Source organism: Beta vulgaris, chromosome 1 (genome assembly GCF_026745355.1).
Source record: "Beta vulgaris subsp. vulgaris cultivar EL10 chromosome 1, EL10.2, whole genome shotgun sequence".
NCBI lineage: Eukaryota > Viridiplantae > Streptophyta > Magnoliopsida > Caryophyllales > Amaranthaceae > Beta > Beta vulgaris.
The window spans coordinates 30,434,946-30,507,034 of NC_079202.1; the positions used below are offsets into that span (position 1 = coordinate 30,434,946).

Consider the following 72,089-nt stretch of genomic DNA (forward strand, 5'->3'; position numbering starts at 1 on the left):
TAGCGAAAATATAGTCTTGGGGACATAATTTTTTGAGGAAACCGTTAGGAATGTCAAACTGATTTAGGCTAGAATTCAAGCTACTCAAGATAGGGAAAAGAGTTATGCCGACTTAAAACGACGCAAGGATAAGTTTGCAGTAGGTGATAAAGTGTTTTTGAAAGTATCACCAACTAACGGCGTCATGAGATTTGGGAAAAAGGGCAAGTTAAGGGTCAAATATGTAGGCCCATATGAAATTTTGGAGCAAATTGGAATTGTAACAGCCCGATTCCCGAGCTGCTAGGTAAACACACTTAAGATTCACTAATCACAATTAATGCTTAATAAGCCTCAAAATAAATATTTACTCGTAGCGAAAACATAACCTTAGAAATCGATCTTGGACCTGTGGGTTATTGGCCCACAAAACAAAATCCTTTATATAAGACTTCAATTACACCGATATCTCGACTAATATTCCCAAATATTGTATACAACGAAATATATCAGAAACTATTCCTTAATTGACTATCTAAAATGCAAATTAATCCATAAGCTACGACGACATCTTTATCTTGCTTCACTTCAAAATCCTGAGCTCACAACACCAAACCTGCAACAATGTTTGACTCTGCCACCCACCAAGTGACAAGCCACATAAATGACAAAACAATCAGCAAAGCTGAGTACACACTGTGTAATAGAAAATACAAGTCTAGGTGTATTTTGAAAACTAACACATAGTTATGATAACAAATAATCACATGCAACTCAATTATTATAGTTTTCCAAAATCAATCGTTTGGCATGAACGCGAATGGAGAGGGGTACCACGCAGTACCAACTGTCTCCAAACTGTTGAGGGTCGTCACCCCACCTTTTACTGTTCTGCTTGCAAGATTTAACCGGGCATGTCCTATAACGCCAGGAATTCGCCCTTCCTGGAAGGCAACAGTTAGGGACTCTACCCGCCCTAATTCGGGTGCATGTTCATGCCTCACTTTTATATTTATAATATAAGATGATTCATACTTGAATCCTCAATACTCATAACATAACATCATATTCGACCTTATCTGGTCTTAACTCATATCTGAATCATTTCCTCATTATCATACCAAATCATATTTTAAGAAACATAGTATTTTCGAACAATTCCAATAATTGAACAAAAGGATACTTTTATAACAATCCAATAGCAATTCACAACTAACTCATAGAGATGCATCTATAATCATGACCATTACTATAAACGATATATGATATCTAAAATTTAGTATAACGCACACAAGAGCATTTAAATATATTTTGCTGAACATAAAGGTTACCTCAACTCTATAACAATTATACGAAACCTCCAATCATCATAACTTGATTTTCCATATCATCTTGAATTATATACGTCTACATAGCCATTCTCCAACAACCACCTCACAGTAACATCAATAATCAATAACCGAACTTAGACTAATCTAAACTAGAAAACATAATCATAACTAATTCCCGATTTAGAAATTATCAACCTTCAACATCCCAATTCCATAATCATAATTCTAAATTATATAACTAAACCAACTAAACATAACTCACAACCTTACCTAAATCAAGAACATAATTTGGCTACCAACAAATATATATTGAGAATATAAAGCTAACTCGACACATAAATAAACCTCAATAAATTGATTTCTATCTTGCACTCAAATCCTTAACCAACCGAATAACAATTCCAACAATACAATCCCCTTCATAATTCCGAATGATACTCCATTCCTAGTCATCCTCCAATAATCACCTCATAACAATAACAATAATCAACAACCAATCTTAACTATTCTAATTAACTTCTTCTAACGCAACCACTATGCTAATCAAACTTAATCCCGCTAATAGAAATTAACGAAGTCAATTCCATAACTCATAACTCGACTTCATACATATTAACTCCAACTCCAATAATTATAACAGACTCCCAATTCTAAAATTACGACTTCCCTCGCATCATCAACAACAACTATCCAATAAGAACGATACGACAACAACAACAACAACAAATATTAGTTACAAACCCCACCTTCCCCTGAAACTACGCAGCAACAAGAAGAACTGAATAATATCATAAACAACATATGCCGCCACAACAACAGCAACACATCAATAACAACGTAACAACACCCACTACAGACAACCACCACCCAACAGCAGTGGCACAACAACCCCACCACAACAACACATCACCACCACCAACAATCCCAAATAACAACAGCAATACAACAACGACAACAACATAATAACAACAGCACAAACAACAATAATACCACCTCCACCACCAACAATAACACCAACACCAACAACACAACATTAAGCACAATAACAGAACAACAACAACAATAATACATCAGCACAACCAACAACAAAAACCACCACCTACTATGTTCATAGCAAACCTAAGTAAATCATATTCCCAAATTTATCACTCCAACTTCTTGAATCATAATAACAAGATGAACCATATTATTCTACTGAATACTTTGGATATATACTTGAACTATAAACCACATGGTACTAGCTCTGGACACATCATCGTAACCTTTTTAATTATATCCAAACTAATTCATCTTCCAAACTAGTAAACTATTTTAACTATAACCCACCACACCATCTCCACAACAACAGAACAACACTCCACCACAACCACCACACAACTCCACAACAACAATAACATAACAACTCCACCTTCATCATCACAATTACTCCACAAGTTCATGTACTAAACACATAATTTTATGAAAGTTTATTTTAGCTATTTTGAACTTCTTTTGATATACATATTTTAAATTGGGAAGGACTATGATTGAGGAAAATCTCAAAATCTTAATAGGTAAGTATTTTCATTGGATGAAGGGTTAAAAAGTCTTTTCAAATAGGGACACCATAGCTCCCTCCTTGGCTTATATAATAGAGATATTTCTTATTTTTGCGTCAATTTTATGTTCTTAACATGTGGCTTTTAATTTTCTATTATTTAATATCAACAAAATAACTTAAAATAATGATAACAATGACATTTATAATGATAACAACGAGATTAATAATAATTACCAATATTAATAATTAATAAGTACAACAGCAACAATATGAACAAATGTACTAGTAAATAATAGTATTAATAGTAATAATGAGTTTCTAAATATAAGCATGATTTGATCTGATCTAATCTGAACTTATTTTTTCTGATCTGAAATAAGCAAAAATAAGGTGAACTGAACATAGGCTAAAACTGGTGATCTTCGCTCGCCTTAAACTGTCTACAATTGTCACCATCTGGCAATACATGCAACAACCATCGAAGGTCAACGACATAGATTCTTCTTCCCGAGATCATCTTCGCTAGCTAGGGTTTCCCGACGAGATCCTTGCACGCAGTGTAAAGCGCAGAGATTGGGGAGCAGAAAACGACTATGAAAGGCGCAAAGTTTGTGATTTCCTGGCGAGCAAGAACCCCTGAGTCGCAGGAATTGAAGAAAAATCGAGCTTAGTTTTTCCGGCGAAGAATCGTTATTTTTTTAGTTTTTAGTTCTAATTTTTTTTTGTAATCGGAGATATTCTTGTTGTGTTTTTCGGCGAAGATTCGTGATTTTTTTGAGCTTGTGTGTAATTACTCTAAAACATCACAACTTCACTCAGTCCAAGTCTGACTACTCCATGTTCATCAAAGGCAGTGGAGAAGATTTACTTATAGTGTTAATGTATGTTGATGACCTAATACTTGCGAGTCCTAATGCTCAAGCCATACATGACATTAAAGCTTTTCTAAGTACACAATTTCACATGAAAGATATGGGTGTACTTAGGGTATGTTTAACGCTAGTCTGGAGCAAAGTCTTACAAGAAATTTTTAATAGTCTTGGCAAAGACTCAGCGATACTTATCAAATATAATGGGGATAGTCTTGGGGTGGGTTTGGATAATCAAGACTCCACCCAAGACCATTGATATGGGACCCATATTTCTAGGCCACCAAACACCTGCCACGTGTCTTTTATTTTTTTTTTCTTTGTAAAATTCTGCCTCTGAGGGATAATGTGTAAAACTGGAATGAGTCTGGAGTGAGTATAAAAAGTAGAAAGTAGGTAAAAATTAGTGGAAAGCTGATGTGACACAGTCTGAAGTTTGGATTTGGGTCTGAGGGTTAAACACACCCTTAGATACTTCCTTAGAATAGAAGTGGACCAGTGTGATGATGATATTTTCCTATCACAAAGGAAATATGTGCAGGATTTGCTTGATGAATATGGGATGTCTGGATGCAGGCCACTTAAACTTCCTATGGAGTATGGACTCCCATGTACTTTTGCTTTTTTTTTTTTCTCTCTCTTCTCGATTTTATTTTTATGGTTTTTTATACTCTTTATATTTTTTGTAATTTAGGCTTATAAAATATCATTTTTATTATACATATACGTTTAATCTGCACTAAATTATTTGTTGGCTCTTGTGTTGTAATTTATTTTAGAGAACTGCTAGAAGATTTATAATTCTAAAAAATAATTTTTTTACCACTTGCTATATTGTGCGGCAGCTTTGCTCCACAATCGCAACTTAAGGTTAAATTTTAAAAGTAGATTTCTTCAATTTTTCTTCATCAAAATTTTTTGAGTACTCACAATAAGTTTCCCTTTGAATTTTCATCGTGGACTTACTTCTTTTTTAAATAGAAAAAAAAAATATCATTAATAAAACATCATACGACATCTATAACAATATAAGGCGTACACAAAGGATAATTTAAAAACATTAATAAGAATATCTTCATCCATTTTACTAATATAGACGCTTCGGTATAGCTTCTTTGATATGATACTATTCCAACCATGCTGGAAATTCAATAACTAACCATCCAGCCTGCCTGATTCAATAGTAAATTGAAATGAGACCTTCGCCTTGATATTCTTGTTATGCACCTATTAGTTATGCTAGCCTTTAATTGCTTCTGGCTGAATTAGTTAAGTGCTGAAGTATATTAGTTAAGCGCTAGAGTATATTAGTTAATCGCTAGAGTATATTAATTAAACGCTGAAGTATATATTAGTTAAGCGGTGAAGTATATATTAGTTATATCATAAAAATCAAATTATAATGCATTTTATTGGCCATAACTTCAATATCATGCACAAATAATTATGTCTTTCTCAAAAAACCTAATGCACTAATTCTATCATAAACCCTCCAAAACAAACTCATCATGCTCTTTTTCAATAAGTCACACAACAAAGAATCACAACAAACGAAACTAGGGCAAAAATCACAATCTTTAACACACAAAAACACACTGGCAGCTTCAATCAAGAAACGCTTTTTCTTACAAACGTTGATCACTATATCAAAAACTAAATATTTTGATTCACATCTATTATATTTCCTCACACAACCAGCCACAGAATGAAAACCCATGAAGGGAGGAGGTCGATTGGATCCAAACTAGAGCTGGCCACGGGCCGTGCTGGGCCTGACCACGGGCCAGGCCCGCGGGCTGAAGTGGAATACGGGTCGGGCCAGGCCCGTGGCCCATCAAACTCGTGTCGTGCCGGGCTGGGCTGAAAATGTGGGAAACTTGTCCATGGCACGGCACGGCCCACGGGGCTGGCGGGCCGGGCTCTTGCTCACCGCGGGCCTGGTCCGAAAATCACAGTTTTTGAAAAAAAAAAAAAAATGCTCGCGGGCCTTGTGCGTAAAAGGAATATTACTAAGGAGAATTGTACAGATTATTATGCAGTACCTGCCTTTTGTTTACTTGGCAAGTTCACAGTTATCACTTATCACAGCTTTTATATATGTGGGCCCTTTTTTCTTTTGTTTTCCTCTGAGCCTTTGAATTCTGAACTGTGGGATGTGATTGAGACTTATATTTTTTAGTGTCCTTAATGTATGATTCACCTATCTTAACGTCACTTTCAACTTTTTTACCCTTTTTTTGAACTTTTCGATAGATATTTTATTGGGGGTTATGTATCTGCCATTAGTTTCCTATATGATGTGGTTGTGGCAATTTTATGGAAGTAGTTTTTTTTTTTTAGGTGTTTTGTTTTTTTAGGTCTACTTCACTACTTGTCTAGCATTGTTAGATTTGTTGTCACTTTACTAGAATTATATTGTAAGCTTTATTTCTCTCTCTCTTTCTTTTTTTAAGTTTATTTTTTATTTTATATATTTGTATTTATAAGTTAATTATAGTGAAAAACAAAAAAGTAAAAAGTAAAGAAAATTTATTTACGGTAACATTGTAACTTGAAAAATACCTCAAATTTATTATTGAACTCTTGATAATATTGAAAAGTAACAAAATAACTAGATGTCTAGATTCTTAACAACTAAAGACATTACAAACAATAAGAAAGTTACATTTCATCACTCATCATCATCATCATCTATTTCTTGTTCAAGATCGTCGGCTAGTTGAATTGATTGAGAACTATTAGATCCAGAAGCCGACGTGCCTTCATCATTATCATTTAGTACATACGACTTATCTTGAGATCGATCTTCGGCATCTAACCAATCTTTGAAAGAGACACACATTTCAAGAGTTTCGGGTTTTAAACTTGATCTTCTATCATCTAGCACTCTTCCTGATGCGCTAAAAGCTCGTTCAGATGCAACTGATGAGACTTGGATAGCAAAAATATCACGAGCCATCACCGCCAAAATTGGATGCTTTGTGCTTTGTCCTTTCCACCACTCCAGTAGGTCAAGTCCAAACTTTTCTTCATCATCCATACCTTTCATGAAATCATAGCTTAGATACATTTGTAATTCAGAAACATCACTTTGAGCTCTTCGGGATGATTCACTACCAGAAAATTTAGACATCATATTAGCAGCTTGTGCAAGTAAACCTTTTGACCGTTTACTTACGCTCTTGGATGATTGAGAAGGAGCAAATCGAGTAACTGTTCCATATTTATTTTCATAAATTCTATATAGTTCGAAAAATCGAGTGGTCACATTAGTTTTAAAAGCTCCAACATCACTTCCAAGTAGCATGCATTGAAAATAAATATCAAGTAACAAGAAAGTACCATCATATTTTTGCCTTGGATCTAAAATAGAAGCAAAAACATAAAAAATAGGAAGCTCCGTATAATATCTGCGCCATTTCACCTCCATTGCTAGAAGATAGTCATCATAAGTTTCTTCGCCACGATGCTCATAAAAAAGTTGAGCAAGTAAACATGTATTACTAAGAAAAGATTGAGAACATGGATTATAAACAGAAGAAAAGCAATGGGTCATGCTATATAACAATTGTAAGAAGTTCATATACTTTTCACAATTATTCCAATCACTTTCTAATAAAGCCATTTGTGGAAATTTTTGATTGAAAAAAATCGTTATTGGAATTCTATACTCGATTGCCCTGGCCTACTCAACATGTCGTAAGTGGAGTTCCACCTAGTCGGACAATCGGCTTTGAGTTTTACCACTTTTAGCTTTTGCTGACGCAGAAATGCTTTCCACTCCTGAAGTCTCATAGAATAACTGTTTAATAGAAAGAATTGCAGTTCTAATTTTCTCATAAAAAGGACCAATAGCAGTAGTTCCATCTCTCACACATAAATTTAAAACATGACAAATGCATCTAATGTGAAGTGCTTCTCCATCTAAAATTAAATCAGGTAATTGTTGTTTGACCATGTTTGCACTATATGTCATAGATGTTGCATTATCAAAAGTCATGGACATAATTCTAGTCCTAAGACCATACTCATCAATAGCTTGCATTAGATGATGAGCAATGTTAAGACCAGTGTGGGGGTATTCTAACATTCTAAAATGAATAATACGCTTTTGCAACAACTATTCATCATCTATCCAATGACAAGTCACACACAAGTAATGTAGTCCATAACCACCATCCCATGCATCCGCAGTTAAAGAAACTCTACAAGGAAGATTACTTAATAGTTGAATTAACCTTTCTTTATGCTCTAAATAGTTTCTCATCGCAGATGAACGAGCCATTTTTCTAGAAATTGGCTTGTGTTGAGGTTGTAGTGCTTTGTTGATGTAATTATTAAAAGGTTCATTCTCAGCAAAAAGAAAAGGTTGTTCAGCATGCACAAGCATTTGCGCGAGTTCGTCCCTATCCCTCTGATAATTGTAAGTGAAACCGTGTGGATGATACTGAGAGATTTTGGGTTGTGCTGGATCGCTAGAGGGTTCACCACATTTTTTGGAGTGTCTAACTAAGTGACCCGTCCCTTGTTTAGATAAAGCAGATAAAATCATGTTACATGTTTTGCACTTAGCTTTGCTTTCATCCTTATTTAATAAAAAGTAGCCCCAAACCTTACTTTTTCGATGTTTCTTAGTTGCCATTTCCTCTTCCGTACACCACTCATCTAATAGATTTGGGATTTCTGAGAAGGGCCTATCCACTGATTGACCACTAGATCCGGATCCCATGCTAGGCATTGTTGATGAAAATTGAGGTATAGTTTAGGTGGAATGGTAAGAACTAGGATCTTGAGGTGTGCCATATCCGTAATAGGGTTGGTATGCGTTTGGTTGAAATCCCGGAGGGGGATTCATATCGAATGCAGAAAACGGTTGGTTCATTTGGCTAAACTGATTGAATCCCATGTTTTGAGGTGGCGGCATAGACATGTTTGGGTTTTGTTGGTCACTAGAAGTAGCTATGTGTTTGGCTTTTTTGGAGGAGATATTTGGTTTTGATGCCATTGCAGAAACAAATTCACAAAAACAAAATATACTTAATTAAAATTAACAAAAATAACACTAATTAATAAAAAAGGAATCAATTAACAAAAATAATTAATAGCTAATAACGTACTAACAATATAATTGTAAATAGAATAATGATTAGTAATAATAAATTAAAAATAATTGAAACAAAGTTGAGTTAGATCTTACAACCAATATAGTAGAAATAGAATTAGGAAATGTGAAAATCGCAACTTCAAATGTTTCTTGAATGATCTCCAAAAAATCTTCACCCAAAGAACAAGTAATTTTGTAGTAGTACTATTAATAATTTTAAGAGCAAAGTGTTAATGTATAATTGAGAGATTTTGTTATTTAGGAATTGAGAACTTTGATAATTCTAATTGAGGAGATTGAAATAATACAGAAGAATGAATGATGAGATGAGAGTGATGAGTTGTTTGGAAAAAATAATGAAATTTTGGTGTATTTATAGAGAAAGGAAAAAAATTAGCCGTTGTAAATATATCTGTTGTAAAATTAGTTGTTGCTTGTTGCTTGGTGCATATGGATTATTTATGGACGTTGAAAATCTGAAAATTTCACTCTTGCAATACATTGTGTATTTGTGACATTGTACTTAATATGTGTTGTCATTGTCACAATAACACAATGTCATCAATTATCATCACTTTACCTGCACAATTTGCAGCAAAAGGAGAGTTATTGAGAGTACTTCAACTCAACGGCACACATAAGTCTGCGAGCCTCTGTTTCGTGGGCCCAGCCCACCGGTCAGCCCACGGGCCGGGCCGGGCCATGAACGGGCCGAGCTCGGGCAGCCCGCGGGCCAGCCCGGCCCATGGCCACCACTAAATTTCAAACATACGTTCAATGACCCCATTCGCAAGAGGAAAATAGCTAGAATTACAAAGAAGAACCAAATTGAGAAAGAAAACAAATTTTGATGAATACCCAGTTGAAGAAACCCAGAACTTTAGTTGGATAAAAAAACTAATTCTAATGAAGAACAGATTGAATAATATTTGAATTTAGCTTCTTAGTAATGTTTGAAGAACCCATTAAAATTTCCCAGTTGTTGTGTTCGAGAAGTGTTGAAATTTCTTCAACATTTCCGCCATTGGAGAGATTCAAGGTGGTGAGATTGCATAGAGATAATATGAGTCGTGTATTTTCTGTGTAAAAAAACAATAATAACTAAATACTCAAATATCATAACTATTTATCAAAAAACAATAACTAATAGCCAGAATCACAACTATCAACCATAAAACCATAATTAAAGGTCGAGGCTGAGAATTCGAGGAAAAAAGACTCGTCTCACGTTAGTGTTAACGTGAGACGATCTTTCATAAGACTTTGCGTTTTTCTATAACTTTATTTTCTATTCTAAAGTTTTATTTTTTATCTTTAGTTTTTTTGGCAGTATTGGTTTGGCAAGTTTGATGAAAGCAGCGATAAATTAGACAATGAATATTCTAAATTAAACACACATATTTAAGTCAAGTGCCCATGACCCAACCAGAAAAACCGTGTAATTGCAAATCGGATACCTGATTTTTTTGGATCCGGACATGTACCAACTTTTCGTCTCGGAATTTTTTTTTTAAGTTCAATCTTTTTTTTCCTCTCCACTTAGACCACTCCGCCTACTCAGCTTCTTGTATTCAAAGTGATTTGTGTATCTACTCCAATGGTACTATTGTTGCGTACCATTATGGACGAAGATCTGGGTATTACCGTAAAAGCGGGTACCAGCATGTCCAGGTATCGGGAAATCCAGTTATGAACACGGAACACCCTTGGTTAATAACCATTACCCTTGGTCGGCACTTTTTCTTTAAAAAACAACAGGCATATATGCCAAGAAATTTACAATAAACTAGGAGGAAAATATGGGATGAATGAAGCAACGAGTTATCTGATACCTTTATGATTTTCCTATACGGCACTATGCACATAATAAGCTACTCTGGAACAAGACATTACAGCAAACTGAAGGGTAACTTTTCCGAGTTAAGTTGTGAATGAAGAAGAAATAATTTTGAAAAGTCCATCTGGATTATCAGCATGCACCTGTATCAAAAATAAGCCAAGGATAGCCGACATGGGCTTCATATTAGAACACACTGAAAGAATAAGACCAAAATAACAAGTAGCTAGAAAGGTATTTAAATTAGCATACCTATGCGGCTATGCCACATTGGTATGTTTTTAATCAACGTCAACAAGTAGCTATTAATGTAAACATCCGATGACATAAAAGTCCTTTTTATTCAGAGCTAGTGCGGAGTGTATCCATCTTTTTCTCCTATTCCAATTTGTTTAATTTGATCTATTACCTTAAGTCCTTAACTCCTTATATATTTTAGTTCTTTCTCACCTTTTCTCACGCACATAACTAACAGGAAGGGAAACGGTAGAGCTTTACCCCCATTGAAATTTGAAGCAAGAGACTACAAATCCAACTGAAAGAAGACAAGGTCAAAGAGGAGGAGGTGTATTGAAACAAAAAAATACTCGTATTTTGGAATCAGGCAATATATCAACTAAAACGAATTAGAATAGTAGAAAAAAAGAAAGTATACTAAACGAGTTAGCTCTGGGTAAAAAAAAGGGACCTATATGTCATCTAATGTTTATATTAAAACCTATTTGTTGTTGACAAAATAACACGAATATGGCAAAGGTATGTTAAGTTAAAGACGTATCTGGCTAATTGGCCACAATAAAGTGATTCATATAGATTTCAACAATCACAATAGAACGTAAATCATGCTAATAGATAACCTTCTCAATAGACACTGTTGGGCAAATGGGTTTTGCATAGACCCTTGCAGTCGGCAAAGACTAAAAAATTGACCCATTAAGTGATGCTGATACTGTACATGATTTTGGACATGATTTAGAACTTCTCTTATTGCAATCAGCAATATCGCCAGTGCATACTTTTCTGTTGTTCTTTGGAAGAAAGGCCACTAATAGGTTCTTACTATTTCCCAGGTTTTCTATTGATGAATTCAGAAACATTTCAGCATTAGAAGTTCTTTTTCCCACAGCAATCCCGTACTCCCAAGTCACTTATAGCATGGCAAACATGTAAAAACACTGCAGGTAATCAAATTGCTCGATATTAACATAAAAACTCACCCAGTGTCCCGCATCTTCAAGGACATGCATTTGCACACCACCTCCTTCATCAGCAGCAAACTCCTCAGCAGCATGAATACGCCGGATATCCTCAAGGGCCCATCTATGCAAGCTCCTCTCTGCCTTTAAAAAATTTACATGCACACCTCGAGGAACATCTTCAATAATTTTCCTGCGCCAAGACCAGATCAGTGAGCAAATCGAGTTTCACTTGTGTGGAACTGGCAGAAATATTCTGAAATAACGCTCACTAGGTCATTAAGTGCAGTTAAGTGCTTCTTTCACCGTAATGCACGAGTACTAAAAACAGAAGGTTGCCCATACCATAAGTTTGTTTCTTCAAAAGAGTGATACATTTCAGAAATTCCTTCAAGATCAAATACCCATGAAAAGGATGATCCTATTCCAAGTGGGCCGCTATGCCGGAGATTAGTTGCTACCCACTGAACACAAACACAATCATAAAGAAGAGTTAAATAACTTACAGCTCTACAATATGTTATTCTTTTTTTATATATAAAAAAAAGCCCTCCACACTAGCAAGTGAGGTTAGCCAAAATTCAGCCAATAAAGTTTCATAAAAGTCTTTTGTAATCCCCTAAAATAAAAGAAAGGCTTTTGTAATAATGTCATACTGATAGGAATCACAAGTGAAAATGTATGAGATATGAAAGAAAGAAATACTAAAGAATCAGGCCAAAAGGTAATGTTACTACGATTAAATCAGTATTATTTTTACCAACTACAAGTTTACAACTCCTAAGCATTGGAGAGATTAGGAGTAATGACTTTCCAAGGGAATGAGATACTGAATAATATTCTGAAAGAACTAAATGCTGTTTTCTACTCTTATTTATAGACCAAATTATTCTTCCTTGCTGCTTACTAGACTTTATAGCTAACTCTGCTACTGAATATACTTTCTGCTGCTTTCCCTCAATCATCATAAATTGTTTAGAGGGACACAAGAATGGTGAAGAGAATCAAGGACCTTGCATTTCTTATTGTGAGTCTGGTGTGCAATTTTTTTGATTCTCTTCTCCATTTTCAGTACAGAATAACCCATACTCCTCTACATTGATTCCCCACCCCCTTTCAAAGGTTTTGAATTCCTCAAAAATCCTCTACACCCTCACCAACATGATAATTACCAATCCACCATAACCCTAGGAATAATTATAGCCAGTCAACCATCACCACTGGTGTCAGCAATCTGTTCACCAGAGCCACTGCTGCCACCACTGCCGCCACCGGTAAATACCAACTCCAAGCACAGCCTGTGAACACCTGACCATCCTCACCGCCAGATCCGTACTATCCCACTGCCCAACACCCACCTCTCCATTAACCATTTCCAAAGGCATTTAGGGCCATGACTTATTTAGCCACACCATGATAACCATCTAAGGCCTTGTTCTTCACGACTTAAATTATTTTTCACGTATTTCTCCATGCCCACAATAACCATGAGTCCATGACTTACTTATTTCAGTTTAGGCAAGCTCAATCAGTCAAAAAGAACAGGGCTTAAGAAGAGAACAGTAAATTGATGGAGATGGAGGATAGGGGTCTGAAATGTTATTGGTCAATTAACCAGTAAAAATCGGTAACATGCTTATGAGCCTATAACATGGTCGAAAACACCCAAGTCCATCTTTACAATTTCACCATCAAATTAGTACATAACGAAAGAGAAAGTAGTGTGGTGGTCTTGGCGGTGTTCGTTGGCGTTCAAGGTGGACGGTGGAGGAGGGTTGGCTGCAAAGGAGAAAAGGATAATTGGGCGTAGAGGGAAGAAAGCACCATAGTTATAGTTTTTTTCTTTTAGTAACAGACAACTAACCACATTTACAAGAATTGAATTGATTTTTCAGTAGAACAAAACATAGGAATACAGCTACCTTGATTTCTTTCTTTTCCCCTTATGGTTTCTTTCTTTTCCCCTTATTTACCCACCTTGGTTCCTTTGCATTTCTCCTTATAAACCAAACAGCCCTAGTTTTGTTAAGCATTTCCCCCATTACCCTTCTTTAAGTCTCCTACTTATAGAATATGTGAATAGCACAGGTGACCTTGATTGATCCCTTGCACACAAACACACACAAGTGCACTTACAGAAAAATAAAACAAAATAACACACAGGATGTAAGCATCATATATTTCCACAGAAGCTTGCTGTCTCACAAAAACAAACTACTGAGGGATGGCAAAATATCATTCAAATTGTCACTGCTCAAGCAATCATGCATATAGATGCTTCACTTAATCAAATAATCCCGACCAACTAGCAGATGAAGCTAAGGCAAATTGACCATACTTTTAATTCAAGAGTTTCTATCACTTAAGCCCTAAGGGACTTGACAAAAATTTAAACTTATTCTACTCCCGGTGTTTGGGTCAACGACCCAATAAAAGTATTGTTCATCGCCTTTAATTTCTTCATTCTAAAAAGAAAAGAGTGAGTACTCATTTCGATAACAAACAAATAGATATTCAATACTTTTCATATAAGATGATGAATAAGAAGCACGCTAGAACAAGAAAAAAGAGTGGCCTTCAGATATAAGTACATTTCAAAAGAAACAAGTGACTTTATGCATATTGTATTACCAATTCCAAATTCTTGGATCCTCACTGTTGCATTCCCTTGCACAGAACGAGCACTTGATTACACTGGTTTCACAAAGGTTGTCCATATTTCTATTTCGGGCATACTTATGTTCAAGTACTACACTGACCATGGCAATATTCAATGTTCTAATGGCTTTACTTAGCATGTCTTTTCACCTTATCTGAAATCTCCTACAGTCGCACTAGAACACTCATAAAAATTACAAAGGAAGCCTTAACATCTTTTCTAGATTTCTGTACAGTTGAAAATTAGTAGCAAATCTCAGTACCAACCTGAACAACAATGGACTAAATCAAATGTATAAACTTAGTGCCTTTCCTTCTCATTTTTTCTTTAGTCTATAAGATATAGCATTTGCAAAATAGCGAACCAAATGCTACATACATCACTTTACTTTTGCAATAACCTTCTTTCACAAGGTTGTTATCGTTGTTCTATATAGCCTCATCAGAGTGTTCTATATAGCATTATAATAACAGCATCAAGTCCCATGTAATTGAGATATAATTCAGGAGAAGAATTCGCGGACAAATGGGTTAGAGGGAGAGATTGATTACAGGAAAATAAAAAGGTTTTTGAAAGTAATGCCACCGCTAAAGGTGATAAAGAGATAGCAAAAACTGAAAATAATCGATTGAACTCGGAAGATTTATGCATTAGGTTAGCATATATCATAAAAAATACCTGTGCTACATCCTTAGAGAACCCTTCTTGCACAAGGGCATCCATGACATATTGCTTTGATGGAACCTTCCTCAACCAAAAATTAGCAAAGTTACATAATATAATTACTTAAAAACACAATTACAATAAGTGCAGATTACAGAAGAAATAAATGTATGTAACTCATGCAGCAGCATCTACAAAATTTCATGGGTTCCAAGCCTAATCTGTGACAGAAATAAAATAAGTTGGTTTGTGTCCCCATAATGGACATTTTCGGCACAATCCACTAATAGTGGCTGCACAGGGTACCATTTTGGCACTGTCAAGTATGGCTCTTTGCTCATTTTTATGAGGCATGCAATGGTATCTCCTTGTATAAAATTAATATTGTATTATGATTCTAGAATAATGCTGCTTAGTGTGACTTATGGGAGAGTACAGAAATGACTGATGGTCATTTAAGGAAGTCAAGTCACAACCATAGTAATAGATATTGGGATGATGAGACAATAATTTACAAAAGTAGGAAATACTATTTAAGAGAAGCATCATGGAAGAATCTTAGAGGTAGTAAATCTGGAGGGGAAAAAAGAAAGAGAAATTAAGCTTAATTTTATATTCTGTAATGGGAAAAAGAGGATTGCATCTTTCTTTTAATTAAACAGACAGCCTGCAATATGCTGTATGGCAGAACAAAAAAAGGCTAGCATTTCAAATCAAACAAAATGAACAAACCTTTTCAGGCATTCTCCGAAGAAAAGAAATAAGTTCTGCTGGATGATCTTCCCCGTGCCCACCTGGTCTTACTTTTCCTGGAGTAGCATCTAAAACCCAAACCTAACGGAAAGCAAAAAGGAGTATGCATGGTTAAATTAACCTATTAAAAAAGCAAGCCAAATAAACAGCGTAAAGTTTAAACTTCAAATGATTCATATCCTAAGTTTCAGAGTTTCTGACTACAGCTTCAAATCTTTCTCAGTAATACCCATTGCCTAGAAGAAATTTAAAAAGATAAAGGCAGGGAAAGACTGTAATAACCAAGGAAAAAAGTCGCGGATGCGGTCGCGGATGCGTCTTGTAACGGATGAATGCAATGGATCGCGGCGTGAATTTTTTCAAAAAATTCACATTAATATGTTCTAACCTTATTTGCATTATTCTAGTTTATGAAACATTATTACAGCATAAATTAACAAAATCTATTCTAATATCATGTTTCATCAATTATATAATTAATTCATAAAATATTTTTAACCAATGTCTGAAAAGAACGGATGTAATGGGAATATAAACGTTATGACCCGGCGAGTTCGCGTAATAGAACGGACAAGCGAGAAGTATGTGTTTTTTATTAGGAAAATTGAATTTTAATAATCCAACCTTTGAGCGGTCTTCTTAAAACTGTCCCACATGAGTTATATTTGAACAATCCAACATTTTGGTGGTATCTTTCTCATAATGGTGACTAGTAACCTGAAATTCAGGTAATTTTTTCCCCTCCTACTCATTTCTCTCTCCTCTCCCTTCACCTCCATATCTAGTTTGACTCCCCAGTCCCTTCCACCGGCCCCCACCCCCTCTCTCTCTTCATCTCGACCTCTCTCTCTTCCTCCTGGCTCTCTCCTCTTTCTCTGTCTCTCCTTGAATCGCATTGTATTCGTCATCGTGGTTGTACAATTTCTCTCGTCGAGCGGAGGTTGTGTGGTGGTGGTGGTCTTCGTCGTTAACAATGGTGGTTTTGGGAAAACTCAAGGTTAAGGGGAGATGCGAGGGGTGGAAAGAGACGAAGAGAGGGGGGAGGGGCGACAAGGGCATGGGGCGAAGGGCAGAGGGGGGAGGGCAGAGACAAAGGTTGGGGTGGGGGGTTGGTTGCCTGCGAGGGGCAGGGGGACTGCAGGGGGTTTGCTGTGGGGGTGGGAACCGGGTGGCGGGCTAGGGTGGGGGTGGGGTGGGGGTGAGGGTCAGGGGTTGGCATGGGGTAGTGGTAGTGGTGGCTAGGTGGTTGTGCTTGTGGAGAAAAAAAGGTAGAGGGACAAAATTGTCCAACCAATGAGAGTGTGACACGTGTCACACTTACCAGTTATGCCAGACACAAACAAATCAAGGACCATTATTCAAAAATAACTCATAAGTGGGACTGTTTTAGAATGACCGCTTAAAGGTTGGATTATTAAAATCCATTTTTCCTTTTTATTGTGGCGTTTCGTACGGGATTTCGTCGAACGACAAATCCAAAATTCGTTATGCAACGACCATCCTGTAACGGCACGTAAGACTTTTAATTCCATGGTAATAACAGCCAAGGATTGGACTAATGACATGTTCATAACCCTTCCAACAACCAACATTGAGTTTTTGAACATCCAAAATTCCAAATAGTTTCATCCTCACCTTAACAGGTCGTGCAAGAGGTTTTGCAGCTTGCTCCACCATGCTCAAGACAACTGCATTGCTTTTCCAGAAATAATCATTAAGTACTTCATTGAAATATATATTATAACATAAGCATCAAGCACCATCGTAATCAAATCACTCAATGTAGTCAAATAAATCAAGTACCTTTTCCTCCGAAGCTATGACCAACTAAAACTCGAGGTACGATTCGGAGCTGGGCAACCTAATTAAAAAAAAACGTAGGTTTTTATTTGGATTGATGGAAATGATCGAGAAAAGAATGAGAAAAGAATTGGTAGGAAGGGATAGTCCTTCATATAAATTCTTAGTTACTACAAAGAAAACACAAAACCTTTTAGTAACAAGTTCATAAGATTTCGGAAACAAAGTGCTAGGTGAGCATCAGTGTAATTTTTGATCTCAAACCAGAATACTTTAAACCCAGAGAGCACTTTTAAATGGTTATAGACTCTTCCACTATTAGGCATCAGAGACCTGTAAAACAACTAACTGGTCAAACCTTCTATAGTTCCTGATTGACTAAACAGGGATGACACAAGATTTTTTGCAATTTCTATAAATCCTCTCTACAACGAGCAGAACCATCAATAGATTCTTTACAGCTCTATTTACAATATTAGCAAGTTCATAGGTGAGTGTGGTGTATATATTACACACCATTTCACTGTATTCATATAAATACAGGCCATGAAGTACAAAAAGATAGAGGAATACTAACACGCTCCGGGATACTTAAGATGGAACTAAGACAGTCTTTGTTGTGTAATAATTTCCAAGAATCAGTTCCAGCAGGTCTCGTTACGGATCAAATAATGCACTAAATTTGATACAGGTATGTCTGTTTAGGGAATAATCAATATTCACGAGTCTTCCGGAGCTCCAATAAATTGCATCAAAAATGAAGTCAAGACATATCATCAGAAGACATTAGATGGACATCAGCATGGTACTTGCTTGTTATGGGGAAACCTGAAACATGAAACGCAGAAAAGTAGGATCTTTTGCAACTGCTCCCTTCCTCCCCCAACCACCCCCCCCCCCCCCCTTCTCCAACAACCCACAATCCTTCGTTGAGGAATGAAATTCTAGATCGTTCAACAGGTTTTGTTAGTACAATAGTTCAGGAAGAAGTACAGTTGTTCAATGGCTGTGATAGAAAAATCAACGACGGGGTTAGCACACTACTTACACTAACACATTCAACTGGAGTGAAAAGAATATATATTTCCCACAGGCTCACAGCACATTCTTAGAGCGTACAATAGCCACATATATGGAGGATTCTTTTCTCAAAAGCTTGCATCAGAGTTCATATTTTTTCTATTATTCCTAAATATAAACCGACTCATTTACCCGAATTGCCAGATCTAAAAACAAAAACAACCTTGGATTTCAGAAAGATGCTCAACCATGAACCAGAGGCATTAAAACAACCATGCATAGTCCTCCTCCTTTACCTAAAATGAGGTTATGAATTATGAGAGCAGCAAAGAGTCCAGAAACCAGAATTCATATCTTCAGGCTATACAAAGAATCAAATATCACGCATTCAAGTCTCCAAAAGTCAAAGCGAAAATTATCTTCCAAATATTCTATGATACTGGCCTTGCACTAATTCCTTTCTGTGCTCTGCTTCTGGGTTGCAAGTACAAGATAAAATACCAGAATCCATCAAAAAGGTGCAGATAACAGATTTAAAAAAATGTGAGCAACTGACAGCTGTCATAAGTGGCTTAATTGATGCAAGTACATATCAACCAGACAACCAATTTTGCTATGTAGTGAGAAGCTGGCAAAGCCATCAAAACTTTTTTTTTTTTTGACAGTGACAGCAAGAACAAACAGCCATCAAAAAAATATTATATTGCCACAAAGCAACTTAGCTAGATAAAAAAAAATAACAATGTTTCGATGGAATTTTAACAGGGCCACGAGCATGGAAGCTAAAACCATCTAACTGTGCTTTGAAAAGACATAGAAAACCTATCAATTATCACACATCATATGCTGTAAAAAGGCAATGTCAAAGAATCGTAACTCCAACATGCACAAAAGCATAACGTTAATGAGATCAAGAAAATCATTGATAATCAAACAGCAGAAAATCCCTTACTATCCAATGTACGAGGGACAAACAAAATCTCATAGGGATAACCAAGACGGCTAGTCCAGTATGTCTTAAGAGTAAGGCACTAGGATACATATAACCAAAGACATGAAAACCCACCAAATTCAAGACATCACGAGCAGCAGCAGCTACAGTATGGGGCAATCCTTTCTTATTTGATGCTGAATCACCATGGCATCGCAAATCTACTAGTAGAAACTGTACCAAAAGAAAAAAGTAATTATTCTTTAAATACAACAAAGAATAAAACCTTCAAAGGTTAATAAGCAGCCTTAACAGTGTTCATATTAGGAAGTGCAACAACAGTTTAATTGGTCATGTTAACCAAAACTAGGAAAATATACAAGACATAATTGAGTATCTCCAATCTATAGGTATAAATATACGGTTATGACTGGGCTTTGACCACATTCAAAGTTAACACTATTTCCATCCAAAAAGGTTTATTCATCCTCCAAATCTGAAAGCAAATTCCAGATCCAAAGTGAAATGAAGTCAAACGCTTTAGAAAGGGCAGACTAAGGTCATTAGAAGCAACTTTGTTCATTCGATAAAATTTGCATGGATCATTGTACTGTACACTACCCTCCCCCCCCCCCTCCCACAAAACCCCCAAATAAAGAAAGAATAGAAAGAAGCCCGAAAAAGCCACACTCTTTAAGCCATTCCAATTTTAAGGTTAATCGTACGCATTATCAAAAATCTTTCCTTATCTGACCAAGTTTTGCTAGCTGAGACTCAATCTGCATGCCTAAGGTGGAAAAGATTCAGACTTGGTCAGAATATCCTCAAAGATAATTCCAAATATACAGGAGTTTATGATGACCTCATTCCGTCTGCAACAAGCAATGTTACAAAAAGGCTACAAGCAAGTACTTGGTTTGCATTATACAGTTAATTCAGTTGACCAAGATGAATAAAAGGGGAGGTTACCTGCCACATCGGGAAACTTTTGGCCAACCTGCGAGCAAAGGAACCTAATATTCAAAAACAACCATGAGTAAAATCATCATATAATTTTTGACAATTTTCAAGACATTGTTATCCAAAATCCTTAACCATTGTAGAGCAAATGAGCAAAATGGAAAACATGAAACTGAATGGTTGTTTGGTATATAGGAAATTATGTAGGCAATTCCAATGATTTTCTAATTTGGATAGTTGTTTGGTTGAAAGGAAGTGGGAAAAATGGGGGCAATGAAAAATCATGGGAATTTGAAATTCTAACAAAATTTGGAAATTGATTTACCTACCATCCCCTTGGTCACTCACAATTCCTACATAAATTCCAATGAATTACAACCTCCCTTATTACTACCAAACAACTTAGACTAAGTCTTACGAATTTCATCAGGGAATTAAATTCCCACAAATTGTAAATTACTATAGGAAAATAATTCCCATTACAACCAACAAGCATTGAAAAATTTCTAGGATCATTGTTAATGAGGAAAAGACTAAGAGCATGAACTTAAAAATAGATTTGTATTCCTTAATCAGCAAAATTTATTGCAATACAAATGTTCACATTCACAACTCTCTCCCAAGGTAAGAACCAAGAAGTCTTGGATGATGGTGATATAGGTCTACTTGGGAATCAGGAGAAAATGGCATTAGATAGGGTAGAGTAGAGAAAAACAAATTATGCTGATGACAAGATTTGACTCTGTATTTATTCCTTCCACTTTACCCCCATTTTTGCAAACTTTTGTTCTTACATTAATTCTCCTTTTAAGATTTTCTAAAACCTTTACATTTGTTTTCTTCACATCTATTATGCACGTCATTCGGTTTCTTACTCCTTTTACGAATTCTCTCCTCTTACTTTCCTCACTTTCACTTTCTCATTTTTCTTTGTTTACTCTCTAAATTATACGGGTTAAAGTGGATTCGATTGGATTAGACCTTGCCAAATCCAAATCCAACCCATAGTTTTTTGGACTCGAGAAATTGAGTATAAATCCGATCCAAAATTTTTCACAGTCCAGTCCGATTATTATATAATATGTTTTTTTTTCCTGATTTAGGTTTATAATGTTTTCTCATGATTAAATCGTTGAAATTTGAAAAATTGGATTCATTACATACATTCCATAATGTTAGTTACATACATCTTTAAAGTCTAATAAAATGCAAATTGCAAAACACAAGGCGCCAAAAGCTTTAAAGTAACTTTTGCCTTTTCACTTCTCACTTTGGAGTTCTGGAGAGTAAGTGAAAATTCTAACGCTAGGTAAAAAATTTAGAGCGCAAATATTAAAAAGTCCAAAATTTCAAGAAAAAAAGTCAAACAATTATATATACACTAAAATACTTTTTGGACTGGATTTGACTTATTGGACTACAAAAGGGTGAGTCCGAAACTGTAGATCCAGTCCGAAAATATTTGGACTAAAAAATTTGAGTCTGCGTCCAGTCCAAATATTTTTCAGTCCAATTCAGTCTGACATATTTGAAGTGGACTAGATTGGACTTTGGACTTTTCGCAGTCCACTTATATCCCTAAAAAATTATTCTTATATTCTTATTGTTTCATTTGTCATGGATACGAATTCTTATGACGGTTCATATAAGCCGACCCCGAACCATTTTGGGATTAAGGCTTTGTTGTTATTGTTGTTGGTATTGCTATGTTTTAAATTGAGATTCTAGAAATTGGTTGGGAATTCAGATGAATGGATTACAATCTTTTGAAGCTGATGGTGAGATTAAACTTTGTAAAGTACTTTTACTTTGCCCTTTTCTAATGCCTTCCTCTTTGATTTCTAGAACTATATCTCTGTAAGAACTTCCCTCCTTATTGCCTTCTTTTTTACTTTTCTTTGACATTTCTTTAAGAGTTTATGATATGGGGTAGAATTTGTAGATTTATCATTAATGGGTTGAATTTCCTACAACTTTAGAACTTAGAATGGGCTAATTCGTTGGGAAAATATTTTTTGGCAGAGTAGATTACTTCATTACTAAGTTAGTGGTAGATTGATTCTCTAATGGATATGGACTTTGAAGACCTTGGCTTTAGTATTTCTTGCCAATGTCATTTCCAGTTTATCATTTTCACCCTCTTTCTGTTTAGTCCTGTTCTGCTGAAGTTTGTTGCTTCATAATCCATTGGCTTTTGAACCCATAAATTGATCCTATTAGTACAATATATACTTTCCCCTTTTTACGCTCAATTTCTTTTTAGTTGGAAGAGCCTAGTTTTAATAAAAAGCTTCAAAGTTATCAAAAAAGACAGATAAGTTACTACTTCCTCCGTTTCTTTTTACTTGCAACATTTCACACCTTTGGCAATTCTCTATAACTTGCAACGTTTCCATTTTACGCAATATGTTCTCTCTTTCTCTTTCTAGCACATGGGCTTCTACTTTTATATCTCTATATCTCCCTCCTCTTCTTGATCCTTGTGCAAAGAGAAACGTTGCAAGTAAAAAAACAAAGGAAGTATATGTTCTTACTGAAAAGGCATGTCCAAGAATTTTAACTTTTAAGCAAAAGTAACAATAGTTCATATGCATCTACTATCTTGACCACGGGGACAGGATCAATACCCCAATTCTTCCGACAGCCAAGAATGCCATGTACAAGAACTGCAGTTGGTGGCTCAGGTACTGACTTGTCCATAAGAGAGCTCCACTTGACCTGAGAACAAAATAAGTCAAAGTAGATAAGCTCTGAGCTAGTGCAAACTTCATACATTATAAAAAATCGACAACAAAATTTGGATATGGAAAAAATGAGTTTATCCCTCAAAAGTCATAATTCATATAAACCAACTAGAGCTAGCAAAAGTTGACCCAACACAATAACACGAGATAATCAATGCATCAGATAAGCGGGTTAGGGTCAAGATCTTTGGACATGTTTAAACAATTAACCTATTTAATTACATGAGATATGTTAGTGTTGAGATTTCAAACACAAATATCATAAGCTCCAATCCGTTTACTTTAAACATATAGAAAATTTTAGTACATTAAAGATAAGAGTGAGTGCAATGTAAATTAATTTCTTTGGAAGATCGATTCGCTCAAAATAAATTCTTCCCCGTTTCAAAATGCTTGCATTAGTTTCGTTTTACACTTTGTTTACATAGCAACATAGAAGAGAAAGGAAGAGCGGGAAGGGTAGAGAGAAAAAAGGGAGGGGGTGATGGAGCTCCATTTCCCTCCAAATCTATCCAATTCTAAAAGGATAATGTTTACGAGAGGGAGAAAATGGATCCCTCTCTCCCCCACTCCCTCTCCCTCAATTTTTTCACCAACCCCTTATCCAAATAAGGAAACTTGTTCCCCTACGGCCCTATTTGCCCTTACCTCCCTTTCCCTCCATTTCCTCTTATCCAAACAAAGTGTTAAGAAATGTCAGATACTTACAACTAAGCTAAAAATGGCAACTGTTCCATAGCCAAATGCCACATTTAAACCTTCTTAACCAACTACCATGAGTCCATGACCCACTCCCTCCTTATATCCCACCCCTCTCTCTCTCTTTCCTCACCCCCTCCAATCTCCTTACCAACCAAAGCGTGGATTATGACCAAAAGCACACTGAGCACCTAAAAGGAACATACCATTCATATATAATAACATGAACTTTTCTCATCAACTTTTCTAAGTAAAAAGAACACACAATTCATAATCAAAGAACATCTATAATTTCCATTTATAGGAGAACATAGGTCATAATGAAATAAACACACAGCAAATGAGCATACTATTTACATTAAAAGAACATACCTTTTAGATTTAGATTTGAAAACAGTAATCTTGTTAATGAATTTGAATTATTTCTTGTTAAAGAGTTTATATTGAGTTAAATTGTCACACAACTCACAATTTAAATTTTCAAACAATAATTGAGAAACTATAGATAAAGACAAAGACCTCGGAAATCCAAAGGAAGAATATACCAGAAAAAACATGGTCTAAAACTAAAGAGCATGACTAGAGGTGACGGATCGTCAACTATTCGGCTCGGTCAAAGCTCGACTCGGAGGGGCTCGATTCGAGTTCGGGATCGGCTCGAGACCTTAACGAGCCGAGCGTGAGCCTAATGGAATTCGGCTCGAAAACTTGCAAAAACGTTCAATAAAATTTAGATTATTATTTATATTTTAATTTGTAATCCACTTGGACCTTAAATAGTACTTCACTAGGCACTAAAATTTTGTACCTCCTTGGTTGGAAAACAAAATTTTATCTATTTTCTTCACAAAAGGAATGAAGTATATATAAAAATATTTGAATATTTAATAATTAAATTATTTAATAATTGATCATTTAAATGCACTTATAGTCTTATTGTTACAAGGTTGAAAGTATTCTTTAATATATGAAGTCCCACATTGAAATTTTGGTGAAGTTAAGAAGGAAACCAAGTTATAAAAGCATATGTAGGGTGATTTTTTTTCTTTAACAAAACATGCAGTCACATATCGAAATTTTAGCAATTCTAAGAGGAAACCAAGTTTTAAAAACATATGTAGCATGAGTTAAACAAAACATGGAATTCCACATCAAATAACTTAGTGATGCTGAGAGGGAAACCAAGTTATAAAACCACGAGTAGGATAAGTTTGTTTTTTTTTTTCAACAAACCATGAAGTCCCACATTGAAATCTTAGCAATGCTAAGAGGGAAACCAAGTTATAAAAGCATATGATGGGTGAGTTGGGATTATTTGGTTTATATAGTTGGGCCTATCGACTAAGTGTATATTTAGTTATTGACTTGGGCCTATACAGTAGGGCCTAAGCCCAACTTTTTCAAACTAATTTTCGAACCGAGCCTCGAGCTGAGCTTGGACTTTGTCCTCTCGAGCTCGAGCCGAGTCCAAATAATTGAGGCTCGTCGAGCTTCGACCTCGAGCCGAACTTGACTTCCACCAGTTTCGAGCCGAGCCGAGTCTGAGTATGTTCGGTCTTGGTTCGGCTCGTTAACATCCCTAAATAAGACTAATCTCTACTTATTGAAACAGACATCGTAATAAAAAGAACATACCATTTGAAAATGAAAGAAGATGCAATTAAAATTTAAAGAGCATATTTTCTAAATAAAATAATGTATAATGCAAATGAAAAGAATATATCTAATCATTTACCCAAAAAAGAAAAAAAAAGAACATACACATAAATAAAAAGACCCCCAACATCTACATCATGTTATAAATAAATAAAAACTTCATCGATCATCTATATCAATTAAAACCGGTAAACTATTAAGAAAAATGATTTTTTTAAAAAAAAATAAAATAAATGATAGTACATCCTAAAACTTAAGCAAGTAACGGTACCAATTAAGAATTATAATATCAATAATCGTTTTCTTTGAAAAGGTAAAAGAAGTTGCACAATTTAAGAAAACAAATAACATCTTTTTAAAAATCATGGACTTTAAAAACGGTAAACAGTGGGTGCATGTTCCTATTTGCACTTACCAACCCTTAACTCTATCAACCTCTCAGCCCCAACCACCACCAACCCCACCTTAAGGAATTAGTCCTACCACCAATTCCGACAATCACCACCACCACCACCTTAAGAAATGTTCTTCTGCCAACCAATTCCAACAAGCACCACAACGATTGCTTGAAAACAATTGCCCTCTTAACTAATCAGAGTTATTGGTTGTCAAAATTGACCATGGCAACTCAATGGCCAAATACAACCACCAAGGAGTCTAATTTAGTCTTGCTCATTTTCTTCGTGGTATTAAATCTTGGTGACAATCACCACAATGTGACAACATTGTCAAGATTTTTAATTTAAGCTTATTGCTACCAAGATATTTCGTCACAACAGCCACAAACCATCTGCATTGCCCATAACGTGGTTCCACGATCGTTGACCGAGGACGAGATTCTCAATAAAAACCCACAATATTTAGAAAATTGGTTAATACCCTTTGATCTTGGATAAGGTGTAGCTTCTTTGATGTGGTGTTTCTAATGGTTAGGGGATAGCGGGAGATCCCCATTTCCTCATCTCTCCTAAATCTGTCTTTCGTTCCATTTTCTCTCACCGTGGGTGGTTGTAAAGGTGGTGTTGGATAAAGATGGCGCACTTGAAGCTAGATGTGGGAAGGATGAGTTTTGGGATGGCCGTGATGTGGCTGGCAAAGGGGCCTTGATGTCGGGTGGTTTAAACGCTGATTGAGGTTGTCCGAGATCGTCTGTGGTTACATGGCAGTGAGGATAGGGGAGGGTTGGGGATGTATAATTAGTTTTGTTCTACATGTCCTTTTCTGGGCCCAATAACACTTGCTTAAAAGGACACCATCAGAGTAATGCGCAAGCACCCATAAATTGCACCAATCACTGTTCAAAAATAATCAAAATACATCTCATACACTCAAGCTATCTTTTTTCTCTCATATCTATACTTTCAACCGAGCCTCTTACCTGAAAAGAACAGTGATAACTGGAGGATTTAGAAACACCAGCTGAGGGAGAAAGCAGACAGAAAGAAGGGTATCGTTAAAATTTTAATCTGTCTAGGTGGTGCTGAAGCTGATTCATTCATGCTAGTCTGAGGCGATCTAGTCTTACGGTTATCCATTGTCCACATATGGTCTCTTTTTTCTAGAGTTCTAGGTGCTCATATTGTATGGGCTTCAAGTCCCCACCCCCATTTGGATTTATGGGCACATGCTGAATGATTCATAAATTATCTTGGAATTAAAACTCTCCCGTTCCATTACAAATGGCTATTCTATAATGGATTTTTGATGTGTCGTTCCACGAAATCCCGTTACAGAACACCATAATAAAATCACATACTTCTCTCCGTATGTCCCGTAACGCGAACTCGTCACATCAGAACATTTTTATCCCCGTTACATCTGTTATTTTCAAACATTAGCCAAAAATATTTATGAATTAATTATATAGCTTATGAAACATGATATTATGATATATTTGATTATGTTATGTTGTAATAATGTTTCATAAACTAAAACAATGCAAATAAGGTTAGAACATATTTATGTGAATTTTTAAAACAAATTCTCGCCGCGTCGGCCGCGATCAGTTACATTCATCCGTTATAACCCGCTTCCGCAACAAGGCAAACGTTATCGCGATCGCGACCAAGAAAAGCCCATGTTATTGTAGTACAGCTAAAAATGAATAGGACTTCAACCATTCCTTTCCCTTTGTCCAATACCTAATTCAGTTTTGCTAGACCCTGCACTTTTCCCACCAATTTTCAGTCTTTCCACTCATATACCTAATTTAGTTTTGGTAGACCCTGCACTTTTCCCACCAATTTTCAGTCTTTCCACTCATATAACTAATTGAGTTTTGGTAGACCCTGCACTTTTCCCACCAATTTTCAGTCTTTCCACTCATAACAACCATTTTATCTTCAATACTCCACCAGAAAGGGCCCTAAACAGCTCAACTCTCATTCCACCTCCTCCCACTAATTTGCTTGCAACCTTCTTGGGTAGCATGGCAATTCTCAGCACTAAATCAAACACTAGTTAATAGGATTTTTATCTCCTACCTTCATCAGCTCCACAGTATTAACTATTGTGTTAAGAGGGAGTGAACTCAAGAATCCTGACTCACATACTCAATGTCACATAAAGCAAAGCATTCCATGCTTAAAGTTATTAATCGACACAATATTCTTAAAGATGAAGATTTTTCATAATGAATACAGATAGTCAGTCACTTACAAGAGCTCCCTGCACAAGATCATACGCCTGCACATATAAGTCACCTGAATTAGTTTAGAAAGTAACAAAAGAAAAATTAAGAAAACATATACATGGTATATAATACAGCAAATTCTTAAAAATATAACTAGCAAAAATTTATAACATAATACCAATGTTCCAAACTGCTTGCCCACATATACATTACGTGCAAGCCTCTCATCTACTACTGCCATATGAATAGTCAAACCTTTACCAATCTTTCTTGATGAGCATGACATGCGAGGCGGTTCACTCTACAGCAGAAGACAAAAAAAAATAGGTAAAAAGATCAAACTGCTATGCATAGTTTTGAAAACCATGGCATCATGACATAAGAAATTTGAAGTCCCTTTAATTATGAGAAACAGCCTAACAGCTTTAATGTGGTTTGGGTGTTTTCCAGCTGAAACACACGCAGTAGCAAACTTCTTCCCTATTTCAGCACATATCAGCTAATATTCTACTTTTTCCTAAAGATTATGCAAACATGATGTTGACAGCCGACAGGATCTATCTTCCTACAAATATATCACTCAATTCCCAATTAGGCCCATTCAGATCAACTTTGATTCAGGTCAATTAAGTTTATATCATGCTTTTTTAATGAGCCACTGGTTCTAGTTCACCTATTTAGGAACAATCAAATTCGGATAATTATATGACTGGTTTCTCACTTTCTTATTATGTCAATCAATTTTGATAATAGTAATTCTCCAATTAATTCTTGATCGAGTCTGTTGAGTATGATTAAAACAAGGTTGCCTGGTGTCAGGCAGAGTTTGTGTCATGATCTGGTAATCGAGTACAAAAAATTATTGCCATGACCTGTCCAACAGTAGTTTAACATGTAGGGAAGGGACTTCCTACCTCAGTTTACTTCATCACCCTTGTCATTGAATTATCAATGATCATTAGCTATATAGCACCAAAACGATTGGGATTTCACAAACAAGAAACCGTATCAGAAACAAGAATAACTAGCCAATTACAAGTTTCACTAGCACATACCTCTAGGGCTTGGGGAACAAAAATGTTCCTTAAACCTGGAAACCAGTAAAAGGCTTCTATGCTTTTCTGATCATTACGACAAACCAAACTCCATTTATGAACTATGATCACCTCCTTCCAATATATAGTCCACGAAAACACTTCACGCACGTCCACCAAACTATTAAAAGAACAAAAAAAAGCTCTACGCTTTCTCGAACTCTCTAATTCAGTCATGAAAGCTGAAACCATTAATCCACATCGCCTCACCTTATCGTTTTGGCCTAATATCTATGTTATAGCTATAAAGGTCCTTTTCTATTTGATCATATCATGCAGAAATCAAATTTGATGCTGACAAATGACACGAGTATAATAAGAAACACAAGTACAATATTTCAACGACTTAAGCATTGAATAATTTAACATAAATACAAATTGTAGTCCTCAATTCATTACTAAAGTACAAATCTCTATTATATAAGAGAACATATGAGGACTTTGGTGTACCCTGAAATGCACAAAATATTTAAAACGTCATTGTTTTAGTGATGAAATAAAATTTTAAAGTTATTTTCTCTTGTGCACAGGAGCAAATCCACTATGGGTTCAATGGGTTCAGATGAACCCAATGAATTTTGGAAAAAAATTGTTTTGTTTTTTTTATAAAAAAAAAAAATTAAATAACGAAAAGTAAAAAACAGACATATACAATTCGCGTGTAACACGAAACACGAAAACTAAGCGCAGCAAGATGGTCTTGTTTGATACTTCATCTCGAGACGCATGGTCACGGGATCAACTCTTGCTAATAATCAATCTCATTTTTTCTTTCTTTTTTTCATTTTGATTCTATCTACTGTCTTGGTCATTAAATCAAACCCGTTTTCCTTTTTTTTTTTTTTCTCACCTATTAGCTTTGGTTTTAAAAGTCTTGGTCACTGCCCTTCCTTTAATGACTCTCTGACACACATTTCCCTTCTCTAAACCCTAAGCAAGACCAAACAGCAGCCACTATTCTCCATGGTTCCACCGCCCCACCACCGGCCACGACCACTCATCGCCTATGGTTGACGCACGCCCCGGAGCCAAAGGTAAATTTTTGTTTTTTCAATCTAAATATATAAATTAAATTTCAGATTTGAAACATTAGAATGTTTATTAATTTGATAAAATTTGTTTGGAGTTTCTAATAATTATAAATAGTTAGCAGTAATTGGGTATATGGGTGAGAAAATTGTTGTTCTTGCTTGATGTTTGAAATTTTTTAAATTATGGAAATAGTTGGAATGTTAGATCACATCGTTTGAGCTATGTGTTGATTGTTTTTTATTATATCGTAATAAATAAATAGTGAGAATGTTGAATGCATTAGTTTTTTGGCCAATTTGTTGTTGTTGCTGCTGGTATAGGTTGTGGAGTTGTTTATTTTATTTTTTTTGTTCGAAAGATCATACATGGAAATGTAACTCTAAGATAACCCTCCCAATCCGGTACAAGAAGCCAAAAACATCTTATTTAGCCATTGTAATTTGATTTTTGAATTAATCTATTGAAAATTTAAAGGAGATGATTGTAGCTTATTTTTAGACCAGCTCCTAACCCATATCCTTAAATTCCTAGATCCGCATTACATCTGTATATCCATCATGTACATATAGGACTAGTAATCAGTGAGTTAACAGTGACACTGCCTTGTCGCATTGCCCGCGTAAAAGGTCCAATTTGAAAAAATCCAAAATCGGCAAAACACATCATACAAAGTACAAACCACAAATTCACAAAAGACTGAAACAAAATCAAACAATAATGAGAAATTCAACATTGAATTCGCACCTGTGAAGATTTCAAAGGCAAATTAACTCCGAACCAATTCGATCGCAACGGTGATAGTCTCTCCTCCAGATATGCCGGCATCAATGCAGCAGAAGAAATAGAGATAGCGGACATCGTTTTGGGGGATTGATTATTTGTTGGTGAAATTGGTGAGTTGAAGAGAGAGAAAGAAAGGCAAAGGTAAAAGAAGTCGGCGCTGGGCGAGTGGGCGGAGATGCCGAAGCGCGCTCTTTTCTGTTTTTCTCTCTATATACGTCGCCTTCGTTCGTTCGTATGTTCGTACGCTCTCCAATTTTTTTTTAAGGGGGATATATCCTCCAAGTTGTCTTTCATCTAGGCTTCGTTTGGTAGGGCGTAAAACATTTTCAGTGTAAAATGTTTTTCATGGAAAATAATTTACAATGGAAAATACAATTTCAAAATTAGTTTTTCGTTGTCTACTTCCATGTAAGAAAAATAATGAAAATGAAATAAATATAAAAGGGAAAGTAAGGAATTAGTGAAAGGAATGTGTAAGAGAGATAAGGAAAACAATTTTCCCTTCATTTTGAAGGGAAAATAGTTTTCCATCATTGGGAGTATGATTTTACTCCAAGGGAAAATGGTTTTGCACTCCTTTGTCAATCAAACAATGTAAAACTGAAAATAGAAGAAAACTGTTTTTCAGGAAAATGTTTTGTGAAAGTATTGGGTCAGACCGTCTGACCCAATACATATTGTCAGACGGGCTGCCCAGTACTGTACAATTTTAATTTGTTTTGTTACGCAGAGCGAGTACCCCTACTTCTCTCATATTGAAGAAAGCCATTTTTCAGAATTTGAATTTCAGGAACTCCACTCGACGCCTCTTTCTCTCTCCTCATCATCTGTTTCAATCTAGGTTTTGGAAAGTTGAAGAAGACAAAAAAAATAGTAATATAGCCAAGCTTCCAAAAGAATGGGAATAACTCTGAAATCAAAAAGACCTCATGAAGACATTGATGAAGAAGACGAATTTGAATGGGATAATTACAACAAAAAAGAAGGGAAAATTTTTAAGAGAAAGAGATGAACTCCAAATCAAATAGGGGAGTGGTTTGACTTTTGAATGTGATAAAAATTTTGTGAAAGAGATTGCAGGAAGCAGAGGTGAGGGGAGGAGAGAGAAAATGATGTTCAGTCTTCATTCTTTTCCTATTTTCCATTTTCAGTTGGACTTTCTTTTGTTTCAGTTGGACTTTATTTTGTTTCAGTTGGACTTTGTTTTGTTTCAGTTGGACTTTGTTTTGTTTAAGTTGGACTTTTTTTTGTTTCAGTTGGACTTTGTTTTGTTTCAGTTGGACTTTGTTTTGTTTCAGTTGAACTTTGTTTCGTAATATGTATATCAACTGAAACACATAATGGACCAACTGAAAGAAATAATGGGCCAACTGAAAGAAATAATGGACTAACTGAAAAAAAAATAAAGACTACCTGAAAAAAAATGAAGACTACCTGAAACTCAAGAGAAGCGCATATTGCTGCAGAAGAAAATGGGGCGAAGGAAGATGCCCTGCTCTTATCGACTGAATAAGGCACTGATTACTTCATGAATGCCATCTGTTGAAATTTTGAAATACGCAGTAACATACATAGTCAGGTATCCTTGTTTGCTTGTAACATTTTCGTTAGCTGAAGGAGCATATAGCCATATAGTCAACAGTGTTTGTAATGAATTTGTTAACCTTCACCATCTTGATATTAGGAATTAGGAGTTTGAGACTTTTCCTTCTTTAAGGAAGGAGGAATGTATATTGCTCCAGAAGAAAATGGGGCGAAGAAAGATGGAACTATCAAGAAGAAGAAGAAAAAGAGATGGGCTTATTCTTCAGAATGTAATGTGAATGTGAGGTCCTTCATAAGAAAAAGAAGAAATGGAGTTACTCTCTGCATATATTTCTCAGCTTGCTGTGAGATTCAGATGATTCAGAAAATAAAATTCTCCTTCTCTCTTTCCTACAAATTCTATCTCAGCTTGTTGTTTAATAATGAAGAAGAAGGAGAAAGTGAGAGAAAGCAGAGGTTAGTATTTTGTTTTCTTTTCAGTTGGACTTTGTTTTCTTTCAGTTGAACTTTGTTTTCTTTCAGTTGGACTTTTTTTTCTTTCAGTTGGACTTTGTTTTCTTTCAGTTAGACTTTGTTTTCTTTCAGTTGGACTTTGTTTTCTTTCAGTTGGACTTTGTTTTCTTTCAGTTGGACTTTGCTTTCTTTCAGTTGGACTTTGTTTTCTTTTAGTTGGACTTTGTTTCGTAATATGTATACTAACTGAAACAAAAAATGGACCAACTGAAAGAAATAATGGGCCAACTGAAAGAAATAATGGACTAACTGAAAAAAAATGAAGACTACCTGAAAAAAAATTAAGACTACCTGAAAAAAAATTGGAACCACCTGAAAGTCGTCCGACCAAAGATTATGGTCGGACGAGTCCGACACAATACGTTCTACGCCCTACCAAACGGAGCCTTAGTATGTTATTTGGTTTAAGGTTATTTCTCTTGAAAATACAAGTTTCTAGGAAATATAATATAGATGTTGTGCTTGGTTGGAAAGAAATGAGAGAAGCATAGAAATTACAAATTTCAAAAGAAATATAATTTTATATGAAACATGAGAAATCACTCACCCCTCCCCCCAATGAAATTAACAAGGGAAATAATTTTCCATGAAATGTAAATTTCCATGAAAAATTACTTCACATGTGAACCAAACGAGGCCTAAGTGTTGTCTGTTTTGCTTTGTCGCGCTCTTCGCTTTACACGATTACATTCCCACTTGATGCTTTCCTAATTTCGTGGTTTTCACTGAGGAGGCAAGAACGACCGTCGGTTCATCTCGAAGATATACCAATCTTATATATTAAGTAGCATTATTGTTAATAATTTTTACGAATATCAAGTTGTGATTTTTCTTCTTTAATCTTTTTTTAAAAAAATAAAAAATCACGACTTAATATCATTAACATCTTATTTACGAAAATGACAGTTGATGTACAAAGTTTGTATATCTTGATGAATTAGCATTTTTCCAGGAGTCAAGGACCATTCATCTTGACGCTTAATACTGCCTACTTTTCTTGTTACAATAGTCTATTTTTACTTATTGAAACTTTTTACGGCTTATCTTTGGTTAGATGGTATTATATTAAACTTAGGGCATGTTCTCTTCGGCATAAAACAGCTGAACTGAACTGATATGAACTAAACTGATCCTGAACTGAACTGATTTGAACTGAATTGAACTGAACTGAATTGAATTGAACTGAAATGAATAGTGATATGTGAGAGTAAAAGTATTATCAAGAGCTGAACTAAACTGAACTGGTCTGAACTGAACTGATCTGATCTGAACTGAACTGAACTGAATTGAACTGAACTGAATTGAACTGAATTAAACTGAATTGAAAATAAGCTGGGGAGAACAGGCCCTTAATATCATACCAATTAGTTAAGCATGTGCAAGATGTTACCAACAACTACCCTCTCAGTTGTTGGTTAAATGCAGTAACTAATTAGTCAAATCTAGCGAAAAGATTTAGTCGCACACTTCGTGATGCGTGAATGAAGACTAAAATGAAAGCATCTCCCCTTTCTTTAATGATTCTTGAAGATTTTTTTTTGGAAATTCTTTAATTTCCTTGGACTTTCTTTAATGTTTTCATTAGTTTCTTCAATCAATTTTCCTTTTATGGTTTTACTTTCCACTTAAAAGAGGATCTACCTGGTTTGAGCTTAGGTTTTCTTTAAGTTCTTTAATTGTTTTAGGCATGTGATATAAAGGTAGAATCTTATCATGCTTAAGAGTCTCATATCTCTTAATCTTAATTGTGTTCGGTTATCTATACTAGTATATTACACAATTTTTTCACAAAATACCCCCGAGTTTTTAGAAAAATTCACTAGGTACTCTCGCACTTTTCAAAACTCTCTAGTTACCCCCAAGTTTCATGGTAATAAATCAAAATACCCTTAATGACTAAAGGTCAACTCCGTTAGTCATTGATCCTATTTTTTAACCCTAATTAACCACTCTCTCTGTCCCTAACCCCTCCCCCACCACTAAACCCTATATTTCACCGCCAAACAACTTTGTTTTTAAAAACGGACTCTACCAACATCCCTAGAAGAACACAATTTTATGAAGCTCATCAAAACGAGTACCAATAAATCGGTATTTTGGACACGCTTATCGAGGCGATATTAAACGATCGATTTCACTGCTAAGACGACTTTTTTTGAAAAAAAAAACGGACACCACCAACTACCTTGAAAGAACATGAATTTCAAGAGCCCATCGAAACAAGGACCAATACGATGATATCCTAGGCACGCTTCCTAAGGCGATATTAAACGGTCGATTTCACCGCCGGAACGACTTTGTTTGCGAAAACAAACGCCACCGATATCCCTTAAATGACACTAATTTCGGTAAGTCCATCAAAACAAGTACCACTATGTTAGGGATTAGGGAGAGAAAGAGAGGTTAATTAGGGTTTTTATAAGAAAAGTAGGGTTAATGACTATAAAGGTGTTTTGATGTATTACCATGAAACTCGTGGGAACCTGGTGAATTTTGAAAAGTGCGAGGGTGCTTGGTGAATTTTCTGAAAACTCGGGGGTAATTGGTGAAAAATTGTATAATAAAAGGCGTTCTTAGACAAGGAACGCTACTATGTTGCCTAAGGTCGTTTTACTCCAAACGATCCACATATAATAAAAAAATTAGATATTGCATAGTATAGAATTTTTGCACATGACTTCAAATTTATTTACTAAAGTCTTAACTACTAGTGATTGGACCAAGTGATATTTAGTTTATGTTTAGTTCACCTTATTGCAACTGATTTGATCTAAACTTATTTTTCTGATCTGAACTTACTTTTTCCTCATATGGTCTGGTTTGATCTTTGCATGCGTATTAGATTAAACTAGTTGCTACTGTCGTTATATAATATAGCCTAGGCTAAACCATATAACTAGCAAAGATTTTGACTTTATACATAATAAGATAGTAAATTAGGCATAAAATTGAATCTGAAAATGATAAACTAACATAACTTGAGTATATAATCAAATAATCTGAAGTACAAGTAAAATTCAACAATACAATCCAAACCACTTAAACTCAAATTAAATATGAATTCAAAATTATACTCGAGAGATATCAAAACCGATTTGAAAGTACAAGAGAAAGAGAGAAGAACTTATGAAATTGGTGCGGAGATACACACTTGAATTTCATATTTCACACATACGTCCAAGCTTAAATCTCACCCTCCTTAATTGTGTGCTAGTACTCCAACCAGAGGTTGTCTTCTTGTCGAACTCACGCCCCCAAAAAATGGTTCGAAGTTCTCACTCAAATTTCTCTAATTTTTCTCACAGTAATTTTTGGGAATTGCTTGCATACCATTTTCATAGCCCTCAATTGGATATTTATACCTATTTTTGCCACCATAGAGGAGATTTTCGAACCAATTAGGTGAAGAATTGGCCTCCAAGTTTTCAACCCTAAAAACCGACTTTCTTGCTTTTTCTTACTACCTCTTTGCAGCGCCATTTCCAACCTTTTCTTCTGATTGGAGGATTAAATTGCAACTTGTTTTTATGCTTGGCATTGAACTCGGTGATTTGATGAATGATGCATAACTTGTGAGGAAGAAGCTTTGCATATGTTGTTCTTTTCGTGCCTTTTCATTTTCTTTTCCTCTTCCTTCTCCATCACACAAATTCTTATATGCGGCCGGCCACACAGGAAGTTACAGGTGTGGCCGCGTGCGCGACACGCTGTCAGTCTATCATATCATTTTCAAATGGTCATATCTCACTTGTTTCTCATCGGAATCGAGCTTTTGACCATGCGTTCGAAAGCTATCGAGCCAAATTTTCATCTCCAAATTGAATCTCCCGAAATATTAAGTGTTATGTGAGATATAATCTTTTGAATTTGACCTTCATGCACAAACACTTATAAATAAATGAAGTTACTCTTATGAACAGATGTAGTTACTCGTATGACCAAATGGAGTTACTTGTATGAGTATGTGGTTACTATTAATGATAAAAGAGTGTCATTCCTAAAAAAAATGTGGTTACACTTATAAGCAAATGCGATTACTTTTGTAAACCTTTGAGGTTACTCGTATGATTAAATGAGGTTACTCGTACGATTTATTGAGGTTACTTGTATAAATAAACGAGTTTACTAGTATGAATTTATTGGGTTACTCATAAGATTAAACGAGGTTACTCATAGATTAAATGGCATTACTAGTATGAATTAATTGGGTTACTCATATGATAAAAATGGGGTTACTCATATAATAAAATGGGGTTACTTATCCATCTTCCTCACAAAAGTAATCCCATTTTATTATATGAGTAACCCTATTTTTATCATATGAGTAGCCCAAGTAATTCATATTAGTAATGTCATTTAATTTATGAGTAACCTCATTTAATCTTATGCGTAACCCAATTAATTCATACAAGTAACCTCATTCATTTATACAAATAACTTCAATAAATCCTACGAGTAACCTCATTTAATCATACGAGTAACCCTAAAGGTTCACAAACATAACTGCATTTATTCAAACGAGTAACCTCATTCATTCATAATAGTATACTGATTAGTAACCTCATTTATTCAAATGAGTAGCCTCATTTGTTTACAAAAGTAACTTCGTTTTTTTCATACGAGTAACCTTACTAGGTCACAATATTAACCTTATTTAATCATATGATGACCTTATGTGATCAAGTAACCCCAATTGTTCACAAAAGTAACCCCATTTTATTATTTGAGTAACCCCATTTTTATCATATGAGTAACCCAATTAATTCATACTACTAATGTAATTTAATCTATGAGTAACCTCATTTAATCTTATGAGTAACCAAATTAATTCATACTAGTAACCTCATTCATTTATACAAGTAGCTTCAATAAATCGTACGAGTAACCTCGTTTAATTATACAAGTAACTCCAAAGGTTCACAAAAGTAACCACATTCATCCAAACGAGTACTTCATTCATTCATATAGTAAACTGATTAGTAACCTCATTTATTCAAATGAGTAACCTCATTTGTTCACAAAAGTAACATCCTCATTAGTTCATAATATTAACCTTAATTAATCATATGATGACCCTATTTGATCAACTAACCCAATTATTCACAAAAGTAACCCCATTTTATTATTTGAGTAACCTCATTTTATCATATGAGTAACCCAATTAATTTATACTAGTAATGTCATTTAATCTATGAGTAACCTCATTTAATCTTATGAGTAACCCAATTAATTCAAACTTGTAACCTCATTTATTTATACAAGTAACTTCAATAAATCATACGAGTAACCTTTTGAATCATTCGAGTAACCCCAAAGGTTCACAAAAGTAACCGCATTTATTCAAACGAGTAACCTCATTCATTCATAAAAGTAAACTGATTAGTAACCTCACTTATTCAAACGAGTAACCTCATTTGTTCATAAAAATAACTTCTTTTTTTCATATGAGTGACCTTATTAGCTCACAATATTAACCTTATTTAATCATATGATCACCCTATTGATCAAGTAACCCCAATTATTCACAAAAGTAACCCCATTTTATTATTTGAGTAGCTCCATTTTATCATATGAGTAACCCAATTCATTCATACTTGTAATGTCATTTAATCTATGAGTAACCTCATTTAATCTTATGAGTAACCCAATTAATTCAAACTAGTAACCTCATTCATTTATACAAGTAACTTCAAAATATCATACGAGTAACCTCATTTAATAATACGAATAACCACAAAGGTTCACAAAAGTAACCATATTTGCTTATAAAAGTAACCACATTTCTTTATAGGAGTGACACCCTTTTATTGTTAAAAGTAACCATATACTCATACAAGTAATTCCATTTGGTAATAAGAGTAACTTCATCTGTTCATAAGAGTAACTCCATTTGTTATAAGTGCTTGTGCATAAGAGTCAACTTCAAAAGGCCATATCTCATAGCACACTAAATATTTTTTGGAAGATTCAAGTTGGAGATGAAAATTTGGCTCTATAACTTTCCAACGCATGGTCAAAAGCTTGATTCCGATAAAAAATGAGTGAAATATGACCATTTGAAAAAGAGCCGATGGACTGACAGCGTGTTGCACGCGGCTACACCTGTCCATTATGTTCCTCTTTTTGTTTGTTCTTTCTTTTGCTTTCAATTTTTGGGCTGAATTTTGAACTAAGATTAATTTGGACTTGTCTTCTTTGGCTCACCTCTTGGACCAATGTACCTCATTAGACAAAAGTAAAGTAGTAGAGTGCAATTAATAATGAAATTAAAACAATAAGGTATTATATCTAAAATTAACAAAAGTATATAAAATACACCAAATAATTATAAAATCATGGATATAATAATAAAATTAGGGAACATAAATATATTATATTGCGCACCTATCACTAAGTCATTTACTATTGAAGATGATTGGTAGGAGTATTCATTTTGTATATCTGATCTGATCCAAAAATTTCGGATCGGGAAAACTGCGATTTGAAATTTCAGGACGGGTCGGATATCCAAAAACTAAAAAAAAAATTTAAAAGGAAAAGTTCATAACACATGTTTTGGATAGGATTGGATCAACAGATATTTTGGGTATCCGCCCTTGAAAACACACATTTCGGATCGTATATCCGAAAAAATCTGCAAAAGTTCCATGTTTCGGATGTTCTTTGATTTTCGAAAATGAAAATTTTCGATTTGTATTTGATCTGTAAATTTTCGGATATCCGATCCGAAATATATGAAAACTAAAAATTGGATTGGATATCCGAAAAAATCGAACCAACAGAATCAGATATCTATGAACACCCCTAATAAGGGCCTGTTCTCCCCAGCTTATTTTCATTTCAGTTCAGTTCAGTTCAGTTCAGCTCTCTTCAGTTCAGTTCAGTTTAGTTCAGTTCAGTTCAGTTTAGTTCAGTTCAGTTCAGCTCTCTTCAGTTTAGTTCAGTTCAGTTCAGATCAGTTCAGTTCAGTTTAGTTCAGTTCAGCTCCATTCTTTTACAACCATTTTGTTAAATATTATTATTATTATTATTATTATTATTATTATTATTATTATTATTATTATTATTATTATCATTATTATCATTAATTATTATTATTATTATTATTTAAATATATATCATTACTATTAAGTATTATTATTATTATTATTATTATTATTATTATTATTATTATTATTATTATTGTTGTTGTTGTTGTTGTTGTTGTTTCTATATATTATTTTGTTTATTATAGATTTACTCATTATTATTACTATTATTATTAGGAGGAACATGATTTAGGTCAAAGCACAAATAAACCCACTTTTTTTAGCCCATAAACCAATCAAATCGCGTCAAGACAGTTTATGATGTACTTTTTGCGGTCCAACCCAATCATTATTTTTATTACTAAATATTTTTATATTATTAAATCTAATTATTAAAATAGTAATATTAATTTACTTCTTAGATATTATTGTTATTATATATCATCATCAAGTATTAATATATTAATACAAATAATATAAAATAATTATTAATAATTATTATTAATTATCATTATTATCATTAATTATTATTATTAATAATTTATGATTATTAATATTATTTATTTATAACTATCATTTAAAAATATCCAAAATACTATTATTATTATTATTATTATTATTATTATTCATTATTATTACTTATCATTATAATTATGATTTTTATTCATATTATTCTTGTTTAAAATATTATTTATATATTTATTACATTCAGTTTAATTTAATTCAATTCAATTCAATTCAATTCAGTTCAGTTCAGTTCAGTTCAGTTCAGTTCAGTTGTTTTATGCCGAAGAGAACAGGCCCTAATTGGTCAACCATGTTTTCTAAGGCATCAATACATACATATTTCTGCCTTTGAAATTGGTCCATAAAATCGATTAAGGAAGCACTATTACATTCGTTAGGCATAGAATCAAGAACATAGGAGGAATTAAAATCACATAAAATATTTTGTGGACAATCATAAGAATATATAGATGATGAAAAACCATATGAGCATGCATAAGATGAATCATAATCTTACTAATGATAAGATCTTCCAGAATCAAAATTTTCCTCACCGGAATAAGTTTTTAAAGGAACTCCCGAAAAATTTCCTTTTTGTATCTCCTCAACTTCCTTAAGCTCTTGAATCTATGTGACTATGTGAGTCTTGGAAATATGTTTAAGGGCCTGTTCTCTTTGGCATAAAACTGCTGAACTAAACTGAGCTGAATTGAACTGAACTGAACTGAATTGAATTGAACTGAATTAAATTGAATTGAATTAAACTAAACTGAATTAAATTGAATATATAAATATATAAATAATATTTAAACAATAATAATATGAATATTAAAAATAATTATAGTGATAAGTAATAATAAAGAATAATAGTATTTTGGATATTTTTAAATAATAGTTATAAATAAATCATATTAATAATTATTAATTAACAATAGTAATAATAATAATTAATGATAATAATGATAATAAATCATTATTATTTTATATTATTTTAATATATTAATACTTGATGATTATATAATAACAATAATATCTAAGAAGTAAATTAATATTACTATTTTAATAAATAGATTTGATAATATAATAATATTTAGTAATAAAAATAATGAATGGTTCGGACCGCGCAAAATTGCATCATAAACCATTTTGACGCGATTTAATTGGTTTATGGGCTAAAAAACGTGGGTTTATTTGTGCTTTTGACCTAAACCATGTTCCTCCTAATAAAAATAGTAATGATAATGAGTAAAGCTATAATAAACAAAATAATATATAGAAATAATAATAATAACAATAATAATAATACTCAATAATAATGACATAAAAATAAATAATAATAATAATAATAATAATAAGAGTAATTAGTAAAATAAATTAGACCAACATAATAATAATATTTAACAAAAATGGATATAAAAGAATGGAGCTGAACTGAACTGAGCTGAATTAAACTGAACTGAGCTGAGCTGAACTAAGCTAAGCTGAATTGAGCTGAGCTAAACTAAACTGAACTAAACTGAAAATAAGCTAGGAAGAATAGGCCCTAAGAGAATAGAATAACCAGCTTCAACTTCATTCTTTTGAGTATTAAGGTTTTGCACCATAGCAACAAGTTCCTTTTCTTCTTCAAGTAACAAATCTATATTTTTTACACCTGCAAAACTCAAACAAACAAAGTAACAAATTCCTAAATTAGAAAATAAATAATCTTATTCCTTGGCAATGGCACCAAAATTTGGTGAGTTGTCGAAGCGCATGAAAATTAATACCCTAAAACTACTAACTTGCAATTAGAAGAAGTAGCGGTCGATCCCATGAGTAATGTGTTTGATAAGATCCAAGACCTTAACTGTAATAGCCTACTACTTTTGTTTCCTAAAGATCTTCCCTGTTACTGTTACTACAGATATCAATGAGAATCAAGTTGTGTGGGGTGTGGGGTGTGGGGTGGGTAAAGTAGGAGAGAGAAAGGGGTTAAGATAAATAAACAAATAAAAAAGGGTTAAAGTAGGAGAGAGAAAGGGAGTGAAATTGAATTAATAATGTAATGGTGGACCACAGGGCCGTTCCTGAATATTATTGGGCCCAGGGCGAAATTTAAAAAATGGGCCCTTAACGCATAAGAGATTAAAAAAATTACTCAATAAAATTTTTTTTAATGAAAAGTTTTCATTAAATTAAGAAAAAAAAACATTGCAATCGCATGAGGGAAGAAATAAGGAAAACCATGGTAAAATGGAGGGCACACAACTATGAAATGTATGCTGGCAAAAAAAATTCGATGCTGATAGCAATTTTTTTTTTTAGATATGCTAAATAGAATATGAGATATCAAACTACAGTCACTATACCACATAGCATCTAGTGATCTCAAAGGGTGGAGATGGAGAAAGAACTTATTTAGCAAATTCAACAACCATAAGACTGATCCAATAGAACAATCATGAACTACACAAAATCAAGATAATCTAACTAAAACTAAACTAAACAAGTCCTTACAATTGCTTAGTTTTTTATTTATAAGCTTTACAATTAGGCAAGTTGTACGAAACTCCTTTGTCAACAACATTACAACAAAATCCAGGCCACTAATTCAGTAAGAAATCCAAAAACTATAATTTAAAAAAAAAAAAAAGCTTATTTCTTCTATCATCCCAACACCAAAAATCTGAATCTCAAATTATTAGGAAATAAAGTTCAGAATAATAGATAAAAGCTAGCATACAGGAAAGAAGAAGATTAGAATTACAAACCCATAAGTATTGTTGCTTGTGACTGCATATTCCATTAACAAACCGAGCTATTTTAGTTAAGTTTTTCTTCTTCAATTTGAAGTTTATAAATGGGGAAGAACATATTTTTGACTAATATGGGAAATTTGCAAGAATTTCAAGGAGAAAAAAAGGAAAATCGTTGAATTAAAGATTAGATTTTTGTTAACTGAATTGTTTTGGGCATATAGTGGGTAGGAGATGAAGAATTCCCGAAAAAAAAATCTTAATTTCGAAATTTATGAGTAATGCATTATACAAATGCAATTTTTCCCTTTTTAAATTGTAGAAAAAAAAAATCCAGTTGCTACATTTTGAAAAATATGAAAATTTTCCATGATTTTAATGGTGGTTAGAGAAAATTATGGAGATTAAATTTGGGTCTTGGAAGGAGAGAGAATAACTGAAGAGTGAAGAAGATGAAGAAGCGTCCTTTTTTTTTTGAAATTATGAAGAAGGATTTTGTTTGTCTGGGTAATTGTGTTTGACAGCAGTAGCACTAATTTCTCTTTCTTCCAATTTTTTTCTACGATTGGGCCCCTTTTAGGTTTGGGCCCTGGGCCATTGCCCCTCCAAACAAGGCTCAGGGCCGGGCCTGGTGGACCATATGATAGGGACATGAGAGGGTAAAAAGGGAAAAAAAATTCCAAATAAGGAATAAAGTAAAAGAGGAAAGATCTTTTGGAAACGCACTTAAACGGAAAAAAGGAAGATCTTTAGGAAATGGAGGGAGTATATTTTAAACAGGGTTAATAACGACTTTATAAATTAGATTTGATAAGTATAATAGTTGATATTTTCAGACACGTTTTAGTCAAAGTTAGCTATGTTCATATTAGTAAAGAAATTACTTTGAGAATTATTATTTATCGTCTAAAGTAAGTTCCAAGCACAAATAAGCTAGTATGAATTTTATATAATAGAGATATTGAGTTGAGGATTTTAAGCTTTGAAATAAAGAGAAACCTATTTTTAGTTACAATTTATCTCTCCTCACTCATGTCATCTACTCTAGATGCTAAAGCATCACTCTCTCTTCTTCATAACTTCTCAATCAGGTGCCAAAGTATATTTTCCCATAGATCAACTGATAGCTTATGATAGTTTAACTACCCAAGTGTTTGTTCCTCAAGCTTTTAAAATGAAAACCCCAAGGATAGGGCCGGGCAGGATATTGCTACCGTATCTCAGGGATGCATGGTTCAGACTACTCGTCAACATCTCATGGACGCAGCGGGCCTTGCTGCTATTTATTGGCAACAACGAGTCCGCGAAAAACATATTCAATCGGGAGAGGTGCCTTCGAAATTGTTGTTCAATCGACTTAAACAACGCCAAACCCATAATGCTCTCTACATGCTCCGGGATGCTAATGGTAATTGGGTGGATACCCCGGACGCCATACAAACTTTAGTTGTTGACCATTTTCAAAACCTTTATTCAGGCACTCAGAGGGAGACCAACAGTCCGGATGACGCTTCTGATTCCATAGACCTATCTCTTCGGGAATTGCATCTTCCTTCTTTGGGCTTTTTGGAGGCGTCGGCTTTACTTCGGCCGTTTACTGCAACTGAAATTCAGGAGGCCCTTTTTGATTTGGCGAATAACAAATCGCCGGGATTGGATGGGTTTCCCTCGGAATTTTTTAAACTCCACTGGAAGACAGTTGGCGAGCAAGTTGTTCAGGCGGTTTTGACATTTCTCACAACGGGTCATCTACTTAAAGAATGGAACCAGTCATTGTTAGTTCTCATTCCAAAAATTGCAGCGCCGGAGGAGGTAAACCATTTACGTCCCATTAGCTTATGTAATGTTGTTTATAAATGTGCTGCTAAATGCCTGGTTAATCGGATGAAACCAACACTGCCGCAACTTATAGATGATTTCCAGAATGCTTTTGTCCCTGGGCGGCAAATGGGGGATAACATTCTTATTTCACATGAACTTCTCCATGTTATAAATAAGCAACGAACAGGCTCTCGTCACCTTGCTGGCCTCAAACTGGATATGAACAAAGCTTATGATAGGGTAAGCTGGGTTTTCATTTTAAAAGCTTTGAAGGCTTATGGTTTCCCCGACCACTGGGTCCACCTCATTCACCAATGTATCACTACTGTTACGTATCGCATCATGATAAATGGGGTTACTTTCGATTCCTTTCAGCCTAACTGTGGGCTTCGCCAGGGAGATCCGCTCTCGCCATATTTGTTTCTCTTCTGTATGGATATTTTTTCCAGAATGATTTCTTTAGCAGTGGATTCCCGCCAGTTTCAAGGTCTTTCTTCTCGGCGAGGGGGGCCAGTTATTTCCCATTTGTTTTTTGCAGATGACGCCATGTTCTTTTTCAAGGCTACTCCTGATGCCGGTACTCGTCTTAAAACCCTAATTGATCGTTTCTACAACATTTCTGGGCAAATGATAAACCTACAAAAATCTTTTGTGAAGTTTAGCCCTAATGTCCCTCCATTGGTCAAATCAGAGCTAAAACAACTACTCTGCATTGATGCTAAAGCTTCCATTGGCACATATCTGGGTGTGTCAATCGACATTCAGGGGCCGAAGACCCAGCATTTTGGACCGCTAGTAGACACAATTTCCAATAAAATTTCCGGCTGGCAGCACCGACACCTTTCACAACCGGCTAAAATGATCATCATTAACACTATCTTGGTTGCTACTTTAATTCATCACATGAGTATCTTTCAGTTGCCGGCAAGCATTGTGAATAAGATTGATGGTATTTTGATTAGGTTTTTTTGGGCTAATACGCAAACAAAAGGTATCCTTTGGCGTAGGAAAGAAGTGTTGCAAATGACACGAGGGCAGGGCGGGCTGGGCCTTCGAAATATTGGGTTTTTTAATGACGCCTTGCTAATGAAGAGGGTTTGGCGCCTCCATCACAATCCGCAATTGCTAGCTTCTAGGGTACTAAAAATCGGATCCATGTCAAATGGTACCATCTCCGCCGCTTCCTCCGGGCCTCACTCTTGGGGAGTGCGAGGCCTCCGCCGAGCAACTTTGATGCTCTCTAACTCTTGTATATGGAAAATTGGAGACGGTAGGTCAGTCAGGGTTCTCAAGGATCAATGGCTCCATGATCACGTGCCGCTCTTACGCGACGATATTAATCTGCGCCTTGCAGCAACATTACGTGTTCAGGACTTCATTGTTGGGGATGGAGGTGGGTGGAATACTTTAAAGATCCACCGGTTTTTTATGCCGGTGAGTGCTCGGCGAATACTCACCATGGAACTTCCTACTCACTCGTCACCACCGGATAGCCTATACTGGCCGTTGACTAAGTCCGGGGCTTACTCTACAAAAACCGGGTATGCTTTTATTTGTCAGCAACAGCAAAATGATATCTGCAGCATGACTTCTCCAGAGCAGAAACGGTTTTTCACCACTCTCTGGAGTTTGAACATCATGCCTAAATGGAAACTGTTCATTTGGAAATTATGGCATAACAGTCTTGCCACAAACTCTAACTTACTGCGCAGGGGGATTGGAGGGGATGGTCTTTGTCCCATTTGCTTATATGAGGACGAAACCCTAGGCCATCTCTTCTGTAGGTGCCCTCTGGCCTTGGAGGTCTGGGATCTCCATATGGGCGGCCACATTCTGAGTGCGGCTCTGCCTGGCTCGTTTAAGGACTGGCTCTTGCACCAGGTTTTGGATTTTCGGGAGAAGGAAGGGCTCTCTAGCCCTAGTTTGATGAGGTTTATTGGCCTTCTTTGGGCTATCTGGATTGTTAGGAATCATCAAGTGTTTCGCAATATTCGAGCTACCTTAGAGGGACTACATGCGCAACTCACCTTAGGAATGGAGCAAAAAAGCATTATCACGAGTCCACGGCTTCTCCATCATGGATGCATGGGGGATCAAGTGAATTTAACTCCGGGCTTTTTGATTTCTGATCTGGGTCAAATGGCGATAGGCGCCCCACGACACACCTTTTACATTGATGGCTCCTGGGATGCTGAATCACAAATGGGAGCTAGTGCTTGGGTTGCAGTTAATAATACTACCAGGGTTCGACGTATGCAGGGACGTCGACTTGTTGCAGGTTCTGCCTTACAAACGGAAATCTTTGCTTGTCATTTGGCTTTAGTTTGGGCTACCAGTCAGGGGCTCCGTAGTCTCCTGATCCTAACTGACTCCGCCACTCTCATTCATCTTCTTAACTCCCAAGGCCCCAAGGATATCTCAGTCACCCATCTACTCCGAGAGATTAAGGGAATGGGTGGGGGATTGGAGTGGTGTCGCCTCCTCAAAGTCAACAGGCAAGCAGTCACCCAAGCCCATGACTTGGCTAGATCCTGTCAGGAGTCAGGAGTCCATTTTGATTATTTGTAGTTTCCTTTTCGTATATTTTTTGGATGTCAAAAAAAAAAAAAAACAATAATTTTCTCTCTCCTTCGATTTTATACCCCGTACTGTGCATGTTCAATTTCTGCATTTTTGAGTCGAAATTTTCCCAAAATTATTGCATAAAAGTTGTAGATCTCGAAAAGTTATTGAACTTAGACCCAAAAATCACTTGATTCGGAGTTCGTAGCTATGAGTTATGGTCTTTGCAAGTTTGGTGTTCCTACCTTCATTTCTCTCTCCTCTGTTTTTATTCCGACAATCTGTTGCATCAATTATCTACAAAATGAAATCCAATTTTTCTCTTTGTTTCTGAATCAAAGTTGTAGATCACTTCGAGATAATGAATTTGGGCACAAAAATCACTTGATTTGGAGTTCGGAGCTATGAGTTATGGTCTTTGTAAGTTTGGTGTTGCTACCTTCATTTCTGTCCTCTGTTTTTATTCCGACAATTTGTTGCCTCAATTATCTACAACATGAAATCCAATTTTTCTCTTTGTTGCTAAATCAAAGTTGTAGATCACTTTGAGCTAATGAATTTGGGCACAAAAATCGCTCAATTCGGAGTTCGGAGCTATGAGTTACGCCTTACACAAGTTCAGCACTGCTGATGTACTTTGTGTTGCGCTGCTGCCGTGGTTGGCTTTGTTTGCTCATGTTGTCACTGCTAACTTGTTTGCCTTGTTGCTGCCATTATTTTGGTATTCCTTTTCATATGAAGGTATAAGCTAATTTTTTCTTAATTCCTCATCTCCTTTGATTCCAATTCAATTGTGGTGCAATTGAAGAATTTGATATTCTGATTTTAGAAATAAACTTGGTTCTCAATTTTGTTATTGATTAGCAAATATAGTTATGATAAGAGTTGTTAAACTTAAAGATTGAATATTTTGTCTTTCTTATGGATTGAAGCTTCTAATATGAAGTAAGCCTCTTAAGTTTATAAAAATTGATTATTAGAAATTATGTTGTTTGATAATACTCTCTGTAATCAGAATGATGTTAATTAGAGATATAATTGATGTTGTGAGTTGGATTAGTGTAATGGGTTGTATATAAGGGTTGTGGTGGTTAGTTCATGGAAGAGCTTAGAAAGTATGAGTAATTCAATTTGTTTATCTAAATTGTTGTGAGGATGATTAATGATTGTTGTTATTGTTTTGAGGTCGTTGTTGGAGTATGTCTATGGAGATAATTTATGAAGTTCGAGCTATAGTTGGTTATCCAGAATGTCGAATTATTGGGAATTGTTTCAAGGTACACACATGTCCTTCCACCTTTGAATCTATATTCGTGTTTTATGTGATTTCATGTGCTAAGCTTAGTAAGCCTTTTATATAAATACAAAATTATTCAAAGTGTTATTCGTGCGTTTACAAGAGTTGTTGACTACATATCTGGTTTTAAGCTATGAGCGAAAGCTGTATATGTGATAAGTTTTACTAAGTGATATTTTTTTTGGAGAACTGATTGGAGGAAGTTGAATCCTTCAAGAACATAGATTTGTGATATTATTAAACCTACTTGTTTTCACACCGAATTTATAATAAATTTCTTAAGCTTAGTAAGTTGATCTTTTATAAGAAAGTGTAGCTACGAGAATTAAAGCAAGGATCTTTAGTATATCTAACTATATAAGTGGTTTTACAACAAGTACTCCGATTTACGAACTAAGCTGGGACGTCAACTCGATATCTTTATGAACTCGTTTTTGATTTAAACTATAGTTATATTTGAAAGTTTCAGAGAAAAAGAAAGGAATAATTTTGATAAAGGATGTTGAGTTAAATTTTCAGGTTCAAGACAATTGTGAAAATATTTGTGATATAATTTTTATATGGAATTCTGAAAGTTTGAAAGACTCTTTATTATGGTTTGAGTATTGGGAAATACTAAAGTTCATATGGAAAATTTCATCATAGAATATTCAATTATAACATGGAAATATGGAGTGAGATATTTTGATTTGCCATAGTAATTGTAGGTGATATGCAGTGGCAGAGCCACGTAGTAACAAGGGGTAGCACGTGCTACCCCTGTTTTTTTTAAAAAAAAAAATTAATTTTTTCTTTAAAAAAAAAAGGAAAGAAAGGAGAATTAGTGTTTGCGTGCAACCCTACTCCAGCCTGGCAGTCTTCTGTCACACCTCTCAAGCTTTACTTTCTTTTTCCGCTTTTCTCTCTCCTTCTTTCCTCGCCCTTCTCTCACACAGAGCTTCAATATCAACATGAATTAAACGCATCTCAGACATCCAGGTTTGAGATTTAAAGAATTGAAATTTAATGTATATTATTTTGCGTTACTAGTAGGTTGGGATTTTTTGTAATGGTGATTTGTGTCTTTGTGATAGTTCTTTGAGTAAATTTTTGAAATTTCTTGTTTAGATTCTGATTTTTTGTTCTTTGAGATTATTCCAGTAGAGAGAATTTGAATTTCTTAAGGGGAGAAAGGCATGTTAGTATTTTCTTCTTTTTGATTTTATTTTGGGGAGGTAAGAGGTTGTTGATGTATGCTTATATGATGGTGAGCAGTGAGAACATGGCTTGTTTGGCAAGATGTTAGTGAGACAATCAATAGACAAAGTTGAGTCTACCTTTCAATATATGGCCATAGACAATGTCTCAGTGAAGAATTTGAGTAGGAAATCAATAAACACTAAACAAAAGTTCAGCACCAAATGAAAAAAAATTCTAAACTCATCTCAGTTTTACTTTTGGGAATATATGTAATGTAAGGATCTACAGATTTGTTAATATGATAATTTTTGATAAGTGAATTCGAAAAATTAGGCAGCTTGTGATGTTATGTTGTGATTTTGATTTGCAACGTTATTTATTCGTGTTCTAATCTTGAATTATAATGGGCACAAAGAATGACTAGTTGAGTTGATTAGGATTCCATAATGCTAATCAAGATCATTCTAATTCAAGTCTTCCTTCAACTCTACCAAGCTAAAAAAAAATCATCTCCATCAAAAATTTAGTTTTCTAAATAACAGAATAATTGCTTTGGCTTCTTGCCAAATGAATTTTTTCAAGTAGTGAAATTTTTTTTTGAATTCGATTTGAATAATTGCAATTTCCTTCTATTAAATTACATTAGAGATTTTTTTGGATTTTATACCTTAAAATTTCAACTATTTTTTGTATTCTATGCTACTATAACATTACGCTACCCCTCATTTAGAATCCTGGATCCGCCCTTGGTGATATGATAATGTAATAAGGTTATATTCTGGCAATGAGAGTTCATGTATTGGGAATAAGAAAACCTTTAAGGGGAAAATTCATATCATGAGAATTTTGGAATGCTATAGTTTAGATGCTATAAGTTAAAGACGGTAGTCCAAGTACAAAGAGTACTATTATGATGAAAGAAATTGCCAAAACGTGTTAGAGGATACCTTATAGTCTCCAAGTAAAATATTACAGGTTAATTGTACGAGCTTAGAATTGGGTCTCGATAATAGTTAATTATCTTATAAGTCTTTGAGGAACATATTTTACATTTGATTATGTTTTGGGTTCGATTGCGGAGAGACATTTGACTTTAAATATGTTTTATGTATATTACTTTCTTTAAAAGAATATTTGAGATAAGTGAGATTATTTGAGATTCGAGTTTGTGTTATAATAAGATTATTGAGGTTCAGGTATTTTGGATATGTTAATTACATTTCAACATTGTTTTGTTTTATATTAATTTTCGGATGGAAGTTTAAGTCGTTGATACACTTTGGAATTGAGTATGCGATACGAATTGAGAACAAGAGTTTAGTTTTAAAAGATATAAATTTGTGTTATTGAGGAAATAAGTATTATGATTTAGTTATTGTTTTATGGGGAAAGTAAACAACATTTATGGAGCGGGTATTGTTCCTTTGAGTAGTCATGACTTAAAAGTTATTGAGGTTAAGTTTTGGAAATTCCTAATTCGAAGTATCGAGCAAGAAGTTATGTTCATTTTAAGTTCAGTGTTTTGCTGTAATTATTTTGACAAAAGTTCCAAATGTTCGTTAACTCAACCCTTTTGGTAAAGTTTAAATGAGCACACTAAGTGCCTATACGACTTTTACAAGCAGTAAAGAATTGATTATTTCCTTATATCTTTACACGTAACTAATATGTGAAATTGTTGACGTAAAACAAAAGATTTCAAAAGAAGATCCAAGTCTTGCAATGATTAGCAACACCATAGTAGGTGATTTTTTTCCTCTTCATGGTAAATATGTGTTCTTTGAAACACGTGTGGTATTGATAAACTGTGCATTTAAACTATTTATGTAAATAAACTATGGATACAAGTGGGTAAAGGCCGATACCAAATAAGGTACGGTATGAACAACAACCCTTGGAGGATGGGTGATCTCCTTTCGAACCCTCGCTGGGTGGGTGAAGTCCAGCAGATAATAAAAATGGGACATGTCCTGGTTAAGGCTTGCAAGCATAAATATTTAAACGGTGGGGTGACGACCTCCATTAGCTTAGAGACAGTCGGCTCCTTGTGTAAGGAGCCCCTCTCTATTCGTGTTCGCTTTACCCAAGTAAATTAAATGCTATAGACCCAAAGGGTTTTGAATGATCTAAGTTGTGATAATCATGATAAAAATTCTTACTTTAAGCGATTGTGCAAGGATAGTAATCCTGAAATTTTTAAGCAAGCACCTTACTTGTGAAGCATACTGAATTCTAGCATGAATTGTACGAATGGTCTTAAGCCACCAAAATGAGGTTTTGGGGTGAGCTTATGTATTTCAACTGCTGTTGAATTTTGTCTTTATGGCAAGGAACTTACTATCTGTAGTATATGTATGAGTACTCTCTATATCGGACTTTCTAGTTAAGGGTTGCTGGTGTCGTATAAAAACATTTCTAACTATTTGATTTTAAGTATTTTGAAGTTGGGATTGTTCCACTTGATGAGTAATAAACCGCACAACTATATTTTAAGCCACTAAAATGAATTTCTGGTTGGACAGTGTGTGTACTCAGTTTTTTGATTTTGTTCTTGGAACCTGTCCTGGTGGGGCAGGGTTCATTGTTAGTGATTTTGCAGGGTTGATGTCGAGGACTTGGAATATGATTATTGATCAAGAAGAAGATTTTATGTTATGAAATGGTGGGCTGAGGTTAAAGTTATGATGCTTTGTTTTGAAGTATTCGTAATCTGTTATTTGATTTTCAAGTTGTTATGTTGTGGGCCCCTGACCACAGATCCAGGATCATTTTTAAAGGTTTTGTTTCCGCTGTGAATAAATGTAAATTCGAGGTTTGTTAAGTGTTGATTGTGTTTTGTGTATCTTAAGTGTGATTAGTTAGCAGCTCGGAAGTGCGGGCTATTACAGGTGTGAATAAATGTAAATTCGAGGTTTGTTAAGTGTTGATTGTGTTTTGTGTATATTAAATGTGATTAGTTAGCAGCTTGTTAGTCTTGGACGAACACTTAAGCAACTACAAGGGGGGGGGATGAATTGTAGTTGGAGAGATTTTCAAACTTTTTGCGGAAAAAAAAGAATGAACAAGTAAGAAAGAAATAATTGCATGAATTAAGAAAGAACTAGGAACACGGGATTTTTACAAGGAAAACTTCCTAGGCCCAATAGGAAGAAAAACCTTGACCACGAGGGATTTTGACTCAATTCTCTTTAATAACTTTTAGGCCAAAAGACTCTTTTTGTACAACCTAAACTCGGACCAACTCTGTTCCTCTAGGAACTGGTTCCCTGTCAGCCTGTTCCCCCTGAACAATTGACTTCTCCCTTGACTTCACTCAAAGCCTTTTCTCTTTCTCTCTTCTCTTTCTCTTTTTCTCTCAAATTGATTACAGACTTAGATTCACTCAACCCAATCTATAATACATCAATTTCTAAGAAGAAGAAAATCGAATGTACTTTCTCTAAGAATATTACATAAAATTCTGAAAGTATTATTAAAAGATCCGTTACAAATGCCTATTTGTAGAGACCTAATTTCTCAAGCGCTTCTCCACGATTTTCTTCAAAAACTTCCCCCACACGTAGCTTCAGCTACTTCTCCATGATCTTTCCGTTGAAGTTTTGCCGTTGATAGTTTGTTCAGTTTGGCTTCCACGATTTCAGCCACGATCTCAGCCACTTCTCCATGTTCAGACGCCTCACAAATAGCTAGGTTGTTGCGGTTCCTAAATTGTAGGAACTAGCTCAACGTTCACTTTGTTAGCGCCTCCTTAGGTTAGTGTTTTGCGGCTTCTAGATTTTAGGTAACCATAGATGCTGCACAAGCACTTAACTAAAAACAATATTTTGGAATCTTAATATATTTCATTTGTTACAACCATAATATTAAACGGATAACACAAATAAATTATAAATAACTTTAAACTTGATTAAACACCTAATCAAATCTTCATAAAGTATTTATCATTTTATTTGTGAAACCTAAAGATAATTACACTAATTAAAACTAGACAAATAAAATAAACATAACAAAAATAAACTGGAGAATTAGAAATAAGACATAAACAAATTACTTCTAACAAGGAAACTAAATACCGAATTAATAAACTTAAAATATGTAAACTTTAATTATATGTCATTATCAAAATAGTGAAATAACAATATTTTTTATTATGAGAATTAATTAAATTTTTTTTAAGGTTTTTTATTTTTTTAAAAAAACTCTAAACTACACAGAAAAGAAACTACACAAACTATCCATAATCTAACCTAGTTTAAACAACTCTACTGAGACTGGGAACAGGATCAGACATGTTTAGGAACAAAGATGAGCAGAATATACAAGGAACTATGATAAAAAATTTGTTTTGTGTATACACACTATCTCTTCCCCCTTTGTCATTATCAAAACCAAATGTTGTACCTGCAGCACTAGAGAGTCAACAGTCTAGGCACCAAGCAAGTTGCTCAAACAGATATCTCATAATATTAGCCATCCAAACACACAAACATAATATGCAGGCAGAGAGTAACATTAGGGACAGCAAGAATCAGTCAATATGCAGAGTAATGAAAAAGAAAACGAAGAAAGCAAAGAAAATATTAAAGGTACTTCATATGTCTCAGAAGGACATAAGAAGAGGAATCCAAAAGATTGTTTAATAATTACAGCCCCAAAAAAATTTGTTCAAAATATCCAAAGGTAAGAGAAGTTAGGATTTGGCTCGTTTGAAGAGAGAGGAGACCACATAATCTATCTTGAAAAGCACACCATCCACCTTGTTCCTGATCCTAGTATCAGCATTCTTGATTGCAAGCATTTGATCCTGCTGCTGAGAGTCCAGAACATGGACAGTAGCTTCAATGGCATTGATCTTGGTGTGCAGGAGGGTCAAGGAATCCTGAATTTCCCGGAGCAGCTTGTTAAGCCCAGTTATAGAAAGTAAGGGAAAATCCACTGCAGTAGAAGGGACAGGATCATAATCTAGGTGAATAAAGACTGTGTCACCTTGATCCTGCTCCTTCTCGAACTTGGACCCAGCCAACCTTTGGCTTTTTCTGATAGACCCACTGGCAACCCCTTATTCATCCAACTTTCTCTTATTCCCCACTTCAAACTTCACCGGAGTTTCTTCTCTCTAAAAATCTATCTTCCCATTCACCAACCTCAAACTCAGCCTAGTCAAAGTTTCTTTTGTAAGATAGTTTTCTGGCTCAAGGGAAAAGGAGGGACTAGAAGGTAGCTTAATCTTGCATTGTTTGAAGACATAGGCAGAAGATTACCATAACCCACTTTGGTGTTGTGGGTAATGCAGTGAGAGAGATGTGAAATTATCAGAGAGGGAAGGTTGATTTTTATGTTTTCAGCAAGGCAATACATAATGGAAAGATCCATTAGGCTTGCTTGGGTTCTTTTGGAGGAGCGAGGTAAAATAAAACGCCAAACCAACTGAAACAGTAGCTTATGAAAGGGAGACAATTCTTTTTGATCTAAAGATAAAGCATTAGAATTGCCATTAAAGTAGGCAAGAAATTTAGCATTGGTCACTTCATTTATGTTCAACTTAGCCCTACCCTTTATGTAGTCCTTGTAACCCTCATTCGGAACATCAAACCAGATTCCAAGTTTCTTCTCAGTAATGGTAACTACTGACACATTAACAATCGACACGCACACACCCTCTGTTATTATAAACCCAGAACAAAAAGCTTTCATCTCTGTCTCAAAAAGACCCTCATCTATGCTAATGATTTTTAACCATTTCTGAAATTTTAAAATTTTCAACAACTCATTCCATTTAGACTTTTTGCACCATGCAATGTCTATACAAAAGCCCACAAGAAATTGTGAAGATTTTATTTTCTTACCTCGTTTAGTAGGTACAACGATTTCTTGTTCTTGGTCGCTGTCAAGCTCATGATCACCGTCTTCCTTTTTTGGGGAGAGAGAAACTGGTGAAGAGTATGCCGATTTTGACCTAGAGGAATCTGCGTCATTCTTGGATGATTCTTGAGTACTTAATTCCTCGGGAGGTGGTGTTTTCTCTTTCGGCAAATTTGCATGAGCATCAGAGGTTTGAGTCTTGGAAGACATGTTGACAGAGGTTTGGTGAGGTTGAAGATGAGAATTAGGAGAGAGAGAGAGAGACTTGTGAATTGATGTGTGAGAAATTATGAAGAGTCAGTGATTTGATGTGTTAGGTTTATAAAGTAATCATGAATCCGTATGAAAAGAAGTGGAAGGATAGGTTTAATGAAGCGGTTTATGGGTTTTCAGAAGGCAATTAATGAAGTTACTTCACTTAACTTTAAATTAATTGAACGCTTAATTTTGGGCATAATTCAGATTAATGTGTTTATTTTTGGAAGGAAGGTGTGAAAAGAAAAAGAAACAAGGAAATTTTGAGGAAAATTAAAAAAAAAATTTACTCTTGCATATGATAAAAATGTGTCCATAATATACAAACTACATGCATACCAAACATGTGCAAGGACACTAAGGGTAATATTCAAAGACATTTGTGAGTCCTTATACTTGACCCTAGGTGTATGAAAATTAATTCATGAAGATTGCAGGACATACTTAGTAAGAAACAATTTGGGGGGAAATAATATTTTGTGTACATTTAAACAATCTTTATCATTCCTAGTTCCAAGCATATTTTTTCAAACCTGTCCCTAGATAGAGGTTTAGTCAATATGTCAGCTATTTGATTTTCAGTAGGACAAAAATCAACTTTGACTAATCCCTTCTCTACATTGTCTTTTAGGAAATGATGTCTTATATGAATATGCTTGACTCTAGAGTGATGAACTGGATCCTTGGAGATACAAATAGCACTAGTGTTATCACAAAATATAGGAACACACTTAAATTTTATGCCAAAGTCACGTACCTGTTGTTTGATCCACAATACCTGAGAACAACATGCAGCAGCTGCCACGTATTCAGCTTCTGCTGTGGAAAGAGCAACGGTATTTTGTTTCTTTGAGCTCCAAGAAACCAAGCTTGATCAAAGATGTCACTTCGAGGATAGAACAAACAAAGGTCATCACTTCCTTTCAAATATCTAAGAATCCTTTTAACAGCTGTCAAATGGGATTCCTTAGGATTTGATTGGAATCTTGCACATAAACCAACACTAAAGGATATATCAGGCCTCAGTTAGATAGAGTAAGGAGCCAATCATACCTCTATAGAGTTTCTGATCTACGGACTTACCACTTTGATCCTCATCTAACCTTGTACCTGTTCCTATAGGAGTATGGTTTGTTTTTGCTTGATCCATTCCATATTTTTTCAATAACTCTTTAAGTATTTTTGTTGATGGATCATTGTTCCTCTTTCAGTTTGCTTGATTTGCAAACCGAAGAAAGAAGTTTAATTCTCCCATCATACTCATTTCAAATTCACTACGCATTAACTCAGCAAATTCTTTACAAAGAGATTCGTTAGTTGCACCAAAAATTATATCATCCACATAAATCTGAACCACTAGGATGTCTGTTCCTTTGGATCGAAGGAACAGGGTCCTATCAACTTTGCCTCGTATAAAATCATTAGAAAGTAAATTTGAAAGTCTTTCATACCATGATCTAGGAGCTTGCTTAATCCCATAAAGAGCTTTATCTAGCTTATAGACATGATTGGAAGATCGGGTTTTCAAAACCAGGAGGTTGTTCCACATAGACGTCTTCAATCAAATATCCATTTAAAAAGGCACATTTGACGTCCATTGGTACAACCTAAAACCCATGAATGATGCAAAGGCAATCAAAATTCTTATTGCTTCTATTCTAGCTACGGAGCAAAGTTTCATCAAAGTCAATACCTTCTTGTTGATTGTACCCTTTGGCTACAGTCTGGCTTTGTTCCTTATGACTGTTCCATGCTCTCTAGCTTGTTCCTGAAGACCCATTTTAGTCCAATACCTTTTGGTTTTAGGCTTGGTCTCAAGTGCCAGACCTTGTTCCTCTGGAACTCATTCAGTTCCTCTTGCATGGCGTTTATCCAGTCAGACTCCAGTAGGGCATCATTGTGATCTCGTGGTTCTGTCATAGACAAAAAGGCATGGAAAGCACAAAATTTTTCAGTTGGGATCTCGTTTGAGTTCCCTTTTCAATATCACTTACTATTAAATCCAATGGATGGGATTTTAAGTGTTTCCAGGTCTTGGTTCAAATCTTCTTGTCTCTGCTCCTCCAGTTGAGGAGCTTCATTGTCTCGTCTACGGATGAATTTCTGGTGCCTGTTCCTCCTGTATAACAGGATCAGGAACATTATCTCTTCTTCGGAATATGCTTTTTGTCGGTTCCTGCAGGTGTTAGTTCCTCATCAATGTTTACTGACTCCTCAATACGAGTCAGTCCTATTTCAAAGTCATTTTCATGACTTGGTTCCTGCAGAGAGTTAGTTTCATCGAAAATAACATGGATACTTTCCTCAACACACATTGTTCGTTTGTTGTAAACTCTATATGCTTACTACTTAAAGCATATCCAATAAAAACAGCCTCATCGCTTCTAGCATCAAACTTTCCTAAATTGTCTTTACCATTGTTATGTACAAAGCATTTACAGCCAAAGATTCTAAAGTATGAGATATTGGGTTTTCTTCCTTTAAGTAGCTCATAAGGGGTCTTCAAGAAATAGGTCTTAGCATGACTCTATTGATTATGTAGCATGCGTATTCACAGCTTCAGCCCAAAATTTTCGGAAATTGCTTGCATTATCATCGTTCTTGCCATGTCTCCAAAGTGCGATTCTTCCGTTCTACCACGCCATTTTGTTGTGGGTTCTAGGAGCTGAGAAGTTGTGATCAAGACCTTCAGCTTGCAAAACTCATCAAATTTTGAGTTTTCAAACTCCTTACCATGATCAGAACGCAAGTGCTTAATTTAAAACCACTTATTCTTTGAGTTCTTTTAGCAAAGTTAACAAATTCATCAAATGTTTCATCTTTGCTATGAAAAAAATAACCCAAGTGTATCTTGAAAAATCATCAACTATTACAAGCACATATCTCTTACCAGATCGACTTTGGATTCGAACAGGGCCACACAAGTCCATATGAATCAATTCAAGGGACTTTGTGTGCTTACCATTTTCTTGATTTGAACGAGGATCTAACTTGTTTACCTTTTGCACAGGTCCACAAACTTCATGGTTTGAGACTTTGATAGTTGGTAATCCAACTACCAAGTCCTTACCACTTAGCTTCTGGAGCAATGTCATACTTGTGTGACCACATCTCTATGCCAAAGAAGTGGTTCATTATCGACAGCACTTAAACACGTTAGATTGTTCCTAGGAACAAGGTTGAGATCCACAACATAGGTGTTCCTTTCCTTGTTCCTTCTAGAATTTTGGTACCTGTTCCTGCATTACTTACTATAATGTTCATCAGTAAAATTTACACTGTTCCCTTTGTCGCAAAATTGAGAAATACTAAGCAGATTATGTTTTAAACCCTCGACCAAAAATACATTGTCTATGGAATGTGACTTAGATTTTCTACCTTCCCATTGCAACTATGTTACCGGTAAGATTGTCTCCGAAGGTCACAGTTCCTCCATCATAGGCTGAAAGCGAGAGAAATTTTCTTTATCTCCTGTCATGTGTTTAGAACAACCGCTATCGAGGTACCACAGGTTGTTCCCCCTCACTTTAGCCTGCATCAAAGCAATCAGTCAGTGGTAGGAACCCAGTTTGACTTGGGTTCCTCTGTCGGGTCTGTATTTCTCTTACTTTCCAAACTTGTTTAACTAATGGGTGTTCATTTCAATATGTTCTTCTCTGGAGGAACAGTCAGACACTAAGTGTCCACTGTTCCCACAGTAAGAGCATATTCGGCTGCTTGGAAGATCAACATATTTTTTCATTTTGTTTTTCTTCTTGTGATTGAAACCTAGCCCACTTCTTCCTTCATTTTTATATTTTTGTATCCACTACTGGATCAGGAAGAGTGTTCTTGAAGATTCCATTTTCTCTTTAAGTACCAGTATTTACTTCAAAACTTTTTCATGTTCGAATTTTAACTTTTCGAACTCGGATCTGGTATTTATAGAGGAACTGGTTCCTTCAGGAACGAATAGTTTCAATTCAGCCATTTCCATATTCAAGAAATAGTTTTCATTTTTAGCATTTTCAAAAGCTTCTCGAATACGTCGTTTTCATCAAAGACTTCAAAGAATCTTTCCTCAATGTTTGCATTCACTGTTTTAAACCAATTTGAATGACCTTTGGTGACTTCTAAGGCTTTTTCTAAATTTTCTTCTCTAACGCAAATGCCTTGTAGTCATCTAAGTTTCCAAAAGTAGTTTTTTAATTGATTCTTTGAAAGTTCTTTTAACTCTTCTTCAATAACATTTATGCGTACCTTGTTGTTTGGCAAGTCTTCTTCTTCGTCTGTTTTTGCCATGAGACATAAGTGAGCTGTCTCCTCTTCTGGTTGTTCCTGCTCCTCGTCTGAATCCGATTCTCCCCATAGCTACCATGGCCCTTCTCATATCAACTTTTGAGAAAGGTTTTTGTTGTTCCTTTCCCTTTCCTTTACTTTCCTTTGCTCTTTTCATTTTCCCAGAGAGGGCATTCCTTTATGAAGTGATCGGACTTCCACACTTGTGACAGCTTAGCTTTCCTGACTTTTTCATATTCTTCCCTTTGTAGTTCTTGTTAAGAACTTTTTGAATCTTTTCACGATCAGTGCTGCTCTTCATCATCAGTATCTGAATCCTCCAGATCATCGGACTTGAGAGCCAAGCCTTAGGTCTACTAGAGTCAACTTCATGAGTTCCTAGATGGATTTCATGATTAACAAGGAACCGGAAAGTTGCTCGATATTGAATGTGGTGAAATCTTTAGTTTCAAGCAAGGCAGTGACCTTTGCCATCTATTTTTCATCCTGAGGAAGACTTCGTAGAACTTTACGTACTTGTTCCTCGGAGTGATGATCTTTCCTAGAGATTCAAGCTCATTTATGATGTTGGAGAATCTTGTGAGCATCTCTTGAACAGACTCCTTAGGCTTCATTTGAAATAGCTCATATTTGTGCATGAGCATGTCAATCTTTGATCTCTTGACTTTTTGTTCCTTCGTGAGTAACTTGAAGAAGTTCCCACATTTGCTTGGCTGACTTGCATCCCATGATTCGATTGTGTTCATGGGGACCAAGACCACAGTGAAGAATTTTCTGGCCAAGTTGTTCATCTCCATCTTGTCGAAGTCATCTTTATCAAATTTTGAGAGAGACTTGGGGATGTCTTCACCTTTTTCATTTTTCTCTGTGACTTCGAAGTCACCAATCTCTATTACTCTCCAAACTTGATAATTTTCGGCCTTGATAAAATTTCCATACGATTCTTCCAGTATGGATAATACTTGCCATTAAACATGGGTGGACGCTGAGTTGAGTAACCTTCTTCCAATCTTTCTCCTGATGTGTTCATCGTTTCCAGGAACTAGCTCCTCAGTGTTAACTGATTTTGGAGGAACTAGGCTCTGATACCAATTGTTAGTCTTGGACGAACACTTAAGCAACTACAAGAGGGGGGTGAATTGTAGTTGGAGAGATTTTCAAACTTTTTTCGGAAATAAAAAAATGAACAAGAAAGAAATAATTGCATGAATTAAGAAAGAACTAGGAACACGGGATTTTTACAAGGAAAACTTCCTAGGCCCAATAGGAAGAAAAACCTTGACCACAAGGATTTTGACTCAATTTCTTTAATAACTTTTAGGCCAAAAGACTCTCTTTTGTACAACCTAAACTCGGACCAACTCGTTCCTCTAGGAACTGGTTCCCTGTCAGCCTGTTCCCCCTGAACAGTTGACTTCTCCTTGACTTCACTCAAGCTTTTCTCTTTCTCTCTTCTCTTTCTCTTTTTCTCTCAAATTGATTACATACTTAGATTCACTCAACCCAATCTAATATACATCAATTTCTAAGAAGAAGAAAATCGAATGTACTTTCTCTAAGAATATTACATAAAATTCTGAAAGTATTATTAAAAGATCTGATACAATGCCTATTTGTAGAGACCTAATTTCTCAAGCACTTATCCACGATTTTCTTCAAAAACTTCCCCATGATCACACGTAGCTTCAGCTACTTCTCCATGATCTTTCCGTTGCAGTTTTACTGTTGATAGTTTGTTCAGTTTGGCTTCCACGATTTCAGCCACGATCTCAGCCACTTCTCCATGTTCACACGCCTCACAAATAGCTAGGTTGTTGCGGTTCCTAAATTGTAGGAACTACCTCAACGTTCACTTTGTTAGCGCCTCCTTAGGTTAGTGTTTTGCGGCTTCTAGATTTTAGGTAACCATAGATGCTGCACAAGCACTTAACTAAAAACAATATTATGGAATCTTAATATATTTCATTTGTTACAACCATAATATTAATCGGATAATACAAATAAATTATAAATAACTTTAAACTTGATTAAACACCTAATCAAATCTTCATAAAGTATTTATCATTTTATTTGTGAAACCTAAAGATAATTACACTAATTAAAACTAGACAAATAAAATAAACATAAGAAAAATAAACTAGAGAAATAGAACTAAGACATAAACAAATTACTTCTAACAAGGAAACTAAAAACCGAATTAATAAACTAAAAATATGTAAACTTTAATTATATGTCATTATCAAAATAGTGAAATAACACAGCTCATAAGTGCGGGTTGTTACATTAACAATAAAAGGCAAATAACATGAAGATGGGGAGAGATCCAAAACATTAAACAATAAAAGGCAAATAACGTAAAAATGGGGGGAGATCAAAAACATTAAACAATAAAAGGCAAATAACGTAAAGATGGGAGGGGGGGTGGGAGGAGAAACTAGATGAGGAAGTAACTTCGATTAAACTAATGATAACACTTCCTCCCATTTTTTATACATGCTACATAGAGAAAATGAAGAATTTTAAAAGATATGAGTATTTTAAAAGAGAAGGTGGGGGACCACCAACCTTTTAATAGTATTTTAAGATCTTTATGGTGAAAATAAATTTATTTATGGTACGTAGCATATATTATGACATTTCCATTTAAAGGAAATATGACATCTATAAAGAAACGAAGTAAGTAGGAACTAAGACACAAAAGAAGGAAGTAATATAGGAACAATCTAAGACAAGACATACACAACAACTTTAGACATCCATCATGCAAATTAGTTTAATCCGTGACACATAAAATTAATATTCCCAAAGAGATTTAAATGCAGGAACAACTTCCCTATCTTCCCTTATGTTTAGTCGAGTATGACCTTCCCCAACCCTAATAGTTGAATAACCCTAATACTACGAGCATGTAGTTTAAGACAAGACAAAATTAAGAAATAGGAAGATATCACCAATACTAGATAACCAACACTACCACCCCTATAATTGGTTGCTACTTGTCAACTATCTAAAATATTACGAACTTAGCATCATTTACTAACATTAGAAACTCGACTCCAAATAAATGTTCGCGACTCGTGCGGCCCCCGGCGGGAGGCCCACTATGCCAAAAGCGAGGGAAACCCCACCCCTCTGTTTCCTTTTTACGTCCCCATTGTCGCCACATGGGGGGACATGTAGGCAAAAAAGGGGATCCTATTGTTCTTACCTAGGATAATAAGCCCATGAGCTTGGTCTTACTTCACCATCGAGAAACAAAAGAAGACTTCTACCTTTAAGTTTAACTCATACGTCGCTCGCTTCTTTTTGGGTGTGAAGCAGTGTCAAACCAAAATACCCAACAAGCATTAGCTCTCCCTGAAAAAGAGGTGATCCAGCCGCACCTTTCAGTACGACTACCTTGTTACAGTTTCACTCCAGTCACTAGCCCTGCCTTCACTCATGAAATAAAAATATAATTCATAAAAACTTGAAAACACTAGTGGAGAAAAGAACAATGGCTCAAAAGAACATATCTGGTTTTGGGAAAACAAGATCCGTTAAATTAGTGTTTTAGAGATGTGTTGTTAACTGATCTGGTGGCCTATTAAACTTGATCAGCTAACAACAATATACTGTATTTGATTTTGAACCAATGAATCAGTTAACATTAGCCCATTAACAACCTATAAGTAAAAGCCAATTTCCTCCTCCTCTCAAAACGCGCGCAATTCTTTCCTCTCCTATTGAAAGTTAAAACCCTAAAAAACTAGGAAAAATGATGAGAATACCCCCAACTTTGGCCCATTCGCTTTTAATACCCCCAACTATGGGTTATTCTTGTATAATCCCAACTATTGGGTAGATCCGCCACAAATGCACCGTGACCTGAAGGAAACCTATTTAACTAGTAAATAGGCTACGTGTCATGCTTTTATTGGCTTATTATCAATGATTATTTTATTTTTGTATTGTTTTTAATCCCACCCTTCAATTCCTTCACACCACTACCACCCACTGCCACCCCCTCACCACCCACTGCCACCTCCCTCACCACCCACTACCACCTACCTCACCCCCACTACCACCCACTGCCACTTCCCTCACCACCCATTGCCACCCCCCTCACCACCACTGCCCCTCCTCACCCCCATTTTTAAAACCTCGTCGGAAACCGCTACACCAAAGACCCCTTCTCCTACGTGATTTTCTTCTCTCTCCTCTGTTTTGGGTACTTTCCATAGCACCACACCACCACAACACAACCACCACCCACTACCTCTGATCATAACACACCAAAGTAACTCATCAGACCAAAACTCTAACAATAACAACAACATTAACAACAAGAATAGGGGTAAAACAACCCAGCTAAGGTGGCAGAAACACAACACCACCACGACGATAGAACATCAATATGGCGGTGCACGACAGACGAAGAAAAGAACAACAACAACGACGCATAAAAAAAACACATGACCACCACCAGAGGTGGCAGCACCACAAAGCAGTAACAACTCAATGGGAGGGGGACACGAGCAGCAGCACTGGTGGTAGACACGCGAACGGAAGAGAGAGAATTACGAGAGGGGCAAGGGAAGGGGGGTTACCGCGGAAATCGAGGGGGAGGGGGAAGAGAGGGGGTTGTCGCGGAAATCGATGGGGATGAGGGTTGGGCTGGTAGGAGGGCTGCGCGATGGAGGAGAGGGGGAGAGGGTGGCTGAAATTGTGGAGGGTGGGATTTGTGGTGGGAGTAGAAATTAAAAAGAGAAAGTAAATAGAAAAAAAAAATTACCTAGCTAACAGGTTGCAAGTCACCTTGGTGTGTTTATGGCAGACCTCCCCAATAGTTGGGATTATACAGGAATAACCCGTAGTTGGGGATATTAAAAGCGGATGGGCCAAAGTTGGGGGTATTCTCATCCATTTTTCCAAAAAACTATGATTCTCTCTTGCATCTTTCCTTTTGTTGTTTGTGAACCACCGCAAACCCCCTCCCAGGCCTCCCAGGCTTTTTGCCTTGTCGGAACCCTGCCGCTGTCGCTGTCGATGTCCTTGCTATAGTTACTCGCCAGCGCTCTGTTTCCTCTCGTATCGCTGCTCGTGTCTTCTCACCTCCTGCTACTTATGGCAAAGGCATCTCTCTCTTTAGACTTGAATTTATCAGGTTTATTGTCAAATTTTTGCTCTTTTTTTTGCTCACTACGACAATTGACACTACCCTAATTTGAAGAAACTTATAGATTTTTGTTGCTTGATTGTTTGTAGTTTTGCTATTTTCACCTTTTCTTTAGCAAAATGCAATGATGATTAGATAAATCAACTTGCTTTCGTTTTGTTTTGCTGAAATTTTAGGGTTTTTGTTTTTCGTTCAGAAATTGAAACAATGAGCTTTGTATCTTGTTTTTTTTTTCTAGTGTATACTAATGATATCCTGTTAAAAATATGAGGATTCATAGTGTTTTTCAAATTCTATAAGGAGCTTTATGTTGTTATTTGCTCGTTTCACCCCTCTTCTTGTTTGATTTTTTTAAGGATAATAAATTAATTTTTGAATTCTATCTATTGTTTGTGTCTCAATTTATACTCAATACTTAGAGGTTCGTATCTACTATACGCTCAAGTTTTATGATTTCACCCCTGTTCCATTCGTTGTCTTTCATGATAATTTAGCAATTTGTGATCTCTATTTATTGTCAATGCGTCCTCTTGTCCGCTCGAAATTTGTGTCCTTAGAGCATCTCCAATGGCAAGCAACAACCCTATGTTGCTTGTCATGCCACATCATCTTTTCAAGTTACAATAAATTTAAGCTACATACTACTCCAATGGCAAGCAACAACTAGTTCCAACTTGAATGTGATCCACTTTGCTAATTAAGCTCTTATTCTTGCATATCATTGGTAATTTAACAAATGGGTCCCACCACAAATCACTTTTTGTAGTCAAGCAACCTGCTTGGGCAAGCAACAATTGCTCTCTAGCAGATCTATTAAACTCTATTCCAATGGTTGAGCAACTTGCTCACTATTTCAAAATATTGCAAGCAAGTCCAAAAAGCCTACCATTGGAGTTGCTCTTAAAACATTGTTCCTTTTCAATAACGGATAAGGATGAACTCGACCTAAATTTGGTGCTTCAATGTGTACCTGAAATAGTTCATCAAGTAATTAAGCACTATAATAAAATGAACCAGAGGATGTCTCTGGTTTATGTAAAATTACACACATACTAGTTACGAAATATAAATTCAATAATTATGATTGTTTTGCTCCACAGAAGATGATTCTTCTTGTTTATACTTTTAAATTGTGGATTAACTGCCTCTCTTTCCGTCTATAATAATTATTTTTCCTTTCACCCACTAATGAATTGGTAATGATTGCTTCGATTGATGATATGCAGATTATTGGAGTTAAGGCTTGGAAAAGCCTTGGCTCATTTTGTTGTTTGTCCCACATTGCTTATGGGAGGGAATCTCCTCTTGTTTTTATATTCCCTCCTTCCTTCCATCTATTGAGTTGGTTCTAGAGTTGCTTTTGTGGTTGGATGGTATGTTTGGTTTGGGCTTGCTATCACACACGCGCGTGCGCGCCGCCCGCCTGGACCGGGCCAGGGCCATGGGCCATGGGCCTTGGGCCATGGGCTTTGGACTTTGGGGAATAAACTTAACTTAACTTAAGTTTTGGACCCGGGAGCTACACGTTTGTGGCCGTTGGAATTCTGTAACGGTTTTGACCGTTACAGTATTCATGGCAAATCCCAAATAATCCGCCCAATTTATTGCTGTCTGTTTTTAGGCCTGATTTTTCCCTATGTAAATCGGTGCCTTGATCAGTAAAACACAAAAAAACAAACTCTCTCTTCTTCCTTCTCTTCTTTTTCTCATCCTGGGTTTTCGTGCTTTTCTCCACAGCTCAGTTTGCTAGTGGTGGCATTCTTAGCTACTGTGTTAACCTTGGGGAGCATTCCGGCCAAGTTCGATAACCACCGTTGTCGGGCCGTAATTGCTTTCAAGTCAATGGTCTCCTACCACGACATAGTCTTGAAAGTTCTATTTCTGTCGTTGCGATTCTCTTGTTCTAACAATTTGAAAGCAATTATCTATTCGCAATGGCTGAAAGTTCTGCCAATTCTATGGCTCATTTGTCCAAACTCGAGTCCCTTGACGGGAATAATTACAAGCGCTGGGCACAGAAACTGTTAATGTTTTTCGAGCAGCTAGACATTGATTATGTTTTTTTCAATGACTGTCCTGCTCCTATTTCTGCTTCTGCTGATTCAACTTCTCCTTCTGCTATTGTTATTAAGCAGAATGAGGATACAATTTTAAAATATGAAAAAGCTAATAAATCAGTTCGTTTCCATCTCCTTAATCTAATGACTAATAATCTCTTTGATTTGTTTATGGTTCATAAGTCATCTAAACTGATTTGGGAGGCCCTTGAGAAAAAATATGGGGCTGATGATGCTGGGAAACAAAAGTATGTTGTAGGAAAGTGGTTGTCTTTCCAAATGGTTGATGACAAACCTGTCATGGACCAAGTTCATGTCAACGAGAATCTGTGTGCTGATGTTCTAAATGAGGACATGAAAATCTGTGAGGTTTTCCAGGCTAATGTTATGCTGGAAAAGTTTCCTCCTTCATGGAGGGAGTTAACAATCTGAAACATAGGAAAGAGTTCCTGTCTCTTCAGGAACTGATCAGCCATATGAGGATTGAAGAGGCCAACCGAATCAAAGATAATCAGGACTCGGATCTTGTCAATGTTACCAAAGTTAATTTGGTGGAATCTGCTGCTGCGTCAAGTTCTGATAAGTTCAAGGGTAAGGGCAAGAAGGTATTCAACAAGGGTAAGAAGCAAGGAAAAGTGAACAAACCAAGTGGTAAGATTCAAAAGAGGACCTTTTTGTGCTATGTGTGTGGCAAGCCTGATCATAAGGCTTACCAATGTCCTCAACGCCAAGGTTCTGTCCAAAAAGAAACTCCTCAAGCTAACCTTGTTGTTTCGGATGATGTTATTGCTGCTGTGGTTGTTGAAGCAAATCAGGTCGAAAACAGTTCTGACTGGATTCTGGATACCGAGGCTTCAAGGCATTTCTGTTCGAACAAGGAGCTGCTCCATGATTTCCAGGATGCAACATAAGGTGAGTGCGTCTACATGGGGAATGCAGCAACTGCTGGAGTGCTTGGACAAGGAAAGGTCAATCTAAAACTTACCTCTGGAAAAACCCTCTCCCTTTCAAATGTCTTGTATGTTCCTACTATGCGTCGCAACCTAGTGTCTGGTGCCTTGTTAAACAAAGCTGGTTTGAAAATTGTTTTTGAGGCTGACAAGGTTGTAATGACTCGTGGTTAGGGATGGCAGGTGGGTATAATTTGGCGGGTTTCGCATCGCATCCGCCCCAGTTGGGGCGGGTATGGATATAACTTTGGTGGGGTAGTGGGTGGGTATGGATACGAAAAGTCAAATCCGCCATGGGTGGTGGGTAGGTGGTGGATATGAGGTCACATCTGCCCCAAATCCACCCGCCCCTCCCCAAATCCGCCTGCCCCGCCCCATATCCGTCCGTCCCGTATAATATTTACTAATTTACCCTTTATAAAATAAAGAATTATGTTCATAAATCTAAAAAATTGTAAAAAATAATTAAGAAATATGAATACTAAGAATGTGTACTTTTTTTCTTTGAAATGGGTGTAATGTGGGTATAACCTTATGCCTGCGTGGGCGGAGGTGGATATGGAAACTTGTAGTCGTGGTGGGGAATTTGTCTGGAAAGGGTATATGAGTGGGGTTTGTTTATTTTAAATGTTGCTTCTTCTGTTCTTGCTATTAATAAAAATGTTTGTGGTTCTGCTTATATTGCAGAGTCTTTAAATTTATGGCATGGTAGATTAGGACATGTGAATGTTGCTTCTATATATTAAGAGACTAAGGACCTTAGACTTGATTCCTAATCTGTCCTCAACCGAGTTTTCTAAGTGTCCAGTTTGTGTTGAAGCAAAATTTACTAAGAAACCTTGCAAAACCGTGACTCAAAGGACCACCCAACTTCTAGAATTGGTTCATACTGACTTAGCTGACTTTCAGAATACTAGAAGTAGAGGAAAATTCTGGTATATTTCCTTTGTTGATGATTTCTCGAGGTTCACTAAGTTATACCTTCTTAAGGCCAAAAGTGAGGCAGGGGAAGCTTTTATAAAGTATAAGGTCGAGGTAGAAAACCAACTTGATAGGAAAATCAAGAGGGTTAGGTCTGATAGGGGTAGAGAATATGAGAATTTCTCTTGGAATGACCATTGTGAGAAATTGGGAATCATTTATGAACTTAGTGCTCCTTATGTACCCCAACAAAATGGTATAGCTGAAAGGAAAAATAGGTCTTTGAAAAATATGATGAATGCTATGCTTGTAAGTTCTGGGTTGCCTGATGAAATGTGGGGGGAAGCTGTTCTTTCAGCTTGTCATGTTCTTAACCGAGTTCCTCACAAAAGGTTAGATAAGACCCCTTATGAGCTATGGAAGGGTTATCCTCCAAACTTGAGTTTCTTGAGGGTGTGGGGGTGTCTAGCCAAAGTTGGGCTTCCTGACTATAAAAAATCAAACATTGGACCTAAGACTTTTGATGCTGTGTTTATTGGTTATGCTCATGCTGCTTTAGTTCATGTCTTTGGGTGATAGGTCTATTTGTGACTACAGAGATGCTGAGTTTTTTGAACATGTTTTTCCTTTGAAAAAAGGTGATGTTGCACTGTGCCTTCTTGTTCTTCTCCTGCTGTTGATTTATCTACTTGTTCTACACATGATGTTGTTCTACCTACTAGTGATACTCCTGTTGATTTGACTTTGAGTAGTAGTTCAGCTGACATGCATGTTGTAACATCCCCACCGACCCGAACCCTTTTTCCTTTCGATAAAACTCGGGTTTTGGGGGGAAAACGGATCCACGATGGTTCGACCCGCCGGGGTGATGCTACCGTCACAATTATCTCCTTGGAAATAAATACAAGGCTAAGTTACAACACACCAACTCAATTTCATTAATCAAAACAACTAAGTAAATTGTTCATTAAACATTACTAATTAACTAAATGTTTCAGAGTTCCAGGCTTCTAGCGGAAGCTAATCATATGCTAAGTGGATGACAACTCTAAGTCATCTCCCTTTTTGTTCCCCCGATCGATCACCCACCTGCACAAATACATTGAAAAGAGACAAGCTCTCAAAAATCAGATAAACTGAGTAATTCCAACTCCATCCCGTAAAATACTTAAGTTGAAAATACTTTGTAAAATAGTAGATTAATAGTTTTGGAAGTCATAACACATATACACATACATATACACTGAATAAACGTATCATTAATTCAATTAACCCAGTTATTCAAGGAGAGGAAAGAGAACGCCAGTAAGCCGGGGAAACCCCATGTAACCACTTACTTCAACATAGTAGGCTGGGGAAACCCTTGTAACCACCTACGAAAAATCATAATGGCCATAACAGAGTCCCTAGTGTGCGCACCCCTTCTACTTGGATCACAACAAGATAGAAGGAAGACGTTAACATAATAATCAGCATAGTAACCAGAGAACCTGTAGGGGCCGCTGAACCACTCATACAGGGCAACCTGTTCATCATTTCCCTCCGATATTTCACTTTACGTGATTAACATCTTTTAATTCATGTCATCACATAATTCACATATACATTTACGTCATCTTATTCAATTACGTCATCTTGTTCAATTACGTCTTTTGTTCAATTACGTCATCTTATTCAATTACGTCATCTTGTTCAAACCAGTGTGAACATATTCAAGCCATCATAATCTCAATTCATTCATAGAGATTTTAGTAATTCATTCATATCACGACTGTCACTTGAGTTCAATTATCACTTCAGATTTATAATCACTTCGTTATCACAATTTCTTATCAATTCCAACTTCCATAAAGTTTCAATATTAGCAACGGTAATAATATTCATGAGTAAAGTAATAATAACAATAATCATCATCATCATCATCATCATCATCATCATCATCATCATAATAATAATAATAATAATAATAATAATAATAATAATAATAATAATAATAATAATAATAATAATAATAATAATAATAATAATAATATAACAATAATCATATCATTATTAAATAACATTAACCGATTTTAATAACGTTATAGTAAACATCGTTGTCATATCGTACATCGTCCATTGTCATTATTCATAATC

At 35.6% G+C, this 72,089-nt stretch overlaps 1 protein-coding gene and 1 long non-coding RNA gene across 4 annotated transcripts; one reads left to right on the forward strand and one right to left on the reverse strand.

Annotated features, from left to right (window-relative positions):
- Positions 1–10,533: 10,533 nt before the first annotated feature.
- On the reverse strand, positions 10,534–31,519 carry LOC104905693 (uncharacterized). Of its 2 annotated transcripts, XM_010694303.4 has the most exons (13): positions 31,244–31,519; positions 28,552–28,674; positions 28,400–28,426; positions 23,270–23,360; positions 20,652–20,695; positions 19,818–19,916; positions 17,735–17,792; positions 17,567–17,619; positions 15,911–16,012; positions 15,194–15,259; positions 12,202–12,320; positions 11,878–12,049; positions 10,534–10,803 (listed from the first exon to the last, which is right to left on the reverse strand). In XM_010694303.4, the coding sequence occupies exons 1-13, from the start codon at positions 31,355–31,357 to the stop codon at positions 10,744–10,746; spliced, it is 1,128 nt and encodes a 375-aa protein (XP_010692605.1). In that variant the 5' UTR covers positions 31,358–31,519; the 3' UTR covers positions 10,534–10,743. The 2 variants fall into 2 exon arrangements, with proteins under 2 accessions (XP_010692605.1, XP_019107768.1); XM_019252223.3 differs by lacking the exons at positions 17,567–17,619; positions 17,735–17,792.
- Positions 31,520–47,672: 16,153 nt separating this feature from the next.
- LOC130592157 (uncharacterized) lies at positions 47,673–53,154 on the forward strand. 2 transcript variants are annotated; one of them, XR_008970369.1, is made up of 4 exons: positions 47,673–48,416; positions 48,530–48,737; positions 49,182–49,273; positions 53,048–53,154. It is a non-coding gene; the product is annotated as an uncharacterized LOC130592157 (long non-coding RNA). The 2 variants fall into 2 exon arrangements; XR_008970368.1 differs by having other exon boundaries at positions 47,676–48,737.
- Positions 53,155–72,089: the final 18,935 nt, after the last annotated feature.

Bases quoted from the DNA above. Each gene is read 5' to 3' on its own strand.
- LOC104905693 (XM_010694303.4), bottom strand. From the start codon at position 31,357: ATGTCCGCTATCTCTATTTCTTCTGCTGCATTGATGCCGGCATATCTG. The intron at 28,675-31,243 runs GTGCGAATTCAA...CTTCTGCTGTAG, and splicing joins TGCCTTTGAAATCTTCACAG to AGTGAACCGCCTCGCATGTC. The intron at 12,321-15,193 runs GTATTTTTTATG...GTTTGTGTTCAG, and splicing joins TCTCTAAGGATGTAGCACAG to TGGGTAGCAACTAATCTCCG.